This window comes from Lactuca virosa, chromosome 1 (genome assembly GCF_052849685.1).
Source record: "Lactuca virosa cultivar CGN04683 chromosome 1, Lactuca_virosa_CGN04683_v6, whole genome shotgun sequence".
NCBI classification, from domain to species: domain Eukaryota; kingdom Viridiplantae; phylum Streptophyta; class Magnoliopsida; order Asterales; family Asteraceae; genus Lactuca; species Lactuca virosa.
The window spans coordinates 151359149-151431237 of record NC_136426.1 but is presented as its reverse complement, the minus strand read 5'-3'; positions in this window follow the sequence as shown (position 1 = coordinate 151431237).

Below are 72089 nucleotides of genomic sequence, written 5' to 3'. Positions count from 1 at the left end.
GAAACCCGGGTAGAGCTCATTGGATAGCGGTTAAGAACATACTCAAGTATTTGCGAAGGACAAAGGACTGGGTCCTTGTGCTTGGTGGCAATGATACTTTGAGAGTAGATGGTTACAGTGATGCCAGCTTTCAAACGGATAGGGATAAGTTCCGTTCTCAATCAGGATGGGTATTTTTACTGAATGGAGGAGCAGTTACTTGGAAAAGTTCCAAGCAAGATACGGTGGCTGATTCTACTTGTGAATCAGAGTACATAGCAGCGAGTGAAGCGTCGAAAGAAGCAGCTTGGTTGAGGAACTTCATCAAAGATCTCAAAGTTATTCCAACCATCCAGGAGCCTATGAAACTGTTCTGCGATAATGAAGGAGCGGTTGCCTTAACTAAGGAACCCAGAGATCATGGTAAAACCAGGCATATCGACAGAAAGTACCATTTCATCAGGCATAGAGTAGAAGAAGGCCATCTTGTAGTAAAGAGGGTGTCATCTGAAGATAACCCAGCAGACCCCCTCACAAAGGGTCTGAGTAGGGCTAAGCATATTCAACATGCTCGGAGCATAGGACTGAAAGATGATATTAGTTTTAGTAGTTAGATTAGTCTAGTTCAGAAACTTGTTACAAAGTAAATGTAATTGACTTTTGGTGATTAAATAATAAAGTATTATTTATGAGTTTGTTTACTGCCTTTTGGCAATTGTTTATTATTGTGTTTCATATTTTGCATGTTTTTACTTCCCGAATAATATTATTATTCAAACTCCACAGTCGCTCGTACTTTTGGAAGTAAGTAGTGCATTAAGACTGTCGTGAATTGGATTGCAGATTATCTAAGGATAGACATGGCAATAGAATTGCTGCAATGTTCATGAGTACTCAGAAATTGAGATTTGAGTATTGGATAAACCCTCGCTCAGAGTATCACTTCATGGAATTCAACACGAGTAATACTGAGACGATAATATCTTATAATCTTGAAACGAAGATATATGAGTTGTAATTTAAAAAGTCGGTTATACATTGGTAATACGAAAACGCATCAGTAACTTGGTGTTATAAAATGTATTGTCATGTATAATTTGATGAGTAAAAGATACAAGCATATGAGTCAACGTTTATTCGTTCCTTTTGCCCTAACCGGAAAAGCGATATCTGTGGGCCCCTCAATGATTTGGTGTTGGCTTATGTGCTGGGCCCAGCCAGGACTAAATTGATGTGTTCAATTAGAACTCGAACATCATCACAAATCAGATGTCGGGAAGCATAGATTCTGGACAAAGAGATTGATTACATTCCATGTCTTATGTCTGGGGATATCTTGCAAAACGAAGGATTATATGATCACTTATCTAAGGACACGTAACTGACTGGGTCAGAGTTCAGTAGCAACTTTTGGAAGCTACAATTTGCTAGTCAAATTTAGAAGGCATACTAGCAATTATAGTTATAGACTTATCCAAGTGGGAGACTGTTGGATTAGGTGTATAAGCCCATAACTATAATTTGTATGTACTTGAATTGATAGCAACACAGTCCTTTTGGGTTGCCCTCAAACCTAGCAACTGGACAAGGAAATTATGAAAGGAGAGATATTGATTTATTATAAGATTAATAAATTAATCTAAATGATTTATTAATATGTTAAAAGATTAATATATTAATTAGAAATCATAAGGTTTAATTAATAGTTAGCCAAAAATTAATTAGAATTAATTTTGGGGTTAATTGTATTAATTATAAAGTGCAGGGACTAGTTTGCAATTATCAAATAGTTGAGTGGAAGGCTCCAGAACCTCCTTGGAAGGAGGTGGACGAAATCCATGGGGGAAACCTTAATGGATTCGTCCAAGGGGCTTGGATAAGGCCTTTGGATTAGCTTAGGCCCCAAGCAAAGGAGTATTAGGGTTTTCCCTAAACCCTAGATCCCTCATCTATATAAGGAGCCTCCCAGCTCCTAAATTCGGCCACTCCTTCCCTTGTGAAACCCTAGGGCCGATTTTTGCATACGCTACTCTCTCTCCTTCAAGTTTCCTTCTTGCTAGCTTTTGGGTGTGACTCCATTAGAGGCATTACATTTGTGGTGCTAGGCTTCCAAGAAGATCAACAATTGTTTGCTATAACAATTGAAAGGTATGTAATTCTAAAACCCTAGTTTGTTAATTTTGAAATTAGCCTCTTTCCTCTAGGGTTCTTGTTTTGCAATTCAAAGTTATATGTTCAATAGTTAAAACATAGATCCAAAGTAGGTTGCATGTGAACTTAGGAATTGTTTTCTAGTTTATTTGTTTCACCTAAAACCCATCACTTAGTGCATAATAGATAACATTGGCAACTATGGACTTAGTGCCTGTTAGATAAACCTGGAAGCGATGGACTTCGTGCTTATTCCTTAGGACAATCCTTAGGAATAGATAGTGAGGAATAGATGATTCTTAGGGAAGATACATAAGAATAAAGAAGATAATGGGAATTCGTAATTAGGTTAATTGTTTGATGATTAAACATAATAATTATATTATTGTGGGTTGAAAACCCTATGTACTCACCAGGTTTCCCAAACTGACCCACTCAGTTTATTTGTATCACAGGTGTCGATACAAAGATACATTACACTGAGTGATTAAAGGAGATGTAAATCATTAATATAAATGAATGTAAGGTCTGTTTATGATTATGCTTCTGTATTGACAATGACATCCCAATGTTTTAATATAAACAAAATACATTTCTTCGGAAATGATTTGATAATATCTTTATCATGTTTTCTGGGACCAAATTCCGCAATATTATTCTTTAAAACGGATGCTCCGATTTTTAAATAAGCATAAATAATTTTTTTTAAATGACCGTGAATTTGGGGATGTCACAGTTGGTATCAGAGCATTAGTTTAAGAGAACTAGGAATTTTAGGAAATTTCTAGATTTAAACTTAGAATGCTAAGCGATGATCGTGAGATGAGTGTCTGCTATATTTAGGATGTATGCCTGAATAGACACGAGCACTAGCTTATTTAGGGAAAATGCCTAAATTGCTTTTATGTTCTAAATGATTTATGCTATAAGATGCCTTATATGCTTTATGATACTATCGTTTGATCAGTACTATGGTCTATTGCCGACCGGATCTGGAAATTTTATGTGTTCAGATTTCTAAATGTTTTATTACGGTATTAGAACTGGCATATAACTTTTCAGAGTGATAAGGAGGTTTATACGTCTGTCGTAAATAAAGATTTCCCTATCTTAATTCTTTTCACTATACACTAAACATCTGCTAGAGTGTATAGATCGAAATGGTGAGAACTCGCAGCGGATTAGGAAATGCTAATGGAAACCATCAGCCTGAGCCACGAGTGATTGAGCGTGCACCAGAGGTAGCAGCTGTACTCGAGCCAATCACGATGGCAGGAGTCCAAGTAATGATTCGGGATATGATGGCCGAACAAAGGGAGGAGATGAGGAAAATGTTACTTAATAGGGATGAACATACTGTACCCATTGTACAACCTAAACTGAACATTGAACATTAAGATGATGGAAACTATAGTCAGACTGTCAGTCAAGCTGAGCCACGAGTGGTTAGAAGAAACCAACCCAATGGAGGAAATTATGGGCGTGGATGTAAGTACAAGGATTTCATGGCATCCAAACCACCAAGTCTTTCTGGAAGCCCAACACCGATGGAAGTCATGGATTGGATCTCCGAAATGGAGATGATGTTTGAACGTTGCGACTGCAGCAACAAACAGAAGACCGCTCTCACTGTAACGCTGTTGAAGACTGGGGGTATTAAGCTGGTGGAAACTACTAGCTGATACCATGCCCAAGGGAGAAGCTAGTAAGATGTCTTGGGAAGACTTTTTGGTACAACTAAAAATGCAGTACTGCTCTGAGCAGGATCTTCTGGAAATTAACAATGAGTTTCAAAATCTGAAGAAGGGAAGGATGAGTGTCATCGAGTATGATGCAAGTTTTATGGAGAAAATGAAGTTGTTCCTTATTTGGTTCCAACTGAACTCTCCAAGGTCAACAAGTTTGCCAATAGATTACCAACAGACTTTGGTCCAATGGTCAAACAAGCAACCACCTTGAAAGCCGCCATCTAGGCAGCTAAGAATATAGAGACCCAGATAAGAGAAAAGGGTCTAGAAAAAGACAAGGCAGGATAAAAGAGGAAGCTTGAAGGATCCTCAAGATCCGATAAGAAAGGAAGATTCTCGAAGTCCAACCTGGATGACCAAAAGTATGGAGCCAAGTGGTGTGAAAAGTGAAAGAAGAAGGATTATGGGAAATGCGACAGAGAAGTGACTTGTTATAAGTGTGAGAGGATCGGTCACTATTCCAAGGATTGTACATTTAATGATAAGGTATTCTACGGATGTGGAGACAAGGGGCATATGTAAAAAGATTGCCCGAAGAAAAATGAAGTAGCAAGGTCGAATGTGCCGCCGAAACCGAAGGCAAGAGCATTCCAGATGATCCTTAATGAAGCAGGCAACGATGCAAGGGATCAGGAGTAAGGATATATAAATCCGAAGATCGAGATATAAAGTAGCCATATAGATAGTATCATGTGGTGTAGCCTAATATAAGAGGTATAGTTTAGGGTGAACTTGAATATCTATGTAATCGTTTCAAGAAATAATATAAACCTTAGTTATGTTATCCAATGTGTTAAATGACTATGTGAAATTCTTTTATGGTGATTTGAAGAACTGCAAGACAATACTTGGGACGAGTATGAGTAGGTGTGAAAGGTAGTAGAGGCCTATACTACCGGAAGCACAAGACTCACACTTGGATCATGGAAAGTCACAAGGTTACCAAGGCGCTAGTAATTGATTTCGTTTTGTTCATCTCTGTCATTACCGTCGTTTCGGTAATGACTAAGAAGATGATTATTATTCCGACCCTAGTGTTCATATCATATCGAGTCTGACTAAGATATGTATTCTACGTGGTTCAGAGAACCAAGTTCGATGTAGTATCCGACTTAAACCAAAATATTGAAGTATCGTGGTCGCCGTTAAGTAAGAAGCTTATATCTAGAAGTGCTACAAGCTAGAATGTGATTATATCACATTAGAACATGAAAGAAGGTATCTTCCATTATAGAACTTGACTAAAAAAAAGACCTGAGTCTAAGCGTTGCATCACACGATAAGAGGTCATTAGAACATGACCCATCGGGCTGTTACAATAATCGAAGTACAAACCTTATTTTAAGTTAAGTATGTTTATGAAGAAGCATGAGTCTCCAATAAGGACCGAGTTTGTAACTCGAAGGTTACGATTGAAAGTCCAACATATGATAAAGAGCGGGTGGAAGATTGCGCACCGCCAACAGTCAAGGAGTCCTAGAGTTAGATACTCATTTGAAAGGACATAAGAGTTACGATTACCACATAGGATGGAAAGGTAACGTACACAGTCATTATACAAGCCCTGTTTTGTTGATGATTCCAAGATGTAATCATCCTACGGGGAAGATAATTGTAGCACCCGCAGATTCGGTCAATAATTGATATTTTTTAAGATTATCTAGTATAAATAATCTTAACCAAAGTAATAGTTATGGTCAATAATCGTAACCTGTTTGATTTAATAAAGAAGAATTATGTGAATATGTGTTTCATGATTATTATAATATAATAAAATAGGAAAAATCAGTCGAATCGTCTGTAAATTGTAAAAATAAGTTCGCCAAAACATATATATATATATATATATATATATATATATATATATATATAGTTATATATTTAGAAAATACACGTCTTCCCGATCCCGAAAATATAAATTTGGTAGAAATCCGACTCTGTATGAATTAGATATGATTTTTATAAAATATAAAAGTCAGCCGCACACAACGAATGTATGACGTAAAAAGCTACGAAGAGAATTGTTGACTTTTAGCTAAAGCCACCAAAAAGAAAATCGTAGTACTCTTTAAAATAAGAATTTTGAGAAAGAGAATGCCAAAAACGGAGTCCGTACGAGAGAGTTATGATTTTAGCAAAATCATTTAATTTTATAAAAATATGGACACAAAAATAAAGTCAAAATTAGCCGACGGAGTCTAAACGAAAGTTGTAGATCTCGTCGATAGCTACGCGTGGATATAAAGAACGTAAAAAACGGAGTTTTTATGAATGAGTTATAATTTATAATAACATATTTACGTATTAAAATAAAGTATAAATCATATATACGTATACATATATATACATATGTATATATCATTAGAAAGGTATCGACAATGCGGTCGTTATAAGACTAGTGTTGAGTACTTTCGACATTAGTTTAATACAAATATCGTTAAATCTATTTAAAATAGTATAGTATTATAAATGGGTGTTTAGTCGTTTAAATAACAATAAGGTCATTAAGTAACTATAGAGGGTAGTTTTTTAAAATTCAATTACTATAAATAAGAGCGTCTAGGCTCTCATATTTCTTGCACTATTCTCTTGATTGAAGAGTCTTTCTCTTCTTATCCCCCGAGCATTTCGATCCCTCGTGATTCGGCTTCTATTTCTGTAGTTTTAGTATGGTAAGGTGAGCGCTGAAGCGCTACAAGAATCTTTTTAGAAAGATTCAGCAACGAAGTTCAGCCCCACAGAGCCCGACTCCTAGCTAAAACCCCCTTGTAAGTGAGTTATGCTTACCCTAGTTTAAGTATAACTTATGTTGAAGTTCATTATCGTTATTATGAACCTATAAACAATACATGTGCTAAGTATTATACATTATACAAAATGTTATTATAATACCTTTTAACTGCTCACGGTATGAGGAATCTGGTTTGAAGGGCCGCATAGAGTTGTTGGATTTCAGAACAGCTTAAATGCCAAAATGGTCCTGCCCTCCGGTGTTTCATGTCTAGCCCCTGTCTGTACATAGTAGTTGAAAAGTATTGTTTAACACTTATATAATACAAGAAAAACAATATTGCTCGTAGACCTTGAGTTAATGATAAATCTAGACTAATAATTAGTCGCAATAAATATTAGACTAAAATCTAGTGATAATGATACTAGGTTTCGTCGAAGGAAAATAAAATTGTTAGAAGCGAACCACTGCCCGAGTTTGGAGTCATCACTTTAACAAGTGAGTGCATAGTTACTTTCATCTTACACATAGATATGAAGTATCTAATAATAATACGTGATATATGTGCTTATTATCTGTGTTCTTGATATCTATGCTAGATGAACGATTTATACATGTTTTACTTGATTTAAACTGTATATGTACTTTTATACCTATTAGTATATTGGGTAAAGATGGGTAGATGAAAGATGAGACGAATGATGAGAGATGAAAGATGATATAGATGATGAGAGGTGAAAGATGATGAGAAGCCTTGACCCAAGCGATGATTCAGTCATCTAGCAGAGTATAGATGACGACCACAGGCTATTCTAGACAGTCCAGTGGAACGCTAGCAGGCTCGCAACCTGTAGGTGTAGTGAGCGATATGTTCACCAGATGTACTCTAAAAACCCCGACAACTATGGACTTAGTGCCTTACAAATGAACGTTGGCAGCTATGGATTTAGTGCCCTATAGATGAATATTGGCAGCTATGGACTTAGTGCCTAATAGATAACATTCGCAACTATGGACTTAGTGCCTGTTAGATGAACCCTGGCAACGATGGACTTCATGCCTATTCCTTAGGACAATCCTTAGGAATAGATAGTGAGGAATAGATGATTCTTAGGGAAGATACATAAGAATAAAGAAGATAATGGGGATTCGTAATTAGGTTAATTGTTTGATGATTAAACATAATAATTATATTATTGTGGGTTGAAAACCCTATGTACTCACCAGGTTTCCCAAACTGACAACTCAGTTTATTTCTATCACGTGTGTCGATACAAAGATACATTACACTGAGTGATTAAAGGAGATGTAAATCATTAATATAAATGAATGTAAGGTCTGTTTATGGTTATGTTTCTGTATTGACAATGACATCCCAATGTTTTAATATAAACAAAATACATTTCTTCGGAAATGATTTGATAATATCTTTATCATGTTTTCTGGGAACAAATTCCGGAATATTATTCTTTAAAATGGATACTCTGATTTTTAAATAAGCATAAATAATTTTAATTCCAACCCAAAATCATAAATTGTTTACATCATAGTTTTCATAACATGTTTAATATCATAGTTTCCCAAAATCATAAGTCAAAACACGAGTATGTGTACGGTCACACCTTTGCCTTCTCGCGATCATCTGAAGTACCTGAAACATAACCCAAAACTGTAAGCTCAAAGCTAAGTGAGATCCCCCAAAATACCAACATATAAACAAATTACCAATACAATAAACAGCATACTATGGGTCCAATCACCCATCGGGCTGGAATACCCTTAGGCCCCTCAACCATCGGGTTGGAATGTCAACATCCTATGGGTTCAATCAACCATCGGGTTGGAATACCCCAGGCCCCTTAACCATCAGGTTGTAATGCCAATACACTATGGGTCCAATCATCCGCAGGATGGAATACCCTCATGCCCATTCAACCATCGGACTGGTATGCCCTGGCCTGTGGGCTTACACATAAAGAAGTGAAGCCTCAACCACTTTCACACCCCCGAACCGTCGGAACGGACGGCGGAAACGTCCGGGGGCGGGTAAAGTCATGCGTAGTATCACAACAGTTGTATCATAGCAAGCGAAGTAAACACAACCATTACATTAATATGATTATTTACATCTGTTTGAAAACATAATCTGTACACAACAGTATATAACAAAAGTAAAAGACGTGACTCCAAAATGCTCCGTCTTCTCCAAAAGTTGGCAAGAGTACCTGTCTATTGTTGCCCTGAGAATACAAGCAATTTTAAAATATTAGCATAAAGCTGGTGAGTTCATAGGCGTTTAGTTCTGGTGAAAGAAATGTTTCTTTGATCCTTTGAAAAGTGTTTCCCAAGAAAATCCTACATTTTCTTATGAAAGATGTTTGATTATCCATTCGTTGTTTGTTTAACAGCCTGTTTATGTAAGGTTGAGTTATCCCAGGAAAATCCTATATTTTCCTTAAAAGTTGACAGTTGGTTATCTGTTCTTGTCTGAGGTGTACAAGTATCTACCATACTTGTATTGTTAGATGTAGTTTCCTTGAAAAACCCTGTTTGTCCCCTGTGAGGTGTATTAGCCTTATTACATAAATAAAACTAATAAATAAGTGGTGAACTAAATCCTAAGGGTATTATCAATACCCTCTAGTAATCGAATCGGTTGTTACTTTGAGGTTAGTTCACTTGTTTCATTATTACAAAAGTAAATTATGTTATCTAGGTTGCGAGTGTCATAACCGTACTTAGACTTGATATGGCACGTAACGGGGCCAGTATCTTTTTATGACTTTATCACCCGTAGACCTAACGGTCCTACTGTAGCTAGCAGCGAGGTGCGGGATAGTCAGTCCCGTATAGATCTATACACAACAGTCACACTCTCCCTACAAGAGATTCTGGTTACAAGTGTTAGTCCTACACTCTCGAATTCAGTGGGAGTGTTACCAAGGACGTGTCTCCAACTTTAGACTAACAATTTGCATGTAATAATACCGAAAATCCTGTTTATATTTTGTATGAATCCTTTTTAAAATATCACAATTTATGATAAGATTCACAAGTTCATTGCTTTAGTTTTGAGAACTGTTTCTACGAGTTGATATCTTAATCGTTTGGTAAAACTGTTTTTTGTGTTAAAAGCATACTGAACATATAATTATTTTATACAAAATAATATACTTTGAGTACAAGTTTCCTTGTACTTTTGCTTGTATTCCCCCCTGAAAACATGAAAAACTCGAAAAAAGCGTAGGGGTATGAACTCACTGTTTGACGTGGGATTCGAGTGTAAGTTGCTAGGAATTGCTGAGTGTCAAATAAAGCCTCGGGCACAAACGGATCCTATTTAGCATATAAAAGTACATATATGCATTAGGTGAGGGCATAACACTATTTGTTATGGAAGGAAATCATCCTAGGGACCATGAAACACTTGAAACTAAGTGTTAGAATCGAATGTGATTTGAAAATGGGGAGTTTGCGGTCGTAAAAGGAGTGTACGGTCAAGGGTTTGCGGCCCAACAGGGTTTACGGCCCATATGTTTACGGCCCAAGTGTTTGCGGTCCATGGGTTTACGGCCCATGGGTTTACGACCGTAAACACTTGGTGAAAGGTGCGATTTTCGGTGTTTCAAGGCCCTTTCTAGCCTTCTGGAAGTGTCCTAAGCCTCGTGCCCAGCTTAAGGAAGAGTTTAAAGGCTAATAATCGACCAAAAATGGAGTTTATGGCCATTGAAGGGTGTACGGCCGTAAACACTCAGTTAATGCATTTCAGGTCGATTTTTAGGCGAAAATCAATGGTTTCTAGTAGATATCAAGTACATATGGTAGTTACTTACTGTTAAGAAGCTTGAAATGAGGTTTTTAGCCACCAAGAACTAGTGTGTGTTCTTGGTGAGAGAGAAAATCTAGAAAAGGATGAAATTTAGGAGATGAGACATGGATTCATCACTAGAATAAGGATAGAAACACAATCAAAGTGAAGAATCACTTACATTCTTGAGGATCCTTGAGCAAATTCGAAGTTTGTAGAGAGAGAGAGAGAGTGAGAGAGAGAGAGAGAGAGTAGAGAGAGAAAGCTCCTGAGATGTGTAAAGTGAGAAATGAAGGCCACTCATCCCTTATATAGGGGTGAGTTTACGGCCAAGGGGTGGGGTGGAGGGTTTACGTCCATGAACAGGGTTTACGGTCGTAAACAGAGTTTACGGTCGTAAACTGAGTTTGCGGCCGTAAACTCCTCTCGAAGGGTTGTTTGGCCCGGATGCTACGCTTTGACTTAGAAAACCTCGTTTTTGAATCCAAAACTCGATTGAACTGAGCTTAGAATATTCCGTTAGACCAAAATAATACTAACGTGAACGGAAATAAATCCGAATCGATTTATTTAAAGCGTAAGGTCCTTCCCAAACTAAGAAATTTGACGGAATTAAATAAAAACCCAAATTTTATTAACGGAAACTGGGTAAGGATAACGGAAAAAGTTTCGGGTTGTCACATCATCCCCCCGTTAGAGGGAATTTCGTCCCGAAATTCGAACATAGAATACAAATCATGGATTAGAAAAGAGATGCAGATACTTCTGGTTCATTTGATCTTCGCGCTCCCAAGTGAATTCAGGTCCCCGCTTGGCATTCCAGCGAATCTTCACTATCGGGATGCGACTTTGTTTCGTTCGTTTGATCTCTCTATCCATGATTTCGACTGGTTCTTCCACGAAGTTCAGGTTCTCATTGATTTCAATCTCGTCGAGAGGAATCGTAAGGGTTTCGTCAGATACGCATTTCTTAAGATTCGAAACGTGGAAGATAGGATGGATGTTGCTAAGTTCTTGCGGTAAACGAAGTTTGTAGGCTACGGGACCGATCCTAGCGAGGATCTCGAAGGGTCCTATGTATCTTGGATTTAGCTTTCCACGCTTACCAAAGCGTATCATACCTTTCCAGGGTGAGACTTTTAGCAGGATACGGTCTCCAACCTGGAACTCCAAGGGTTTTCGTCGTTTATCGGCGTAGCTCTTTTGTCTATCTCGTGAGGCTTTGAGTCGTTCCCGGATTTTTACGATCTTTTCGGTGGTTTCGCGGATGATTTCTGGGCCAGTGAGAGTGCTGTCAGGGACTTGCCCCTTGGCTAGCTGCGTGTCGCCCACCTCAGCCCAGCACAGAGGGGATCTGCACTTGCGACCATAGAGGGCTTCGAAAGGCGCAACCTTGATGCTGGTGTGGTAACTGTTGTTGTAGGAAAACTCGACCAAGGGCAAATGGGTGTCCCACGACTCACCGAAGTCAATGACGCATGCTCTCAACATGTCTTCCAAGGTCTGGATGGTTCTCCCACTTTGCCCATCTGTCTGAGGATGGTAAGCTGTGCTCATATCCAGCTTAGTTCCAAGAGCCTTCTGCAGTGATTGCCAGAACCTCGAAGTGAACCTGCTATCTCGATCGGAGATAATGGACACAGGCACACCATGCAGTCGAACTTTCTCTCGGATGTAGATTCGTGTGAGTCTCTCCATTTTGAAGTTTTCCTTGATTGGCAGGAAGTGGGCAGATTTAGTCAGTCGGTCGACAATTACCCAAATGGCGTCGTGCCCACTCGGAGACTTGGGTAATTTGGTGATAAAATCCATAGTAATTCTCTCCCACTTCCACTCAGGTGTCTCCGGCTGGTGGAGTAGACCCGAGGGCTTCTGATATTCGACCTTCACCTTGGCGCAAGTCAGGCACTTGCCCACGAAGGTAGCGATCTCTGCTTTCATGTTCGGCCACCAATACAGTTTCTTGAGGTCGAGGTACATCTTGTCCGAACCTGGATGAACGAAGTATCTAGTCTTGTGAGCTTTGTTCATTACAACCTCTCTGTAATCACCGAACTTTGGGGTCCAGATCCGGTCCATGAGATAGTAGACTCCGTCTCCCTTGATCTCTAAGTTCTTTTCCATTCCTCTCAAGGCTTCACCCGTCATGTTCTCTGGTTTTAAGGCTTCCAGCCGAGCCTCCTTGATTTGCGCGGATAAATGGGAATGGATAATCATGGTCAGTGCCTTCACTCTACGACCTGAGTACTCCTTCCGGCTGAGGGCATCTGCCACCACATTGGCCTTGCCGGGATGGTAGCGGATTTTGCACTCGTAATCGCTGAGTAGCTCAACCCATCGCCGTTGTCTCATGTTCAACTCTTTCTGGTCGAAAATATGCTGCAGGCTTTTATGGTCAGTGAAGATAGTGCACTTGGTTCCGTAGAGATAATGTCTCCATATCTTCAATGCGAATACCACTGCTCCCAATTCTAGGTCGTGCGTTGTGTAGTTGACTTCGTGTGTTTTCAACTGTCTTGAGGCATAAGCAATGACTTTTCCCCGTTGCATGAGCACACAGCCTAGGCCCTGGTTGGATGCATCACAATAGACAACGAAGTCTTCCGTCCCTTCGGGCAGAGACAAGATAGGTGCGCTGCACAGGGCATGCTTCAACGTTTGGAACGCAGTGTCTTGCTTTTCACTCCAACAAAAGGGTTCACTTTTCTGAGTCAGAGTGGTTAAGGGTTTGGCAATTCTGGAAAAATTCTGAATAAATCTACGTGACCCAGGAAGGTTACTTTTCGAATCCAGAATTCGCACTTGGAGAATTTCGTGTACAGCTTCTCCGTCCTTAGGGTTTCCAACACCGATCTCAAGTGCTGTCGATGATCTTCCTCACTTCTGGAATAGACAAGTATATCGTCGATGAACACGATTACGAAGTTGTCCAGGAAAGAACGGCACACCCGATTCATCAGGTCCATGAATACCGCCGGTGCGTTGGTTAGACCGAAGGGCATCACTACAAATTCGTAGTGACCATACCGAGTCCGAAATGCTGTCTTAGGAACATCACTCTCATGGACTCGCAGCTGATGGTACCCTGATCTTAGGTCTATTTTGGAGAAGTAACTGGCTCCTTGAAGTTGATCGAAAAGGTCGTCGATTCGAGGAAGAGGGTAACGGTTTTTAACTGTGAGCTTGTTCAGTTCTCGATAATCAATGCACATCCGAAAAGATCCATCCTTCTTTTTCACAAATAAGATCGGGGCTCCCCAGGGTGAGGAACTCGGTCTGATGAATCCTTTGCTGAGCAGTTCATTGAGCTGACTGGATAACTCCTACATTTCTGCCGGCGCTAATCGGTATGGGGATTTACCTACTGGGGTAGCTCCGGGGACTAAGTCGATGCGAAACTCGACTTGGCGCTCGGGAGGGATTCCCGGGAGATATTCGGGAAAAACATCGGGAAAGTTGCAGACTTCGGGGATGCTCTCGAGGTCTTTAACTTCCTGCTTCTCGTTAATGACATGGGCTAGGAATGCATGACACTCATTTCGCATAAGTTTCTGGGCTTTGATGCACGAAACGATACGGAGGTTTGAACTGAGTTTATCGCCGTAAATCATGAGAGTTTCACCAGAGGAAAGATTGAGATGAATAGCTTTTTCGTAACAAAGAATATCAACATGATTGGGGCTCAACCAATCCATGCCGATGATGACATCGAAGCTCTTTATGGAAACTGGCATAAGGTCGATGGGAAAAGAATGATCGTTTAAGGTGAGGGTACAGCCTACGTATATATCATTAGTGCTCTTTTTCTCACCGTTAGCCATCTCGACGGTAAATGTTTCGGTTAGTGGCTGAGGTTTATGTTTGAGGAGATGTTTGAATGCATGACTAATAAAACTTCTCTCCGCACCAGAATCGAAAAGAATGCATGCATAAGAGTTGTCGAGGAGGAACGTACCCGAAACAACTGTGGGATCAACGACTGCCTCCTCTTGCCCCTTCGCTAGTACTCTCCCTGTGCTACCTGTTGTTGTTGCCTTGGGGCAGTTTCTCTTGTAGTGCCCGACTTCTCCACAACCATAACAGGCTTGACCGACGCCTGCTCCAAATGCCTGATTGGTTGGTTGTACTGGTGTTTTGCAAACTCGAGCTGTGTGCCCCTTTTTGCCACAACTTGTGCATGAAATTTCACGACATGGGCCGGGATTATGATGATAGTTACACTTGTCGTACCGAGGAAGGGTACCAACATATTTACTGGTAGGTGCTTGAGTGGCAGGGGCAGCAACAGGAGTAGTAGCAGCGTGGACTGCCACCGTTTGCTGTTTCTTTGAGGGTTCCTGCGAAGGCTGGTCCTTTCCCTGCTTCCAGAATTTTCTTTTCTCACCGCTCACCTTTGCTGGTTCGGAAGCGGTTGTCACTTTATCAAGATCAACTCCGTGATCTATGAGGGTTTGTGCCAGGCACTTGGTGCTGTCAAAAGTGTTTGGCCTGGCAGCCAAGACATTCCCTTGCGTTGGGGGTGTCAATCCCCAAATGTATCTCTCTATCTTCTTGCTTTCCGGGGTGACCATTCCCAGGCAAAGAAGCGCTAGGTCTTCAAACCTAGAAGTGTAGGCAGCAATGTCGGAACCCTTCATCTTCAGGGTCCAGAGCTCGTGCTCCAGTTTTTGCATCTCGCCCCGTGGGCAGTACTCAGCCAGCATGAGTTCCTTTAACCTTTCCCAACCCATAGCATTCGCCACTGGCAGGGTTAGGGATTTGACCCGACCATTCCACCAGGTCAGTGCTCTGTTGGCGAAAGTGCAAGCGGCGAATTTTACTTTGTTCGCTTCAGAACAGGAACATATTTCGAAAATGGACTCGATCTTCTTGAACCAGTGGGTCAGGGCAATAACCCCTCCTTTGCCGTCGAAAGATGTGGGTTTTGAGTTCATGAAGTCCTTATAAGAGCACTCCTTCTGGTGTCCCTGACCACCTTCATGATTTTGGGGATGAGTACTGTTGCACCCCCAAACCAGAACGGCAGAAACGTTCGGGGGCGGAGGACTTAAGGTAAGTATCACAACACATGTAACATAGTAATCAAAGTACAAACAACCATTGCATTAATAAGTATAAGTTTTACATAAGTGTTTAAACATTACATATTCAAACACTAAAGTAGGTATAGTAGAAGACAAGAGCCGCAGTACGGTACTAGGTAGTCTTCTCAGACACTTCTGGAGTGTACCTGTCTACTGGATTCCTGAGAATACAAGTTATTTGGAAAGAGTAGATCAGCATTTAAGCTGGTGAGTTCATAAGTATTTTAGTTCTGTTAAGTATACCTTAAGTTCTTTGAATAAGTTCGCTGGTTTCTCCAGGAAATCCTATATTTCCTGAGGTGATTAACTGATAACCTCAATAGTTTCCCTCTGTAATTACTTAGTTTATACTGATTATACATAACACCATATCGAATGGACAGTCAATTAGGTGTATCTGCCCTAAGCCCACAACTAAACAAGGAACAGGAAGTAAGGCGGAAGTCACACACTTCACTGTCAATCGAACATTACTTATGTATAACTATGATGTAATAACTAAGGAATTATAGAATTAACCACTAAAGGTCTTTTATGTTATACTAGTTTATCGAGATTGAGTGACTAAGTTCCATTGGATAAGTGGTTTAATCCCATAAACCGTTCTCTTTGTATTACTGTTTTATATTTTGTATTCCTTTATGAAAACTTGAAACTGAGAGTGTGCCTGGCTCCACCAGGTGTTAATGAAAATTGTATTAAACCATTGTATTTTGTATTCTATAAACTGGTACTTTGAAGGTGTACTTTCGTGTATTTGTTTATATACTTAACGTATTGTTAATATCTTTTTAATGAGTAGTTATTATAACCATACTATGACTGATGGCTTGAAACAAACGCTTTGTGGGCGTTTAAACTGGTGATAACAATTGTCACTCATCTAACTGTAGCTAGCAGCCTGAGTGCGGGGTTGTCAATCCCGATATAGATCTACACACACTTGTTTCGATCCCCGGCTGGAGATTCTGGTTATAATGTCAGGACTTTCCTATGTTGTCTAAAATGAATTAAACAACCTGAATATAGAGTCTCATAAAAAGCATATTAAACGTTACATGTATATTAGTTTTGAAAACCCAATCATTCTGAAATAACGATTGACAGTATATTCTTAGTTTTCCAAACATGTATTTGATAAGTGTAACCCCTTGATTTGTTTTGAATCAAAACCCCGGTTTCTTGTAAAACAATGTATTCTAGTATACTTGAATTATGAATTATTACCTCGCGTTTGCTAACTTGGGTACTCTGTATAGGACCTTTGCTAATGCAAACCCGGTAGAATGTATTATTACCTCGTGTTTGCTAACTCGGGTACTCTGTATAGTACCTTTGCTAATGCAAACTCGGCAGGATGTATTATTACCTCGTGTTTGCTAACTCGGGCACTCTGTATAGTACCTTTGCTAATGCAAACTAGGTATGATGTATCTTTACTTCTTTCATATGTTGTTCGTATATTAAAGGTATTATACATATCTTGGTATAGTTGAATGTATTTTGGTAATTTCCTTGGAAAGTATACAGTTGTGAATCATACTTGTATATTTAGTTTTGAATCATAAATTATACCTATTATAATTTATATGTTCTATCTGATTAGCATGAATTCTCATGGAATATCACCTTTGCTCAGCCTGATACAAAGGTAATGATACTAAAAGGAGTAACCTTTTAGACTCATATATGTATAATATATATATAATTAAGAAGGAAACGACCTTCGGACAAATAACACAACCTTAATTCCACATCCAAACAAGGAAAAGGATATAAGATAATTCATTAGTCCTAAGCCATTCAAGTCTTATTTATATATTTATACATATATAAACATGATTTTGGCATTTATAATTTGAAATAGTTTATAAAACATTTTTCAAAGAATTTAACATGGCTTTACGTTATTTTGGAAGTATTTGGTAATTCTTAAAAGCATTACGGAAACTTTCTGTGTGATTATTATCACACACAGTTATTAACACAGTTTATTATTGTGTTAAACTTGTATTCCCCCTAAAAAGCATTTAAAACCATTTAAAAAGGTATATTATAGGGGTATGAACTCACTTCGATAAGCGGTGATTCGGGCAGCATTTCGTTTCCCGTAAAGAGTTTATTTAACGAGAAACCGGCTCAAACCGGGCAGAGTTTCGACAGGAGAGAGGATGACTTCTCGAGAATTCCGGGGTTCCGGGGCTTGCTTCGGGCTTCAGACACGATACCGGGGCCTTGGGGGGTTGTTTGTGAGGTTATGGAAGTGAAAGGAGTGAAAAAGGACAAAAAATGGGGTGAAAAAGTGTAAAAATCCGGAGGGTCTCGCGGGCTATTTATAGTCCGAAGCCTCAGATCCGAAGCAAGGGGAACGAGACACGTGTCTCGGACAGGTGGCAAGCTGGAGCTTCGGTTCGGACAGGTGGCCTCGGTTCGGATGGTCGGCTCATAGCTGGCAGCTTCGGATAGGACCAGGCTTCGGTCCAATCAGAGGAGGGCACGAGGGTCCGAGATCACCCGAGGAGCATGCGAGGGTGAGGTCCGGTGTGTCTCATGCGAGGCTGTCGGAGTAGGATTGGACCGCAGAGTTGGTCGAATCAGAAGGTGCCACGCATGGGTTCGGTCCACTCAGCAGCTGCCACGTGCGAGGGTGACGTGGCATGCGAAATTGCCCGGTTTTTTCCTATTTTTCTTTATTTTTGTGCCAAAACTTGCGAAAATCATAACTTTCGCATACGACCTCCGTTTTTGGCGTTCTTTATATGCACACGTAGGTAAAATCATAATATACGACTTTCATTTAGACTTCGTCAGCTGATTTTGACTTTATTTTTAATATTATTATTTTAAACAGACCGGGACGGAAATCCGTTAAAATTCATAACTTCTTCATCCGACGTCCGTTTTCGTCTGTCTTTTTACCGTTGTGCTACTTTTGATGAGACCTTCGATTCTCGTTTAAGTTACGTCGGCTAAATATCGATCGATTTATATTTCGAATTTTTAGCTGTCTACTGCTAAACCGAAACTTCGAAAAATCATAACTTCCTCATACGAAGTCAGATTTTGACGTTCTTTTCATGAACGTTCTCGGTTTAACATATTCTACAAGTTTCATTTAGATTGTTAAGGCTAAAAATCCTTTTATCGAAAATTCAATTTTTACGCTGAACAGTGTTTTGCCGGTTTTACCGCGGATTTTCGATTGGTCATAACTTCTTTGTTATAACTCGGATTTTAGTGTTCTTTATGTTTTTGGAAACCTTGTTACAAAATCTACCACTTGGTTCATCCCAATTACGATTATTGATGAATTTATTTTTAACCAAAATTTGACTGGTGTCACAAGTACCACCTCCCTGCCCGCCAGATCCGCCAGGATTAATCTGTGACATCGCGGCAGCCGCAACAGCAGTAACAGCTGCCTGGAACATAGCGGGATCGAACTGAGGGGGTGGTGGTGGTGGTGGAGTGTCGTCATTTCTTCTGATGAGTCTTCTTCGGGGATACATCTTGTTCTAGAAACAACCAGGAAGAAGAGGATGGTATGTCCTCAAGATATATGAAACAAAATATATCCCATCCTGATAATAAAGTGTTCTACCAAGCGATAAGCAAAGAAAGGTTACTAATGCAAGTAAGTTATCGCTAAGAAAAGAATAGGTAGCAACACTAGGAATGAATTTCTACAATGTATTCGGCTCTGGCTAAAATACTCCTACAATATTTTAAGTTGTATGTTTTGTTCTTTTGATACCTTGTTGTATGGATACTAGGTAAGTTTTAGGCCCGTTGCAACACCACAGTCACTCCCAAGCACATGTTGGTCATGTCTCGAATAAATATAGTTGATCAGGCTATATTGATCCTAGACATGATTACATAACTGCCCAGGTTTAACCGCAGTGTTCAACATCCAAATACTTTTGTTTTGTTCTACTCATGATATTGTTTCTGGTATGTAGGTATACTTGTATAGTTTTTGCAAAAATACTTGTATTTTAAAAGTATACTTTTAGTTCAGAGCACTTCAGCCCCTTAGTGTTTATAGTTGTATACCATGTAAGGTTCGGTATAATTAGTTCACTATAAACAATAACTCTAATACCAATCTATCACACCCCCGAACCGTCGGAACGGACGGCGGAAACGTTCGTGGGCGGGTGACGTCATGCGTAGTATCACAACAGTTGTATCATAGCAAGCGAAGTAAACACAACCATTACATTAATATAATTATTTACATTTGTTTGAAAACATAATTTGTACATAAAAGTATATAACAAAAGTAAAAGACGTGACTCCAAAATGCTCTATCTTCTCCAAAAGTTGGCAATAGTACCTGTCTATTGTTGCCCTGAGAATACAAGCAATTTTAAAATATCAGCATAAAGCTGGTGAGTTCATAAGCGTTTAGTTCTGGTGAAAGAAATGTTTCTTTGATCCTTTGAAAAGTGTTTCCCAAGAAAATCCTATATTTTCTTATGAAAGATGTTTGATTATCCATTCGTTGTTTGTTTAACAGCCTGTTTATGTAAGGTTGAGTTATCCCAGGAAAATCCTATATTTTCCTTAAAAGTTGACAGTTGGTTATATGTTCTTGTCTGAGGTGTACAAGTATCTACCATACTTGTATTGTTAGATGTAGTTTCCTTGAAAAACCCTGTTTGTCCCCTGTGAGGTGTATTAGCCTTATTACATAAATAAAACTAATAAATAAGTGGTGAACTAAATCCTAAGGGTATTATCAATACCCTCTAGTAATCGAATCGGTTGTTACTTTGAGGTTAGTTCACTTGTTTCATTATTACAAAAGTAAATTATGTTATCTAGGTTGCGAGTGTCATAACCGTACTTAGACTTGATATGGCACGTAACGGGGCCAGTATCTTTTTATGACTTTATCACCCGTAGACCTGACGGTCCCACTGTAGCTAGCAGCGAGGTGCGGGATAGTCAGTCCCGTATAGATCTATACACAACAGTCACACTCTCCCTACAAGAGATTCTGGTTACAAGTGTTAGTCCTAGACTCTCGAATTCGGTGGGAGTGTTACCAAGGACGTGTCTCCAACTTTAGACTAACAATTTGCATGTAATAATACCGAAAATCCTGTTTATGTTTTGTATGAATCCTTTATAAAATATCACATTTTATGATAAGATTCACAAGTTCATTGCTTTAGTTTTGAGAACTGTTTCTACGAGTTAATTTCTTAATCGTTTGGTAAAACTGTTTTTTGTGTTAAAAGCATACTGAACATATAATTATTTTATACAAAATAATATACTTTGAGTACAAGTTTCCTTGTACTTTTGCTTGTATTCCCCCCCTGAAAACATGAAAAACTCAGAAAAAGCGTAGGGGTATGAACTCACTGTTTGACGTGGGATTCGAGTGTAAGTTGCTAGGAATTGCTGAGTGTCAAATAAAGCCTCGGGCACAAACGGATCCTATTTAGCATGTAAAAGTACATATATGCATTAGGTGAGGGCATAACACTATTTGTTATGGAAGGAAATCATCCTAGGGACCAGGAAACACTTGAAACTAAGTGTTAGAATCGCATATGATTTGAAAATGGGGAGTTTGCGGTCGTAAAAGGAGTGTACGGTCAAGGGTTTGCGTCCCAACAGGGTTTACGGCCCATATGTTTATGGCCCAAGTGTTTGCGGTCCATGGGTTTACGGCCCATGGGTCTACGACCATAAACACTTGAAAGGTGCGATTTTCGGTGTTTCAAGGTCCTTTCTAGCCTTCTGGAAGTGTCCTAAGCCTCGTGCCCAGCTCAAGGAAGAGTTTAAAGGCTAATAATCGACCAAAAATGAAGTTTACGGCCATTGAAGGGTGTACGGCCGTAAACACTCAGTTCATGCGTTTCAGGTCGATTTTTAGGCGAAAATCAATGGTTTCTAGTAGATATTAAGTATAGATGGTAGTTACTTACTGTTAAGAAGCTTGAAATGAGGTTTTTAGCCACCAAGAACTAGTGTATGTTCTTGGTGTTCTTGGTGAAAGAGAAAATCTAGAAAAGGATGAAATTTAGGAGATGAGACATGGATTCATCACTAGAATAAGGATAGAAACATAATCAAAGTGAAGAATCACTTACATTCTTGAGGATCCTTGAACAAATTCGAAGTTTGTAGAGAGAGAGAGAGAGAGAGAGTAGAGAGAGAAAGCTCCTGAGATGTGTAAAGTGAGAAATGAAGGCCACTCATCCCTTATATAGGGGTGAGTTTACAGACAAGGGGTGGGGTGGAGGGTTTACGGTCGTGAACAGGGTTTACGGTCGTAAACTGAGTTTGCGGCCGTAAACTCCTCTCGAAGGGTTGTTTGGTCCGGATGCTATGCTTTGACTTAGAAAACCTCATTTTTGAATCCAAAACTCGATTGAACTGAGCTTAGAATATTCCGTTAGACCAAAATAATACTAACGTGAACGGAAATAAATCCGAATCGATTTATTTAAAACGTAAGGTCCTTCCCAAACTAAGAAATTTGACGGAATTAAATAAAAACCCAAATTTTATTAACGAAAACTGGGTAAGGATAACGGAAAAAGTTTCGGGTTGTCACATCCACCGACCAAAAATGTGCACATATAACAGATAATCATATATCAATCTACGACCAGTAAAACAGATCTGCAGATCACTAAGCATAGCATCACCCTATATACCAAGATACCGATCTAACAGATCACTACAGTACAATAGCATGCATAACAGGATATCAATCCAATGGGTCAGCCTTGGTGCCTTCGAACCATATGTACAGTGAGGAAAACTCACCTCGCAAACTGAACAGAAGCTGATAAGGTCCCGCCTCCGAATCTCAGCTCTCTAACCGACACCTAATCCCACAAATTAACCAATTCCATAAAAATCCCAAAGTACCCAAAATACTATCAAGATCAAACTTGGTCAAAGTCAACTGGTCAAACCCACTAAGTCAATTGAGTCAACTCAACGGAGTCAACCCAACCGAGCTGACCCAGTGCGAGTACGCGGTGTGTACTCTGGAGGTATGCATGGCATACACGATGCCTTATAGCTTGGCCACCAGCGGGGTGGTTGACCGAGTACGCAGGGCGTGCCCTCAAAAATTTTAAACTCCATTAAGTGCTTAAGGGCTTAAGCACTTAAGTCCATATTCCAGATCCAAGGCTCAAATACACTCTAGAGACATAAAGTTTCCAACTTTATGACTTTACAAGTCTAATAAGTGCTTAACTCAAGGTCTTAATCCATGAAGACCTTCCACAAGATGCATGGGGCAATTCCAAAAAATGGGACTCCATTTTTATGGCTAAGGACTCCTCCTAGAGTCTGAAAGGACAACTCAAAACGTCCATAACATGCCATGCTTAAGATGAGACTTTTGGGACCAAAAAGTAACACAAAAGCACCCATAAACAAGATCTAGAAAAATAGCCATCAAGGTATGAACTTTATACTTTGAAATCATGGAGAATGGTGCAAAACTTCCAGATCCAAGATGCTTCTTCCTTCCAAGATGAGCTTGGTTCCTTCCTTCTTCTTCTAAGCGCACACACACACACACTTTAATGCTTGAAATGGCTTCACAAGGTGGTTCTAGGGTTACAATCACGAAAGAGAGAGTGGAGGTTGTTAAGGTGAAGGGAAATGAGGCCATAAGGATGCTTAAATACCAGCCAAACCCTAAAATTTAGGGTTTCCTCATTTAGAAAGTACGCCCCACGTACTAGGGTGAGCCCTAGTACGCTCAGCGTACACACTAGTACGCATGGTGTGACATCCCCATTTTCACGGTCAGAAAAGACTGATTTCGTTTATTCTTTTTAAAATAAAATCAGAGTAATCTTTCAAAAGGTGATGCATAATTTGTCCCCAAAACAAAATGTGATAAAAATTTATCAAAGCATTTCTTAAAGAAATGTATTTTCATTATTTTATAAAAACATCGGGATGTCATGTTCCGATATAGATCAAAAGCATAAACAGTACGATATAGGCCTTACAATAGTTATTTACATCTACTGGCCTATAATCCAAAATCCATCGTCATCATCCAATTATGCTCTTGTTCCACTACCTGTAATATAAAAGCTGAGTGGGTCAGGCTTGGGAGCCTAGTGAGCATATAGAGTTTTCAACCCACAATAAATAAATTTATTAATTTTCATCAACCAACAATAAATTTATTAATTTCATCAACCAATAATAAATTTATTAATTTCACCAACCAATAATAAATTTATTAATTTCATCAACCAATAATAAATTTATTTAATTTCATCAATCAACAATAACCTTGATTACCCGTTCCCGTTATCTTCTTTATTCTTAAAGATCTTAAGAATCATATGTCCTCCATTCATTCATTCCTAAGGATTATCTTAAGGAATAGGCACGAAGTCCATCGCTGCCAGGGTTCTTAAATTACAACTGATGAACACATAGTTTAAAACATCTGGTAAACACTCAGTTAAAAAAATACTTAATGAACACCTAGTTCAAAAACACCTATTGAACACTCAGTTCAAAAACACCTAATGAGCACATAGTTCAAAAATATCTGATGATCACATAGTTCAAAGACACCGGATGAACACATAGTTCAAAAATACCTACAGATTACGAGCATGTTAACGTTCCACTGGACTGTCTAGAAAAGTCTGTGGTTGTTATCTATATTCCGCTAGATGACTGGAACATCCTCAATATCGAGACCTCTCATCATTTTATTTCATCACACATCAACTATTTCATCTACCCATGTTATACCCAACATATTTGTAGATAAAAATACATATACAATTTAAATCATTCTATACATGTATAAAACATTCATTCAACATTCATCTCACACAAACAAACAATATATATATATATATATATATATATATATATATATATACACACACACACACACAAACACACATAGCATGTATTTTATATAAAATACTTTATATCTATGTGTAAGATGAAAATGACTATACACTCACCTTATAAGACGGTGATTGGACAACACTTCGTCCCTTAAAACAATATTTTTAGATAAAACGGAATGTTTTCTCAAAAACCGGACTTCACGCGGACAGAGTTTCGACTCGAAAAACTTTTTTCTCGGGATCTTCGGGCTCTCCGGGGCTTGCTTACGATGCTAGGATGATACTCTAGGCTTGGGGGTATTTAGTGCAACTTAAAAGAAAGTATAAGGTGAAAGAAGGAAAATTTGTAAACAAAAATCGGCTGGCTTCGGATCCTATTTATAGGAGGCCGAAGCTCCTTATTACGCTGGGCGTATTTCTTCGATACGCGGTAAGGGTGAGCAAAAACCACATCGCAACTAAAATTAACCGCAAAAACCGCAACCGATAAACATCAACCGCAATAAAAACCGATGATGATGATTTCTTTTTTCAAAAACCGCAAATTTGCGGTGCGGTGCGGTTATTAGTTTTCAATAACCGCAAAAAAACCGCACCGCATCGCATATATTATATACAATTTTTTTATTAATTATTAACATATTAAAAATCAAAAATAAGATAAGTTTCATGGATGAAAGAAAGATAAAATTCTAGAACACAAAAGTTTTGGTTTTTCTTATTTTTAACTTTGGAAAATGGTAAAATTTGACAATTTAAAAATATTTATTGTTAACTACTAGTGATTTGATGTTTTTGAGATATTAGTTGTTTGTAATTTAAGTTAATTGTCTTATACTATATGGTTTTTTTTTATTACAAGTAATATGTTTTAATTATTAAAACAGTTTGACTCTAAACCGCGATTAATAACCACAAAAAATAACCGCACCAAAATCCATGCGGTTAATAACCGAAACACAAAAAAAAAACAAAACCGCACCGCAAAAATAACCACCTAACCGCACCGCAAAAATAACCGCACCAAGCGGTTTTGAAAATGGATTAACCGCATTTGCGGTTAGTGGTGATGTTTTGGCCAATAACCGCACCGCGCTCACCCCTAGTACGCGGGGCGTACTGCCTCGGAAGGCTCTTCGCTGTGCGTAACTTCGTACGTTGGGCGTACGAAGTGGATCAGCTCGGACGCATCAAGGCTATGACACGTGTCCCTCATGTGAAGGAGTAGGGAGGGTGACAGACTCGGGATCACTTACACGAGTACGAAGGGCGTACTTCGGTACGCTGGGCGTACTCCTTCGGTCCAATCTCGAAGTTTGTGCCCAGAACTTCAAAAATTTGTAACTTTCGAATACGAACTCCGTTTTTGACGTTCTTTATATCCACGCGTATGTGAAATTATGCTCTACAACTTTCGTTTAGACTCCGTCGGCTAATTTTTACTTTATTTTTAAAGTTATATTTTTAACAGGCCGGGACAAGAAAAGTCCGTTAAAAATTCATAACTTCTTCATCCGACGTCCGTTTTCGTCTGTCTTTTTACCGTTGAACTACTATCAACAAGATCTTCGATTCTTGGTTAGGTTGTGTCGGCTAAAAATCAGTCAATCTATATTTCGAATTCCGGGCTGCATACTTCTATGCCAAATCTTTAAAAAATTCATAACTTCTTCACACGAAGTCAGATTTGGGCATTCTTTTTATGCACGCTCTCGGTTTAACGTATACTACGACTTTTATTTAGATGGATAAGGATAAAAAGCACTCTATCGTAAATTCACTTTTTACGTCACACAGCGTCGTGCCGGTTCTGTCGCGAAACTTCGACAAGTCATAACTTCTTCGTTATAACTCGGATTTCGGTATTCTTTATATCTCCGAAATCCTTGTTTCAACCACTACAACTTTCTTCATAGATATCGGGTTTATCTAACATTTATTTTCGACGCTTATTTTTATCCTTAACTTATTAAATCATAATAATTAAGTATAAAACAAATAATACTCAAATAATACATCTTATTATTTCAAAACAAATTACAAAGGTTGGCCTAGACTATTACATCAACATTAATGCCTAGCCTAGAAAGACGGGCGTTACACATGGCATACTCCTCCCTGCCAGAATTACGAAAATGCCACTAGGGCTCCAATGCACAATTCTTTGGACTTAGGGACCAAAACGGAATATAATAAAATCAAAGGGGTGAAATTAGAAGTACCTTAACATCGAAATGTTACAACTCTACCCTAATTGAAATAGACGTTGTCCTCGAAGTCTGCTGCGACGAATAACTCTGGGTAATGCCTCAGCCTCCGGCTCCCAGGGCCACTCGGAGCTCCTCCGGTGCTGCCACTGCACCTTTACCAAAGGTATTTCCTTGTTGCGCAAGACCTTCATATTTCTTTCCAAAATAACGACTGTCCTCTCAACATAGTTCAGGCGCTCATCGACCTGAATATCGTCCAAGGAAACCACCGTTACCTCATCCAATATTGACTTTCACAGCTGCGAAACATGGAAAGTGTTGTGAATCTGACTGAGCTCCTCAGGTAGATCCAAACTGTAAGCAACCTTGCCCACCCTGGCAATGACTCGAAAAGGCCCAATATATCGGGGACCCAATTACCCCCTCTTCCTAAAGCGTATCACACCTTTCCAAGGTGAGACAATAATACCATATCGCCGACCTGAAATTCCAACTCGGATCGGTGTCCGTCGACATAACTCTTCTGCCGACTCTGAGCAGTCTAAAGTCTCTGTCCGGTCTGATGAATAAGCTCCATGGTCTGAAGGACTACTTCGTTCCTTCCCATAACCCTATGACCAACCTCTCCTCAACAAACTAGGGTACGACATCTCCGCCCATACAAGAGCTCAAAAGGCGGAGCACTAACGCTGGTGTGATAACTGTTGTTGTAGGAGAACTCCGAAAGAGGTAGGTAGGAATCCCAACTCCCACCAAAATCAATAACACAGGCCTGCAACATATCCTCAAGGGTCTGTATCGTCCGCTCACTCTGGCCGTCGGTCTGTGGATTATAAGTAGTGCTGAAATGCAGCCTCGTGCCTAGTTCCTCGTGGAACTTCTGCCAAAATCGGGAGATGAACCGAACATCACGGTATGAGACAATAGAAACCGAAACCCCCTGACGAGCAACAATCTCACGAACATACACATCGGCCAAATTTTCGGCCAAAGAACTCTCCCAGATCGCCAGAAAGTGGGCACTCTTGGTCAATCGATCCACGATGACCCATATAACATCAAAACCCTTTGCCGTCTTCGACAACTTGGTGATAAAATCCATAGAAATCTGCTCCTATTTCCACATGCGAACCTCCAGAGGCTGCAGCTTGCCATGCGGCCTCTGATGCTCAGCATTAACCATCGTGCATGTCAAGCATCTCTCCACATACAAGACTATCTACCTCTTTATACACTGCCACCAATAGCTCAACCTCAAATCCCGATATATCTTGGTAGCTCCTAGATGAATAGAAAAACGAGACTTATGAGCCTCTTCCAACACAACCTGCCTAATCCCACGAGAAAATGGAACCCAGACCCGACCACACCGAGTCCTACCCCTACAATGGTTAGACTCAAACGAGAGCTGCGAAATAGAGCTAAACCTAACCTTCTGAAATTATTTAGTCCTCGTAATATGTAACTTGACGTATTTGTTTACTAGTTAGTTAAAGATAACTAGAATTCTATAAGTACAAAGCAAGCCGCATTGAGTAAGCCAAATCAAGCATATTCTAGCAGGCCATCATATCACTGACTAATCAGTACTAGCATGCAGTTCAATAAGCTTATACAGTAGGCATACAAGGCATCCTTCCTAGATCCTTATCCCTAATCTAGCATGCAGTTCTCATACACATATAGCAGGCATACAAGGCATCCTTCCTAGATCCTTAGCCCTAATCTAGCATGCAATTCTCATAATCATATCATATCATAACAAACAAGTATGGGTAATTTGGGAGAACTTACTAGCTCGGTTGATTACATGCACCACACGCTTTTTATCTTTTAAATTTCTTTTTATAAATGATTTTCTTTTCTTTTTTGAAAAGATTTATACCAAGTCCTCAGTTTGAGTTCAGACATACCAGAGAGTATGCCCGAATCCCTCAAACCAAGTCTCTGATACCAACTTGAAACATCCTAAAAATCATGACCAAAAATTTCATTTTTAATTATTAAATAAACCATAGTTATCAAAATCATCTCACCAAAATGTAAGTCATAGTATCTCAAAACATCATATCAAAAATACATGTCAATATATCAGAGTAAAACATCTCAGGCTAAACATCATGGTGTGTGTAATGTAGTCATCCCGAGCTCTTCCCTTTGCTATCGGTAGTACCTAAAACAAAACTGAAAACTGTAAGCACGAAGCACATAATCACATATAAACATATCGTGGTCCCCGCCCCTTCATCGGTCCCTGCCCGACATCGGACAATGTACGACATCGGGCCCCACCCGACATCGAACATAGTCCGTCATCGGGCCCCGCTCGGCATCGAGCAAAGCTCCGTATACATATAAAAATATCAACAAATATACATAAATAATTACATAACATAAACATATAAACATTCCTCGGGCCCCGCCCGACATCGGACCGAAATCTGGAAGCATACTAACATTCCTCGGGAATTGCCCGACATCGGACCAAAATCTGGAAACATACAAATATAGACACATGCAAGAACCACAAAGACATCAAGCATACAAGCATTCCTCAGGCATCGCCCGACATCAGACCGAAATCCGGAAAGCATATAAATATTCATCGTGTAACAACGTAAATTTCCAAAACAATTTTTCATTTTTAAAACATACTTTCATTCATAAGGTAATATCAAAAGATAATGTATCCAATGTTATCATAAAAAAAACATATCCCAGAATCTCAAGACATAAACTCCATGAGTGTTTACGGATCATGCCGGTGCCTTCCCGTGATCCTCGCTAGTACCTGAAACACATAACACAACAACTGTAAGCATAAATGCTTAGTGAGTTCCCCAAAATACCACATACGTACATACGCCACTCAAGGCTGTACGACCTTCCGGTCACTGTGTCTCAGAGGACTTCCGTCCCACAACCCTGGTAGACCTTCCGGCCCTATCCGTAATGACTTTCCGGTCCACATCATGATGACCTTCCGGTCCTTATCATTCATAGCATACATAACACATACATATCATATAACAGCATACAACACATACATCTCATCACATATAAGACCTTCCTGTCACACATAGGTACCACTCTAGGTACAGTATAGTGAGAAGACTCACCTTGTACGAAGTCGGATAAACTCTCGTGTTTGACGTCCCGACCTAGCCTCCTCCTATCATACGAATAACATTCCTGATCAATACTCTCTCATAGCCTCATCTCTAAAGATTGGGTAGAAGGCCATCCTACCCTTCCCTGAACTCTCCTGAATCAGCTTGACCAAAACCCTAAGGTCAACTGAAGTCAATCGTCAAACTTTGACCCGACTCGTCGAGTGCACATGGGCGACTCGGCGAGTCCATGCGGGTCCTCAGAATCCTTCTAGCCTCACTTGGCACGTCGAGTCATCCCTTCACTCGACGGGTTACACATGTCACGAATCGCGCGGCAACCCCGACTCGACTCGTCGAGTCCACTTATGAACTCGGCGAGTAGCATCCATGGCAACACTCAAATGACCTTCTGAGGTCAGATCCGCTTCTCTAACCTATAGATCTGCCTTCCCCATTCACAATAATCACGTAAAGGTCCGAGCTTTACACTCATGCAACACACATAGGGCTCTCTTTGGTGAAATCATCTCTAAAAAGGCAACCTAAGATCATTTCTTCCATGAAACAACATAAAGCAGGTTGGATAAGGCTCTTTGGACCTCTAAAGGTCCAGATCCAGAGTCTAACACTCAAAGGGACAATATACTCATCATTTCAAGCCAATAAAAGGGTATAGAAAACCCTAAATTCAAGGATCTCATACTAAACAGAAGAAGGGATCGATTTACTACCTCAAAGTTGCAGATCTAAGCTGGAAATCCACAGAATAGCAATCCCCTTGACCTCCTCTTGCTGGAAACACCTTGTTCTTTCCAAAATCACACTAATAAGGATCAAAAAGGCTCTCTCTCTTATACCACTCGCTCAAGCTCTCTAGGGTTTCTCTCTCTGGACTGGTAGCCACAATTGAGGGGCATAAGGACCCTTAAATAGGGCACATGCCCAAATATTTAGGGTTTCTGTCCACAACACGAACTTGTCGAGTCCACTCATCGACTCGTCGAGTCCCTTCATTAATCCAGTCAGCAAATCGCGATCCTACTCGACGAGTCTAGGCGTCAACTCGTCGAGTCCCTCCTCAAAACTCAAAATAAATGAATAACATAGAATACCTGGGAATCCAGATGTTACACATCGGACACTGCCCGACATCGGACCTTAGTCCGGAACATACTAACATACATAAACGGGCCGACATTGGTGCCTTCGACACGTTCCTACAGGAGGAAAACTCACCTCCAATACAATCCCTTAGATATCATTTCATGCTCATAACCTCTTTAGGGTCAACTATGGTCAAGTTAAACCTAGGTCAACGTCAAAGTCAACGCTCCGAGTTGACGCAACTTGTTGAGTTTACCCTTCAACTAGCCGAGTTCCCATAATCCACAGAATCGTGAAATCGCGATCCATCTCGTCGAGTTCTTCCATGAAGTCGTCGAGTTCTTCCTTCTCAACAGAATCAGGACTTTCCCAGTACAACTCGTCAAGTTCCATTGTGGACTCGTTGAGTTTCTCAATATGTCAATCCTTCTTAATGCATTAAGCCCTTATCCTTCAAATCCACGTCCCATATTCCAGATCTAAACTGGAAATGCCTCTAGAAGGGTAAAGTTTCCAACTTTACCCATTAATACTTTTCTTAAATGGATTAAGCTCAAACCGTAACCCAAAAAGGCCAAAGTCTTAATCCCAACTTCACCAAAACTACAAGATAGACCATGAGGTCATAGATCTGGACTCTAGGGACAAGAAGATCACGTAAAGCTTCAAGCTTTATCCCCATGCATGGCCATTTGGAGGTAGAAAGGCCATAAGAGAAGCTTAGAGGTTGCATGGGACTCCTATGGCCATAAAGTTGGCACCTTTATGCCATGAAAACCCCTCAAGACCTTAGATCTGAAGTGTAAATCCATTTGGGTCGTCCAACTCCCAAGGACTATGATATTTGGACCAAACTAAGCAAAATCACCCCAAAAGAAGATCTAGATAACTACAAGGCAAGGTTCATGCTTTTTACCAGCAAAATGTCGTGGATGAAACAAGGGTTCTGGATCTATAAACTCCTTCTTGTGTCCTCAAGATTCTCCTTCTTCCAATTGCTTCAAAACACACACTAAATCACTTGAAATAACTCACAAACACTGACAATAGCATTAGGGTTTCGAGATTTAGGGTTTGGGACTTGGAGGCTGGAAATGAGGCTAACATGGAAGGTTTATGGTGCTTAAATAGGGTGCAAACCCCAAAAATCAGGCATTACAATTCTCCCCTACTTGTCTTAGACTTCTTCCTCGAAGTCTGTTGCCTCAAATAACTTTGGGTAATGTTCCCTCATCTCCTCCTCTGGCTCCCACGTCCATTCTGAGCCCTTATTGTAATTCCCCAATCTTCTTGTGTATCAATCAGATCCGTTTAATGGTGCGGAATCCCAATCAATCGGACGATGCCAGATCAAAATAGAAGAGAAGGAGAAGAAGAATAACTTGAATCTTGAATGTATTGAAGATATGAATAATGCTCCTTACACAAGATTCTCTCATACACACTATTCTTCTCTCTAGTTTCTCTCTCTAGAACATGCTCCTCTTCTCTAGCCTTACACTCCTCTACACACTCCTCACCCTATATATATATGAGATATGGGCCGTACACGGGTGTACGACCATACACCCGTGTACGACCGTACACACAAACCGCAAACACATACAACATTACATAAAAATATATTTTCCTAGATAAGCAAAGTATAAACCAAATTTAGACCCAACAATCTCCCCATTGGTTTATAGCTTTCTTTTCTAACTGACCCAACAAACTCCCCCTAAAAAGTAGCTGGCTTTTCTTGTTAATCTTCATTGGGAGCTTTGGTTTTAGCTTTAATCTTCAAATTTCTTCACAACTTCAAGATGAACTTGATGAATCTTCAATGAATGACTTCATCTTGAGCGGTTGGGCTTTTCTTCAGGATTTGGCATTGAACGCACGTTGGGTGAGGAGGCTTTTTGAAAAGATTCTTGAAAGACAGCGCTTTCAGCTTGAGAATCTTCAGAGAGAACAATAGAGAAATCTAATCTTCTGGATCACTTCAGCAGGTTCATAGATAGCAACAGACTGATTGAGGAGGCTTCAATGCAATCGGTCACATAATCTTCAAGAACAACTTGACCTTTCTTCTGGGGTTGAAGGATTGAATGTTGAAAGAATAATCTTCATTTCTTTCTCCTTCGAATGAGAATTCTTCGATGCTCACGGATGAAGCCTTGGCTCAGAAATTTTCGATTCAGTCTCCATGAGCTTCATCTACATTTGAATTCACTTTTCAAGACAAAACAAAACTAAAAGAAAATTTAGCACACAATATTTTTGGATTTTTCATATTTTCTGAAAAAAATAAAACAGAAACAAAATTATTTTTGGATTTTTGATTTTCTTGAACAAGAAATAAAACAGAAATAACACTATTTTTGGATTTTTAATTTTCTGATTTTTCTTTGATTTTTGAATTTTTTTTAATTCTCCCCCTAAATTTGTGCATAGAGGAAAACTATAAACAAATTTAACAAAAAGAAAAATATTTTGGGATCAAAGTTGTCAAGCAATCCAATATCGTTTATCAGCACACGCCTGCATGTCTAGATCTGGTCAATCACTGGTATTGTGGTCCACTTAAACACAAAAGATGTTGACAATTTGGACAGATTATAAGTGACAAGTCATTGTGATATATATATATATATATATATATATATATATATATATATATATATATATTCCTAAATCGACATTTAGCTGACGACGACCAAGGATATTGTTGTCCACTTAAATTAAGCAGCAAGATCTACAGACAACCTCTTAAATGGTTCAATTTTAGATGAACTAGAACGTGTTTCCCACTTCCCGATATACCCCGGTAATCAAGAATGTAACAAAATAAATTTCCAAAACATTTTTTCATTTTTAAAACATACTTTCATTCATAAGGTAATATCAAAACATAATGTATCCAATGTTATCATAACAAAACATATCCTAGAATCTCAAGACATAAACTCCATGAGTGTGTACGGATCATGCCGGCGCCTTCCCGCTATCCTCGCTAGTACCTGAAACACATAACACAACAACTGTAAGCATAAATGCTTAGTGAGTTCCCCAAAATACCACATACGCACATACGCCACTCAAGGCTGTACGACCTTCCGGTCACTGTGTCTCAGAGGATTTCCGTCCCATAACCCTGGTAGACCTTCCGGCCCTACCCGTAATGACCTTCCGATCCACATCATGATGACCTTCCGGTCCTTATCATTCATAACATAAATAACACATACATATCATATAACATCATACATCACATACATCTCATCGCATATAAGACCTTCCGCTCACAAATAGGTACCACTCTAGGTACAGTATAGTGAGAAGACTCACCTCGTACGAAGTCGGATAAACTCTCGTGCTTGACGTCCTGACCTAGCCTCCTCCTATCATACGAATAACATTCCTGATCAATACTCTCTCATAGCCTTATCTCTAAAGATTGGGTAGAAGGCCATCCTACCCTTCGCTGAACTCTCCTGAATCAACTTGACCAAAACCCTAAGGTCAACTGAAGTCAACGGTCAAACTTTGACCCGACTCGTCGAGTGCACATGGGCGACTCGACGACTCCATGCGGGTCCTCAGAATCCTTCTAGCCTCACTTGGCATGTCGAGTCATCCCTTCACTCGACGGGTTACACCTGTCACGAATCGCGGGGCAACCCCGACTCGACTCGTCGAGTCCACTTATGAACTCGGCGAGTAGCATCCATGGCAACACTCAAATGAACTTCTGAGGTCAGATCCGCTTCTCTAACCTATAGATCTGCCTTCCCCATTCACAATAACCACGTAAAGGTCCGATCTTTACACTCATGCAACACACATAGGGCTCTCTTTGGTGAAATCATCTCTAAAAAGGCAACCTAAGATCATTTCTTTCATGGAACAACATAAAGTAGGTTGGATAAGGCTCGTTGCACCTCTAAAGGTCCAGATCCAGAGTCTAACACTCAAAGGGACAATATACTCATCATTTCAAGCCAATAAAAGGGTATATAAAACCCTAAATTCAAGGATCTCATACTAAACAGAAGAAGGGATCGATTTACTACCTCAAAGTTGTAGATCCAAGCTGGAAATCCACAAAATAGCAATCCCCTTGACCTCCTCTTACTGGAAACACCTTCTTCTTTGCAAAATCACACTAATAAGGATCAAAAAGGCTCTCTCTCTTATACCACTCGCTCAAGCTCTCTAGGGTTTCTCTCTGTGGACTGGTAGCCGCAATTGAGGGCCATAAGAACCCTTAAATAGGGCACAGGCCCAAAGATTTAGGGTTTCTGTCCACAGCGCGGACTCGTCGAGTCCACCCATCGACTCGTCGAGTCCCTTCATTAATCCAGTCAGCAAATCGCGATCCTACTCGACGAGTCTAGGCGTCAACTCGTCGAGTCCCTCCTCAAAACTCAAAATAAATGAATAACATAGAATACCTGGGAATCCGGATGTTAAAATTCTCCCCCACTAGAATCAGACTTCGCCCTCGAAGTCTCGCTCGACAAACAACTCTGGATGCTGCTCCCGCATCTCTAACTCTGGCTCCCACGTCAGCTCGGACCCTCTCCGATGTTGCCACTGGACCTGAACCAGGGGCACTTCCTTGTTCCTCAGAACCTTGTTCTTCCGATCCAGGATCGCGATCGGTCTCTCAACATAATTCAGGCTCGCATCCACCTGAATATCCTCCAGAGGCACCACCGCCGACTCGTCGGCTATACACTTCCTCAACTGAGACACGTGGAAGATATCATGAATCTGGCTCAACTCCGCAGGTAGCTCCAAACGATACGCTACCCTGCCCACCCTCGCGGTCACCCTGAACGGACCAATGTACCGGGGCCCCAACTTCCCCCTCTTCCTGAATAGGATCACTCCTTTCCAAGGAGATACCTTCAGGAGTACGAAGTCTCCCACCTGAAACTCAAGCTCAGATCGTCGCCTATCCACATAACTCTTCTGGCGACTCTGAGCTGTCAACAACCTCTGCCTGACCTGCTGTATCTGCTCAGTCGTCTGAAGCACTATCTCAGTGCTACCCATCACGCGCTGCCCTACCTCTCCCCAGCAAATAGGAGTCCGACATCTCCTCCCGTACAACAACTCGAAGGGAGGCATACCAATACTCGAATGGTGGTTGTTGTTATAGGAAAACTGAGCCAACGCCAAGTACGTGTCCCAACTTCCTCCGAAGTCCAACACACATGCTCGAAGCATGTCCTCGAGCATCTGAATCGTCCGTTCACTCTGTCCGTCCGTCTGTGGGTGGTAGGCGGTACTGAAATGCAACCTCGTACCCAACTCCTCATGGAACTTCTTCCAGAACCTGGAAGTGAAACATACATCTCGATCTGACACAATCGAGATCAGTACTCCATGACGCGATACCACCTCTCTCACATACAACTCGGCCAGCCTCTCTGCGGAAGAGCTCTCACTGATAGCAAGGAAGTGAGCGCTCTTTGTCATCCGGTCAACAATCACCCAAATTGCATCGACACCCCTCGCGGTCCTTGGCAATTTGGTGATAAAATCCATGGAAAGCTGTTCCCACTTCCACTGAGGAACCTCAAGTGGCTGCAACTTGCCATGCGGACGCTGGTGCTCGGCCTTAACCCGACGACAGGTCAAGCACCTCTCAACGAACCACGCAACATCCCTCTTCATACAGGACCACCAATAGTCTTTCTTCAAATCCAAATACATCTTAGTGGCTCCGGGATAGATCGAGAACCTCGATCTATGTGCCTCCTCCATCAGAATGGTACTTGCCCCGCCTGTATACGACACCCAAATCCGACCTTGAAAGGTCATCAGCCCTCGGCTATCGGTAACGAACCCAGACACCTGCCCGATCACCCGCTCCCTCTTGCGGTTCTCTGGTATTACGGCCTCTGCCTGGGTCTCCCGAATGGTGTCCAACACCGGAGTCATCACCGTCAATCGCATACAAGTGTCTCGAATTGGGGCACTCTCTGCCCTACGGCTCAGAGCATCAGCTACGACATTAGCTTTGCCCGAGTGGTACACGATCTCACAATCGTAATCCTTTACCACATCCAACCATCTCCTCTGGCGCATATTCAGGTTGGGCTGATCCATCAAATACTTCAAACTCTTGTGGTCCGTGTATATGGTACACCGAACCCCATACAGATAGTGACGCCTCATCTTGAGGGCGAACACCACTGCCCCCAACTCCAGATCGTGGATGGGATACCTCGTCTCATGAGGCTTCAGCTGCCTCGATGCATACGCTATCACATGCCCTCTCTGCATAAGCACCGCCCCCAACCCCGATATCGATGCGTCGCAGTACACCACAAAATCCTCCATTCCCTCTGGAAGGGATAACATCAGGGCTTCGCACAACCTCTGGCGAAGAGTCTCAAACGAGGTCTGCTGCTCCGGACCCCATGAAAACGCAACGCCCTTCTGGGTCAACTTGGTGAGAGGCACGACAATCTTGGAGAAATCCTTGATAAATCTCCGATAGTAGCCGGTCAACCCCAGAAAACTCCTGATCTCGGTAGGTGACCTCGACACCTCCCAACTCGTCACAGCCTCAATCTTGGCCGGATCGACCAATATCCCATTCTGGTTAACGAGATGACCCAAGAACTGGACCTCCCGTAACCAGAACTCGCACTTGGAGAATTTGGCATAGAGCCTCTCCGATCTCAAAACTCCGAGAATCTCTCTCAGATGCTCCTCATGCTGCTCTCTAGATCTCGAATACACCAGTATATCATCGATGAATACAATTACCGATCTGTCCAACATCGGTCTGCATACCCTGTTCATGAGATCCATGAATGCTGCTGGTGCATTGGTGAGCCCAAAAGGCATCACCACAAACTCGTAGTGCCCATAACGAGTCCTAAACGCCGTCTTCTCGATATCCTCATCTCGCACCCTCATCTAGTGATATCTAGACCTCAAGTCTATCTTGGAGAACCAAGATGCTCCCTGCAACAGATCGAATAGATCATCAATCCTCGGTAGTGGATAACGGTTCTTGACCGTCAACTTGTTCAACACCCGGTAATCAATGCACATCCGGTGTGAACCATCCTTTTTCTTGACAAAAAGGATCGGCGCTCCCCAAGGTGAGCTACTCGGTCTGATAAATCCTTTCTCCAACAGCTCCTGAAGCTGTGAGGATAACTCCTGCATCTCTGGTGGCGCAAGGCGATAGGCGCAGCTCCCGGACCCAAGTCGATGCGAAACTCCACTTGCCTCTCGGGAGGCACACCCGACAACTCCTCGGGGAAAACATCCGGGAACTCACGCACTATCGGAAAATCACTAACCGAACTCGACCCCTCTGTGGCCACCCGTGAATCCATCACAAAAGGCAAAAACCCACTACAGCCCTGCTGTAGGCTCCGCCTCGCTCTAGAAGCCGAACAAAATGCTGACCCAGAACGGGTACCCTCGCCGTACACCGTAAGTACTCCCCCACTAGGGTCTCGTATCGTCACCAACTGTCGCTCGCAGTCTATAACAGCCCCAAATCGGCTCAACCATACCATGCCCACTATGACACACACGTCCCCCATCGCAATCGAGACTAGATCTATCGGGAACTCAACACCGAAGACCTCGAGTACACATCCTCGAATCACATCCGTAGCATACACTGCTCGCTCGTCAGCTATGGAAACTCGTACGGGTCGATTCAACGCCTCCCGCTGAATACTGATGTGCTGACTAAACGCTAACGACACAAATGACCGACTCGCACCCGAGTCAAATAACACCAAAGCAGGTACATAACTCACAAGAAAAGTACCTATCATAATATAAGCACAATATCTCAAACTCAGCATAAATAAATGAAAGAATACATACCAGCCACGACATCGGGCGCTGCACGGACCTCTTCCGCCGTCAACTGGAAGGCTCTCCCGCAGGCCTTCGGTGCGTCGGCCTTTACTGGCCGACCCTCAATAGCTCGTGCAGTAGCAGGGGGATATCCCTGCGCTGATCCCTGTAACAGATGCGGGCACTCGGCCTTCCGATGGCCCGTCTGGTTGCAATGAAAGCAAACCATAAATCCCTTGGGGCAGTCCTTGGCTATATGCCCCTCCTGGCCACACTTGTAGCAAGCACCTGATCGACAAACCCCATCATGTCCCTTGCCGCACTTCCCACAAGTGCGGCCCTTCTGGCCTCCAGATCTCGAATCGGCGGGTTTTGCCCGCTTGACTTCCGGCTGAGACTGTGCCGGCCGCCGATCCCTCCCCTGAGACTCGGCCTCCTCCCGGGCCTAAGTCTCCAGCTCAATCTCCCTCTTCCCGGCATTTGCATGGAGCTCAGCAAATGTCCAGTATGATGAGTTCGCCACGAACTCCCGAATATCCCTCCTCAGAATGCTCAAGTACCGACTCATGCGTGCCTGCTCAGACGATACGTGCTCAGGGCAAAACAACGCCCTCTCATTGAACATCCGTGTGATCACGGTCACTGACTCCGTCCCCTGCTTGAGGGACAAAAACTCATGTGCCAACCGTTCCCTCTCCACCGGGGGAACATACTCGTCTCTGAACATTATGGTGAACCGCTCCCAGGTCACCTCCGAAATCTCTACAAGAGTGAAGTTCGCCGTCACAAACTTCCACCAATCCTTCGCTCCCAAGCGAAGCTGGTTCAATGCAAACCGAACCCTCAAATGCTCCGGACACGAGCAGGTGTAGAAGCATCCCTCGATATCAGAAATCCATCTCATCGCAGCAATCGGATCCTGCGTTCCGTCAAACTCTGGTGGCTTCGTGTTGCTGAACTCCCGGAACAACATCGAGTCACCCCCATGAGGTCTAGCAGCAGCAACAGCTGCAGTAGCTGCAGCAGCCGCAACCTCAGTAACCGCTACGTACCGCTCATCAAAGGTCTCAATCAAAGTGGTCTTGATAGACCCAAACATCTCCGGAATCTCGGCTCGGATCGCCGCAGCCACCTCATTGCGGATCATCTGACGAAGCTCCTTGTCACTCACGCCGCTCGTCTCCGGTCTGTGGCGTGTCCCAACCATGATGTCTCTGAAATACAACATAAAAATATCAGAGACTCGCTCGAGCATACTCGCACTCGATCACTCAACCCTACTTGTTCCCTAGTACCCTAAGGATTCTTACTTGGACTGCGCACTGATCCGGTGTCTTCAGTAGTACGGGCCCTATACTACCGTCCACACCGCATCAGTATTCACCCAAGTCCTCCTCCTAGGATCCCAGATCACAAGTACTCTACATCTCGCTGGCATAGGCTACCCTTCGGTAAACCTCTCATAAGCTCCTCACTGCTACCTACTCACTCTCAAGCATCACATAGCAACATAAATCTTCCTACGCTAAGGCATCACAAATCAGGCCACTCTAGTCCTAATATGAACACGTAGCCTACACTAGCATGCATAACATATCATAACATATCTCATAACACATAATGTAAGGGTATTTTGGGAAATCACCGTTCGGGCGCTGGCTGATCGTACACACTGCTTCCTTCTGCTTTTCTCAAATCCTTTTACTTTTTAGAAAAAATGTTTAGTTTACGAAAAACTTTCTCAAATCCTCAGTTTGAGTTCAAATACACCCGAAGGTGCATCCGAATCCCTCAAACCAAGGCTCTGATACCAACTTGTAACAACGTAAATTTCCCAAACAATTTTTCATTTTTAAAACATACTTTCATTCATAAGGTAATATCAAAACATAATGTATCCAATGTTATCATAACAAAACATATCCCAGAATCTCAAGACATAAACTCCATGAGTGTGTACGGATCATGCCGGCGCCTTCCCGCGATCCTCGCTAGTACCTGAAACACATAACACAACAACTGTAAGCATAAATGCTTAGTAAGTTCCCCAAAATACCACATACGCCACTCAAGGCTGTACGACCTTCCGGTCACTGTGTCTCAGAGGACTTCCGTCCCACAACCCTGGTAGACCTTCCGACCCTACCCGTAATGACCTTCCGGTCCACATCATGATGACCTTCCGGTCCTTATCATTCATAACATACATAACACATACATATCATATAGCAGCATACAACACATACATCTCATCGTATATAAGACCTTCCGGTCACACATAGGTACCACTCTAGGTACAATATAGTGAGAAGACTCACCTCGTACGAAGTCGGATAAACTCTCGTGCTTGACATCCCGACCTAGCCTCCTCCTATCATACGAATAACATTCCTGATCAATACTCTCTCATAGCCTCATCTCTAAAGATTGGGTAGAAGGCCATCCTACCCTTCCCTGAACTCTCCTAAATCTGCTTGACCAAAACCCTAAGGTCAACTGAAGTCAACGGTCAAACTTTGACCCGACTCGTCGAGTACACATGGGCGAATCGGCGAGCCCCTGCTGGTCCTCAGAATCCTTCTAGCCTCACTTAGCACGTCGAGTCATCCCTTCACTCAACGGGTTACACCTGTCACGAATCGCGCGGCAACCCCAACTCGACTCGTCGAGTCCACTTATGAACTCGGCGAGTAGCATCCATGGCAACACTCAAATGACCTTCTGAGGCCAGATCCGCTTCTCTAACCTATAGATCTGCCTTCCCCATTCACAATAATCATGTAAAGGTCCGACCTTTACACTCATGCAACACACATAGGGCTCTCTTTGGTGAAATCATCTCTAAAAAGGCAACCTAAGATCATTTCTTCCATGGAAGAACATAAAGCAGGTTGGATAAGGCTCTTTGGACCTCTAAAGGTCCAGATCCAGAGTCTAACACTCAAAGGGACAATATACTCATCATTTCAAGCCAATAAAAGGGTATAGAAAACCCTAAATTCAAGGATCTCATACTAAACAGAAGAAGGGATCGATTTACTACCTCAAAGTTGCAGATCCAAGCTGGAAATCCACATAATAGCAATCCCCTTGACCTCCTCTTGCTGGAAACACCTTCTTCTTTGCAAAATCACACTAATAAGGATCAAAAAGGCTCTCTCTCTCTTATACTACTCGCTCAAGCTCTCTAGGGTTTCTCTCTCTGGACTGGTAGCCGCAATTGAGGGCCATAAGAAGCCTTAAATAGGGCACATGCCCAAAGATTTAGGGTTTCTGTCCACAGCGGGGACTCGTCGAGTCCACCCATCGACTCGTCGAGTCCCTTCATTAATCCAGTTAGCAAATCGCGATCCTACTCGACGAGTCTAGGCGTCAACTCGTCGAGTCCCTCCTCAAAACTCAAAATAAATGAATAACATAGAATACCTGGGAATCCAGATGTTACAAAGAACTTCCAAAGAACTCCTTACTTTAGGTGAGTATTCAATCATTGAGAAAGAATTCAGATATAGAAGTGCATATGTTGTATCCCAGGTCGGATGTCTTCCAATCACACAGAGGGAACAACATATGCCTAACAGAGATAGAGGGATTGAGAGGTAGAATGTTGCATATGCTGTGTCCCAGGTCGGATCTTCCGATCACGCAGAGGGGACAACATATGGCTAACAGATAGAAAGAATTTCATATGACTGAAATTCGAGTTGCCCTATCAATAGAAAGCAAGAAAATAATTTCCTACAAACCTACTTTATCAGAACCCCCCAGTTGCCCTATCAATACCAGAATTAAGGACATGAGTCCATACATCAAGGAAATGTTGAGCCACAGTTCTAGATAATTTACTTTTAGTGTATCTCGTAGGTTCCCATGTTTATCTCACTGCTCAATCTACCCGAGCGTCGTATGGTCAGTCCAAATGAAACTATCTAAGTCTATATTGTCTAGTCCTTTCATGGTCAATCAGTGTCTAGTCCTTTTGAATCCTTTGTGCCTACCAACACATTGAATACAGAGTCTAGACAATTCGGCTTTCGTGCATTACATGAATTTCAGATTGCCCTTTAGCACTAGACTTTATATCACTTCCCAAACAAACTACAAAAGAAAGACATATAAGGAAATTAAAGGAAAATGTCTTTGAAATGAAACAGTGTAAGATAAACTCAGGAGTATAGAGAAGAAAACTCAAACCATAAGTCATCGATTGAATTTCCATCCAGAAAGTCTGAGAACAGCACGCATAATCTCAGAACAGATCCGAAAATTCTTCATGTCATTAAGCACAAACCCCATGAGTGATCCCTTCCTTTCTTCCTTTCCCGCAAAGGACACATACTCTCAAACAATGTTCTGAGTGTTGTACAGTTGAGAGATGCCTCCTATCATGTGCCAGGAGCAGCCACTACCAACAAACCGAAGTCTGATGATATGCCTCCATAGCTGCTCCGAAACAGAGCGGGATCAGTTGGTATTTGGAACCCAGTCCATTTTGAAACTGGGTTGACCTTTGTCATCCTTGCATGGTACTCTCTCCCATGACATGTCCTGTTTATCACAAACAGAAGATGAAGAAATATTAGAGTCATTCGGTGATTTGGAAGATTGAACCTTTGGTACCCATCTTTTGTTGTGTTTAACCCATTTCTTTTTCGATCCGATGGGTGCCCCGACACTTGTTTCAGAACTTGAAGCCGATCTTCGAGATGACTTTGACCTAACTGGTCTTGATTTTATTGGAGCATCTCTTGGATTGGACTTCATGGCCGACATTCCCTTCTTGCCCTTGGGATTTTGATCTTTGGCCTTTTGCGCGTTCCAGTCGTCATTGTCTGAACGTGACCTTGAGGGGTTTCTTTTGGAAAATCTCCCTCTTGTCGCGTTCTGCAACCCTTGTGCATAGTAGGGAACATATGTTCGATTTGGACAATTTCTGGCAATGTGTCCAGGTGTTCCATAGTGAAAACATGTCTTTTTCTTTACTGGGAAATTGTTTCTTCCTGCCCCTGGTTGCGTATCCATGCCTTGTTTCTTATTATTCCCACGAGCACACTTGCAACAGGCACTCTGTTTCGCTTGATTTGGTGGCCTGTATTTCTCAACAGCAGGTTGATCAGAAGTAACTGAGTTCGAAGCAACAGATTCAGAGTTTAAGGAGACATTGGTTTGTTCAATAGTTTTCTCCTTGTTCTCATCTTCCGTTACTTTACCTGCACAAGAAGTAGAAGCATTAGAATCGTTTAGCTCAACACTTTCTGGCACATCCATGTCAGAATTATCAAAGATATCATCAAATATATCGAAAAAATTTAAGTCATCAGACTTTGGCACAGTTTCATTATCAGACACACTCTCTTCAGCTGCTTGCTTGCAATGACTTAGTGGTTGATTTGCAGAAGAAGTAGAAACATTAGTACTTTCAACATTAATACTACCTCCTGACACAAATCCATATTTGAGATGTGGCTCTCTGTCCATTTCCTCTTTTGTCAAAGGGTTATACTGATATGTGTGATTAAAAGGAGGAGGCACTTTATCATACCCTAAACCCTTTGACTGATTATTTTTAAATCTCAAACAATTTTCCATCATTGTCACAACTACTTCACTCGACACATCAAATTTCTTAAAATTAAATTCAACATCATTAAATTTAGCCTTCAATGCATCAAGTTCGGTAGTTACAGCAGCAAGTTGTTCTGTCACATATCTATAGTTAGCACATTTATTGCTGTACTCTTCCTGAAGTTTTCGGAAATCCTTGATTTTGGCTTCTAGTTGTGCTTTTAATGGTTTTTGTTCTTTCCTAATAGTGTACCTCTCATATATTAGGTCCTCATTCTCTCTACATAATAATTCATAGTGTTCACGTAAATTTTCCAAGGAAATTTCATTGATATTGATTTTTGAAGAACTCATTGTTTACCAAAAATGCCCTTTAACTTGAAAACTCAAAAGCAAACCTTAAAAAAAATCAAATTTAAAAAGTCAAACTTGAGAAGTCAAACTTAAAAGTCAAACCGAAAAGCTAAATTTGAAAATTTGAAGGTTAAACGAGAAAGTCAAAGTTTAAAGTCAAAGGTCAAACTTGAAAGTAAAAAAAAATTAAAAACTAAAATTTTGGAAGAAAATAGAATTTAAAAATAAAACGAAATTGAATTTTGGGTTAAAAGTGCCAAATTTGCGAAAATAGGTGCGAAATAAGAAGCCTTTTGAATTAAATTGGGAAGGAAGAAACCATCCAGCAAGCTAGTTCAGATGGTAAGGCGTTGGTTTGATGAAGGGGGTGGCGCGAGTTCGATTCTTGGCAACTCCAAATTCCCTTCCCCTTTTCTTTAATAAGATGCTGCGAAGTCTTGAGCTGACCAGGACCTCCGACTGAAGCCTCGCACACCGTCCGAAGCCGCTTAGTCGTACACCGAGGACAGTAAACCGCCGAGCCGTACACTCCGAGGCCGCACACCTTCAACTGGCCGCACACCTTCAACAGCTCGCGAAAAACGACGTTTTTCACCCTTTTTGCTCCAAAACTTGACCAAAAACTCGTTTTTAGGAAAAAAACGAAGAACAAACCCCACTTATTTTGCCAAGATCTATCCAAAAATGCAAAAATCCTTCCAAAATAAGGTCAAATAAGCTCCAGATCTGAAAAAATTGATTGATACAATCCAAGCTCTGATACCACTTGTAAGTCCCCAATCTTCTTGTGTATCAATCAGATCCGTTTGATGGTGCAGAATCCCAATCAAACGGATGATGCAGATCAAAATAGAAGAGAAGGAGAAGAAGAATAACTTGAATCTTTAATGTATTGAAGATATGAATGATGCACCTTACACAAGATTCTCTCACACACACTATTCTTCTCTCTAGTTTCTCTCTCTAGAACATGCTCCTACTCTCTAGCCTTACACTCCTCTACACACTCCTCACCCTATATATATGAGATATGGGCCATACACGGGTGTACGACCGTACACCCTTTACGGCCGTACACACAAACCGCAAACACATACAACATTACATAAAAATATATTTTCCTAGAAAAGCAAAGTATAAACCAAATTTAGACCCAACACTTACGGTGCTGCCACTGCACCTTCACTAACTACAACCTTGTTCCTCAATGTTTTCGTCTTCCTGTCGAGGATGGCTACTAGTATCTCAATGTAATTCAGGCGGTCGTCCACCTGAATATCCTCCAAAGGCACAACTGCGGAATCGTCCACTAAGCACTTCTGCAGCTGGGAGACATGAAAAGTACTGTGGATCTGACTAAGCTCAGCTGGCAGATCCAGTCGATATGCAACCCGACCCACCTGAGCCATAACCCTGAACGAACCGATGTACCTGGGACCCAGCTTGCCCCGCTTCCTGAACCGGATGACACTTTCCAAGGTGACACCTTCAGGAGAACCATATCTCCCACCTGGAACTCTAAATCCGATCGACGGTTGTCGGCATAGCTCTTTTGCTGACTCTGAGTAGTCTGGAGCCTGCTGGATCATCTCAGTGGTCTTGAGTACCACCTCAGTACTCCCCATGACTCTCTGACCGACCTCACCCCAACAGATTGGGGTCCTACACTTCCTTCCATAGAGCATCTCGAAGGGAGGTCGATCTATGCTGGCGTGATAACTATTGTTATACGAAAATTCCGCTAATGGAGGATACAAATCCCAATTGCCACCGAAATCCAATATACATGTGCGCAGCATGTCCTCGAGAGTCTGGATCGTCGTCTCACTCTGCTTATCCTTCTGAGGGTGAAAAGCTGTGCTGAAGTGAATACGAGTACCCATCTCGTCGTGAAAACGCTTCCAGAATCTGGAAGTGAAGCGAACATCTCGGTCTGACACAACCGAAATCGTCACTCCATGACGTGCCACCACCTAGCGTATGTAGATCTCGGCTAGCTTCTCAGCTGATATACTCTCCTGGATCGAGATGAAATATGCACTCTTGGTCAACCGATCCCCGATGACCCAAATCGAATCCACTCCACGTGCGGTCCTGGGAAGTTTCGTGATGAAATCCGTAGTGATGTCTTCCTATTTCCACACATGAATCTCCAACGGCTGCATCTTGCCATGAGGTCGATGGTGCTCGGCCTTGACTTTCCTGCAAGTTAAGCACCGCTCCACATACCATGCTATGTCATGCTTCATGCAGGGCCACCAATAATCAGGGCAAAGATCCTGATACATCTTCTTCGCCCCGAGATGAATGGATAACCTCGACTTGTGGACCTCCTCCATTAGAACCTGGCACACCCCACCCCAGTAAGGAACCCAGACCCTTTGATGCAGGGTCAACAACCTACGAATGTCATAATCGAATGAGGCCACATGGCCTATGATCCGCTCACACTTCCGACACTCCTCCTTCATACCCTCGACATGCGCCTCCCGAATCCGTTCCAGCAACAGAGTAATCACTTTCATCCTCAGACATATGTCTCGAATCGGAGCCGCGACTGGCTTGCGGCTTAGAGCATCGGCCACTATATTGGCCTTCCCAGGGTGGTAAAGGATATCACAATCATATTCCTTCACCACATCTAACCAACGACGCTGTCTCATGTTCAAATTTGGCTGGTCCATCAAATACCTCAGGATCTTGTGGTCCGTGTAAATGGTACAACGAACCCCATAAAGGTAGTGCCGCCAAATCTTGAGGTCGAAAACCACAACCCCTAACTCCAAATCATGCGTCGGGTAGTTCGCCTCATGAGGCTTCAGCTGCCTCGACGCGTACGCAATCACGTGACCTCGCTGCATCAGCACTGCAACCATACCCATGATCGATGCGTCACAGTAGACCACAAAGTCGTCGACGCCCTCCGGCAAAGTCAGAATCGGTGCCTCGCATAACCGCTGTCTGAGAGTCTCGAAGGTTGCCTGCTGCTAAGGCTCCCAGCAGAATGTCATAGACTTCTTGGTCAGTCGGGTCAATGGAAATACAATCTTGGAGAAATCCTGGATGAATCTCCGACAGTAACCCGCCAGACCAAGAAAACTCCGAATCTCGGATGGAGACCTCGGAACCTCCAACTGCATCACGACCTCTACCTTGGCCGAATCGACCAGAATACCCTTTTGGTTGACAAGGTGTCCTAGAAACTGCACCTCGTGCAACGAGAACTCACACTTGGAGAACTTTGCGAAAAGTCTCTCCCTCATCAGTGTCTCCAACACCTCCCTCAGGTGCTCGTCATGCTGCTCCTGAGTCTTGGAATAAACAAATATATCATCGATGAAAACTAACACAGACCGGTCCAGCATCGGTCTGCACACGCGGTTCATGAGATACATGAACGCAGCAAGAGCATTGGTGAGCCCAAACGGCATCACCATGAACTCGTAATGACCATAACGAGTCCGAAAGGCTGTCTTCTGCACATCCTCATCCCCGACTATCATCTGATGGTATCCTGATCGCAGATCAATCTTGGAAAACCAAGATGCTCCCTGAAGCTGGTCAAATAAGTCATCGATCCTCGGTAGGGATAACGGTTCTTCACCGTTACATTATTGAACTCCCGGTAATCTATACACATACGGTGTAACCCATCATTCTTCTTCACAAACAATATCTGGGCTCTCCATGGCGAACTGCTCGGCCTGATAATTCCTTGTCTAACAACTCCTACAGCTATGTAGACAACTCCTGCATCTTGGGAGGAGCCAACCGATATGGTGCCTTGGCTATCGGAGCCACACTAGGAACTAGGTCAATCCTGAACTCTACCTGCCTCTCCGGAGGTACCCCAGGAAAATCCTCTGGGAACACGTCTGGGTACTTCCGTATGATCGGTACATCATCCACGGTCGCCTTACCCTTATCCCGAGTATCCATAACATAGGCGACATAACTTGCGCAACCCTGTTGTAGGTAGCATCTCGCCCTCGTTGCTGAACACAAAGTCGGTCCACACTACGACCTCTCACCCTGAATCACCAAGCCTCCCCCACTTAGGGTCCGAACTTTAACTAGCTGCTGCTCGCAACCGATCACTTCCCCATTGGGGCTCAACCAGTCCATACCCACGATAACCTTATTCCCTCGCAGGGGAATGGAGACTAAATCCACGGAAAACTGCTCATCAAACAACTGCAGTGTACATCCCCGATGAACCCTCGCAACCTGAACAATCCTATCATACGCTATCTCTACATCAAGTGGACAATCCAGCTCTCGTGGAGCTCCCACAAATCGCTTGCTGAGCGCGAGCGATACAAAAGACCGGGTAGCCCCCGAATCAAATAATACCAGAGCAGATATATCATTCACAAGGAACGATCCTATAATGAAACACATAAACATAAGCAATAAATCAATATAAATAAAGAGATAAGGAGAAGATACAAACCCGTCACAACATCGGGAGCTGCACGTGCCTCCTCTACTGTCAGCTAGAAGGCTCTGATCTTCACCACAGGCGCCTCTTTCCGGCCCTGGCGGCCATCGGTAATCCTCAACGTAGCAGGTACGGGTGCCGCCACTTGTCCTGCTGCTGCTAAACTCGGACACTGGGACCTCTTGTGGCCCCTCTGATTGCACTGAAAGCAAATCATATCAGATACTATCGTGGTGGTGGTGGTAGCAGTACAGTCCCTGCTGACATGACTAGTTCGGCCGCACTTAAAGCAGCCCAAACTACCCGTCCTGCACGCCCCCTCATGCATCTTGCCGCACTTGCCACATCGGCTGCAGCCCTACTGGCTCCTTGATCTGTGATCCGATACCTTGGGCCTTTTTCCCAAACTCCATGTCTGAACTGATGGGTTTTAAGCACTATAACAATCCTATGGTGCATATACAAACCTAATGCTTTGGATCTAAGTTTTCTCAAGTTATACATGCAATTTTCATTTATCCAAAGCATGAACCCTAACTAGCATACAATTCTGAGATTTACAACATAAAACAAGTTACATGAATACCTCTTTGTTATAGCTTGTAGAACTTGGCCTTTCAAGAGCTTAGTACCTCAAATGTGATACCTCTAATAAGTCACAAACACCAAAAGCATATGGATGATAATGACAGAGAGGCTAGGAAGCACCAAAAAACGGCTAGGTTTTCATCATAGAAGTCATGGCCGATTTTAGGGTGCTTAGGGGTTACTTTTATAGTGTGGAATTCGTAGGGTTTAATCTTGTAAACCCTAATTCACCATGGACTCTTCACATTTGATAGGCCCTTTGGACTAACTCTTCATGGACGCTCACATAAATTTAGTCCATCCCTAATCAACATGGATCATTAGCCCAAACTATAAGTATTACTGATTTACCTAATCATTCTCCGATAATTTAATTAGTCTCTTTTGATCACTAAATTAATTCCAAATTAATTCTTGATCAATACTAATAAAATAATATGATTTCTCAATTAATATATTATTCTTATAATATATTAATAAATCACAAATAACCTCTTTCTCAAATATCCATCCTATCAAATTGCTCCGGTGAAGGAAACCCAAAAGGACCATGCTACTATCGGGTCAGGTACATACCAATTATAGTTATGGGCTTAGACACCTAATCCAACATGAACCCCCTCTGGTTTCCTCTTCTTCTCCATCTCTAAATCCAGCTCCCTCTCCCGAGCCCTCTCTATCATATCCTCCAGCGTCTTGCAGCTGGATCGGCTCACAAACTGGCGGATATCACTCCGCAGCATCTCATGGTACCGAACCTTTTTCATCTCCTCGTCTGCCACATACTACGAAACAAGCAGGGCCCTCTCCCTGAACATGGCGGTGATCTCAGTCACCGTCTCAGTAGTCTGCTGGAGATCCTGGAACTCCCTCGCAAGCGGTTGCACCTCGATCACATGTGCAAACTCGACCCTGTACCTGGCTAAAAACCACTCCAGATCATCGCATCAAGAACGGCATCATCTTGTTGGGTTTTGAGCATTCTAACACTCCTATGGTGTACATGTAACCCTATGTGCTTTGGATCTATGTTTTCTCTATTATACATGCATAAATTCAAAATTCCAAAGCATCATCCTAACTAGCATACAATGGAGTATCTATACTACAAAAGTCTAGTTAGACGACATACCTTTTGATGGAGCTTGAAGTCTTGAACCTTTAAGAGCTTAGTGCCCCAAGTGTTGCACTTCAAATGGAATCACACAACACCACCAACAATTGGAATAACTTGAGGGGAGGTTACTTAGTTCACTCTATGAAATCGACTTTGCCCTCTTTGTGTCTCCACTAGTTCCATTTCATGAACCATGGGGTCCTTTATGTAGTGTGGCTCATTTAGGGTTACGCCATGTAAACCCTAATGTGCATGACTTTCCATTTCCTTCATGATCCATGGGTTTTAACCTCCATGGAGTATCCATGGGTTACCACATGGGTTAAGCCCAACATGAAGGACTATGGATCACAAGCCCACATATATAAGAATGAATGATTTACATAATCAATCCCCATATATTTAAGTTGTCTCTTTTGATCACAAAATTAATTCCAAATGAATTCTTGATCAATACTAATTAAATAATATGATTTCATATTAATATATTAGAACTTATAATATATTAATATAAATCATAAATAACCTTTTCTCATTTGTCTATCCAATTGTTCCGATGCCATGCAACCCAAATAGACCATGCTACTCTCGGGTCGAGTACATTCCAATAATAATTATGGGCTTAGACATCTAATCCAACAGTCTCCCACTTGGATAAGTCTAAAACTATTATTCAAGTATGACTCCAAGATCCGACTAGCAATCGTAGCTCTTAAAGCCGCTGTCGAACTCTGACCTAGTCAAATGACGTGTCCATTAGATAAGGGATCATATATTCCTCCATTCTAGATATCATATGGACCGAGACATGGATTATAATCATTCTCTCTGTCTATCTGTTGTTTCCCGATTTCCGATTTATGACGACTGACTAATTGAACAAATCAAATCAGTCCAGGCTTGGCCAAGCACTTAGGGGTGTCATTACTAAATCATCGAGGGCCCCACATATATCGCTTTTATCCACATGGGGTAAAAGGAAAGGATAAACTTCGACCCAAATGCTCGCTTGTACTTACTCATAAAATTACACACAACGATATGTTTTATAACAACCAAGTTACTGGTGCGTTTACATATGTCAATGTGCAACCGACTCACAGCTACAACTCACACGTCTCCGTTTGAAGAATATAAGATATTATCGTCTCACAATCACTCGTGATAAAATCCATGAAGTGATTCAGATGAGCGTGGGTTGAATCCAATACTCGAATCTTATTCCAGGAGTACTCATGAACACTGCATCCACTTTGTCCCAGACAAACTACAGACCCATTCATGACAATCTTGCCTCAATACCTACTTCCAAAGTATGATCGACTGTGGATGGTTTGAATAACCTAATTATTCGGGAAGTGAAAACATGCAAAGTGAAACACAAAGAATAATACTAATCCTATATGTCCCCAAACCTTTTGAGCCATATTGATTACTCATTATTCATTGTTTAATGTTTCAAATAATCAACTTAATACTTGAACTGAAACAATAGTCATGCCATGCTCCAAGCATGCACACTATGTTTGTCTATGATCCTTACTTTGTGAAATAGATCAATTGAACATGATCCCAATGATGCTCATTTCACAATCCCAAATCCTTATTGCAAGTGTAAGAATTCCAAATTCTTGTCACTGCTAGAAAGTGTTAGATTCTAAACTATCATGCAATGTTTCTTTTGTAATGTATAGGTACCAAAAGTCACAAAGACTTGACCAATGATATTACAAAATGTTCCTTTGGAGATTGTTATAAGACAATTCCATGGAAATGAAGTCTCAAATTCAAAGTACATTCCTTTGAACATCCTTCTTGCATAAAAGTTTCTAACTTTTCCATTTATTCTTCAAATCCCCAATATGGAAACATTCCATATTTTCCATACGACAATTCTGTAGCACCTGGTTCTTGGTACGTATTCTTTTATTTAATTCTTTAAAGGTTTTACAATTTTGGCCTTGGACTCGGCGAGTCGAAGGACTGACTCGCCGAGTAGAAGCGGGGAGGGACGCAGGGTTTAAGTGATGGACTCGCCGAGTCGGGTCCCGGACTCGGCGAGTAGCTGCTGTCTGGACAAAAACCCTAATCTAGGGGTTTGCACCCTATTTAAGCGACCTTATGCAGCCTCCATCACCCCCTTTATGCTCCCAAACACTTCTCATCGAAACCCTAGCCGTTTGTGCTTTGTTGAGGCCATTTTTGGTGTTCTTGTGTGGTTGTAAAGCTTGGAAGGAAGAAAGGAGCTTGGAACCTGAGTTGGGGACAGTAGATCCAGGGATTCTACTTGATTTTCAGCAACTTCAAGGTATAATGCCCCTGTCTTGATTCATCTTTGTGTTTATTCATCTTTAACTTGGGATTTCTTTGGATTGCTAAGTTATGTTTCGATATTGGGAGTGTGGGTTGGGTTTTGACTTCAGATCTGGGCCTTAAGAGGGGTTTCATGGCATAAAGGTGCCAACTTTAGGGCCATGAAAGCCCCATGCACATTATAGGACACTTTATGTGGATTTTTGAGCTAAAAACCCCATGCATGTGCATCAAGTTTGGAACTTTACGTATGAAGTGGACATTAGGAGGCCAGATCTATGGTTTTGGTGTGTTCGATCTCATTTGAATCAACTGTATGGAATTGGTCAAGACTAGACTCGGCGAGTGCATTCTTGGACTCGGCGAGTCCAAGGCAATCTCCTTAGAACTCGGCGAGTTGTTCATCAACTCGGCGAGTTGAGGACAGATCTTGTTCATCAGATGAGGGTGAACTCGACGAGTTGTTCATCAACTCGGCGAGTCGGATGAGTTTTTATGTGGCGTTCGTATGAGAGAAGAACTCGTCGAGTTGACGGCCCAACTCGACGAGTAGGGTCACAGATGAGGACGAGTAGAGAGTGAGGGACTCGGCGAGTTGACGGCCCAACTCGGCGAGTCGGGTCAACTGGAAGTTGACTTTGACTTTGACTTGACTTGGTTGGGGGTAAAATGGTCATTTTACCCTAAGTATAGAGATCAGTTTCTAACTGAGTATTGGTGGGGTTTGTAGCCGGAGGATTCCCGGAGCAGCAGCGGACGGAGGTTTCCCGCACAGATTATCAGCAGCTACTTGTACGAGGTGAGTTACCTTCCAGTAGGGGTGGGTCTAAGGCCACAATGTCGGCCCACCAAAGAGGAGTATTAGAAGATGATGGTCTTTGTGATAATCATCTTGGTCTGGTTATGTGTCTTGGTTATGAATTATATCTATATGATATGTTACGTGTATGATAGGGATAGTTTCCCCTGACAGTGGTTCTTAGGACCGAGGGGTAGGTCAGTACCCGGATATGCCTGACTGTATGCTTATATCTTGTTGTTGTATGCTAGTGGTAGGGGGTGGAATAGTCCCCAGTTACCGGTTGAAAGATACCGATGACGATTACCGGTTGAAAGATACCGATGGTATTGTATGGTATGTGGTATGATGGGGGAACTCACTAAGCTTTGTGCTTACGGTTTCAGTTTTTGGTTTTAGGTACCTCTTCGTCTAAGGGGAAGGAGCCAGCGGCGTAGCATGGCATCACACACACATATGATTTTCCGCACAGAGTTTTCTGGGATTGTACTCTGATATGATATTTGTTTATGTTGTGGGTTTCAAACATGATACTTGGTTTTATGAGATGACGTGTTTATACAATATTTTCTAATGAATGTTTTATGAGTTAATTAATGAAAAAATGAAATTTTTGGGCTTGATTTTTGGGATGTTACAAATTCATTATTAATAGACTCGTGTCTATTTATAATAATGTCAATATGGTCCTTCCATTACTATACTTCCAACTGTCCTTAAGCGACCAATCTTTGGCGAACCTTAGATTATCCTTAACAGTTGCTCAACCACTTTAGTCATAACCGGTTCTAGTCCTTTTTCCCTCTTAATTCCCTAGGCATTTGGAAAAATTCAGAACACGAGAATATTATATTATTTGCCATGTTCTCAAAATTCAAATTATGAAAAGGGATGCCGTAATCATAATCAAATTTTGAGAACGCAATTAACACATCCATATATATAATTTCCTTATGTTAAACCATTCCAACATAACATTCATATATATATATATATATATATATATATATATATATATATATATATATATATATATATATATATATATATATTGACTAAATGTGATTAAAATCTCAATTTATGCTTTTAGAATTGAAATGAAGTATGAATTCCTCTCCCTTAATTATAGCAAAACAACTTTTCAAACCCTACAACTTGTGATTTGAAACTTTGTTTTCTATAATTAACATTGCTAACTTGCAACACTTTCCATAATAATTATGCTCCCACCAGCATTATAATTATTATCTTACCAGCATAACACTTATGCTCCCACTAGCTTTGACATGTATTCAGAAATCAGCTGGACTTCTAGAAATCGACACTTTCTCGACTTTCTTACCAAAGTTCAGATTTCTGATACTAGATGCTTCGATAAGACTTTATCTAAGCTTCTTAAACTCATACACCTTCACTTAGATAGCTCACATGTGTGTCTAAACAATTTTAGAACTGTGAAGAGGTATGTCGTAATCGTAGTCTCAATTGTTTAGACCTTTGCCATTTCTCATAATTCGAACTATGAAGAGGGATGCCGTAATCATAATCGAATTTGAGAAATGCAAGTAACACAATTGCTAACTATTTAAAATCTACTTAGTGAAAGCGTTTGCTCACCATCATTTTTATGAATCGGAGAGAAACCTTATGACACTTAGATTTTATGGTGTATGTATTCCTATCCATGTGAATTTGTCAAAACCAAAATCACAAGACAAGGTTAGTGACAAAACCAAACTCATATGGACTAAACTTGTTCATTCTTAATTTCTTGCCACCTGGCAGCACAAGGGCCTACCATTGTTTCCAGGTTGTTATGCAACCAATTAAGAACTCTCATAACTGATATGCATAGTCAACTTTAACTCGAATGGGCACATAAATAAGAATATGTCAACACGATAGGTTACAAACCTCAAGTCGTGTGCTAGTGATAAACTACAGGTTTTATTCTTGATTAGTTCTTGAAACTCTTTCAGGATCTTGTAAGACTCCCACTAAACTCTTGACATATAAGTTTCTCTTTGTCAAATACCATTACTAGACAACAAATATTCAAGAGTTAGTGCAGATTCTTATCAAGACAAACACTTCACACAATTGGCCTTAGTTGGTCTTTGTTTTATACAAAACATCACAACTTACCAATTTCAAATGTACAAGAGTAGAAAAAACTTTTACTCTACATTTGATAAGCGTATTAAACCTCACTTAAGATTATATCACTCAAATTACAATCTTGGAGTATGACTCTAAGACTTGTTTTTGGAACGAAGTATGATTCACCTTAATTGACTTAACCATTTCAACAATTCACGATTCCTCTTCTTAGTCATGCAAATGCACTAAGATGTCCTTAGAGAATCAATTGTGATATGGTTTTCCATAAACATTAAGATGATCATAAAACACGATACTAAAGTACTCTCCCATCTTTTCAGATTGAAGAAACTTTTATCTTTCTGCCTAATTTGATTCTTCTCATTCGTTCTGCCATACATTGAACCTTTTTCCAATGTTTCAGAATTATACTTAAACTTGTAAGCATAACCATGTTTACTAAACTTTAGTAAATCATGACGAATAGTCTTATCGATCTTTGTGGTGGACCTTGACCAGCGCACACCCAGTGTACCCGATCCCCTAGTCCTTCACCTGACTCACATATATATGTGAATAAGGAATTAGTCTTAATTTACCAAAGATGAAAATTCTCATTCATCATACAATACAACTTGCATGATTCCAAGTTTCTTTCCAATTGAAACTTGGGTGATGAGAATCTTTCCTTATTTGGCAAATAATCGACATTACCACAAACGAAAGAATCAAATTCATATTGCTAACATAGAAACATACAAACATCAGTTTTCACAAATGCCATTGCAAGGAGATATAATAAAATAAAACAAAATTTTATTTATTTATAAAATGCGGAAAAAACTTTTCCTTACAATGCAATTACAAACGAAAACTATGCTATTACATATTTCGTAGCAATCTATCATAACTCCTAAGCAGCAGCTCAAAAATCCGATCTTCGAACCATGCGATTGAAATCCATCTTCGTGATCAGATTCAACATACTCTTCCTTTAAGCTTCCTTCCCTTTGCATGATCCTACAAAACATCAAAATGCAACCTTGTCACATCATGTATTAAGAATCAACAATTAGGAACTTAGTAGAGTTAGATAATGAACTCACCTGAAGTAGAACCATACAATCTGATTAAACTTCTCAGGTAGTCTGGGCAGCTTCGATTCCAATGCCCCTGTCTTTGGCAATAGAAACACACAGGCTCACATAGAGCAGTCTCATATTTGGCCTTTCTCTTATGATCAAAACTTTTGACCATGCCCAATTCCTTTCCTTTAGGAGAAGGAATCTTTTCTGGGATGTTCATGTCAGCTTGGGATGTAGACCTTCCAATCAGATTTGCTTGACTATTGCGCGAAATCATTGCTGATTCAGCAGCAATTAGCAAATAGGTAAGATCAATTAGGGTCATGTCGTGATCTGTCACGTAGTAGTCTTTAACGAACTCACTATATGACTCGGGAAGTGACTAAAGGACCCAGTTAATAGCCAAATTCCTTGGGAAGACGACACCCAACATCCTTAGCCTGTCAATATGCAGCTTTATGTCCAAGACATGAGCACATATAGGCTTTCCATCTTTGTGTTTTGTAACGCCCGCGTTTCTAGGCTAGGCATTAATATTGATGTAATAGTCTAGGTTAACCTTTATAACTCGTTTTGAAATAATAAGAAGGTATTATTTGCGTATTATGTGTTTTATGCTTAATTGTGTGGCTTAATTGCATTAAGAATAAAAATAAGCGTAAAAATGAAATATTAGATAGAACCGATATCAATACATGAAGACGAAGTGGTCGTGACAAGGTTTCCGAATATATAAAGAATGCCGAAATTCGAGTTATAACGAAGAAGTTATGACCTGTCGAAGTTTCGCGACAGAACCGACACGACGCTGAATGACGTAAAATATGAATTTAAGATAGAGCGATATTTAGCCTTAGTGATCTAAAAGAAAGATGTAGAATACGTTAAACCGAGAGCGTGCATAAAAAGAACGTCTAAATCTGACTTCGTATGAGGAAGTTATGATTTTTCTAAGTTTCAGCTTAGCAGTATGCAGCCCGAAGTTCGAATATGAGATCGAGTGATTTCTAGGTGAAACAATCTAAACGAGAATCAAAGATCTCGTCAACAGTAGTGCAACGGTAAAAAGACAGACGAAAATGGACGTCGGATGAAGAAGTTATGGATTTATAACAGAGTTTTCCTGTCCCGGCCTACTAAAAATAATGTAATAAAAATAAATTCAAAATTAGCCGACGGAGTCTAAACAAAAGTTATAGAGCATAATCTCACCTACGCGTGGATATAAAGAACGTCAAAAACGGAGATCGTATACGAAAGTTATGAATTTCTGAAGTTAGAGGCACGCATCCCAAAGTGGGAACGCCCTGCGTTCAATTGGGGAACACACCGCGTTCAGTGCTTGGCTCCGGATTGGCCACGTCGATGCTGACTCAACGGATAAGGGATAGGATCGGAACCCTGCTCCTATGCACCGCGTTCGAAGGGAACGCCCTGCGTTCGCGACTGACTCCAACCCTATAAATAGAATGCAAGGCCTCCAGGATTTGTTGCTCATTTCTTCTCTCTCACTCCTTATTGCCTCGATTTACGTGCAAATTATACCCCCGAAGCCCCGGTATCATCCCGAGACCCGTAGCGAGTCCCGAAGCCCCGAAAATCCCGAGAAGTAAAGTTTCCGAGCCGAAGCTCTGCCCGCGAGATGCCCGGTGTGTGAAGATCTCCCGGTTTCACCGAAGAATACTACTTTTAGAGCCGTAGTGCTGTCCGATCATCTTCTGATCAAGTGAGTGTATATTCGTTTTCTTCTAACACATAGATATGAAGTATTCTTTATAAAATACGTGCTAGGTGTTTATATATTATTTGTATATTTGAACTAGTTGTTGAACGAATGTTTTGTACAGGTTTTAAGCTATATGTAAATGTATATACTTTATCTACTAATATGTTGGGTAGAACACGGGTAGACAGTTGTTGTGTGATGAAATAAAATGATGAGAGGCCTCGTTGTTGTTGCTGATTCAGTCATCTAGCGGAGTTTAGATGACGACCACAAACTTTTCTAGACAGTCCAGTGGAACGCTAGCAGGCTCATTACCTATAGGTGTTAATGAACTTGGGTGTTCATTTGTTGTACTCCATCCCCCTCATGGTTTCCTTTAGCACATCTATTGTTAAGGAAACCCCTTTGCAGTAATGTCCATCCCGATGAAAATCCGAGATTAGGTCCCTTGTAATACTTGTTGTTTTAGGGACATAAAGTGAGGATAACGGGAATGGGTAATCGGGTCATTGTTGGTTGATGAACTAAATATATTTATTTATTGTGGGTTGAAAACTCTATATGCTCACCAGGCTCCCAAGCCTGACCCACTCAGTTTCTTTGTATTACAGGTAGTGGCGCGAGAGCATAAGTTGGATGACATTGTCAAGATATTTTTGGATTATAGACCAGTAGTTATATGTAACCGTTGTAAGGTCTATATTGTATTGTTTATGCTTTTAGTCTGTATCAGAACATGACATCCCGAGTTTTGATATATAATGAAAATACATTTCTTTAAGAAATGCTTTGATAAGCTTTATTTTATCATGTTTTGTTTTGGGGACAAATTTCCGCAACTCTTTTAAATCAATGGATTTACTCTGAAATTATTTTAAAAGCATAAATGAAACCGGTCTTTTCTGGCCGTGATTTTGGGGATGTCACAGTTGGTATCAGAGCATTAGTTTAAGCGAACTAAGAATTTGTAGGATTTCTAGACTTAAACTTAGAATGCTAAGTGAAGATTTTGAGATAGTGTCTGTTATACTTTAGACACGAGCACTAGTTTATTTTAGGAAAGTTGCCTAAAATGCTTTTATGTGCTAAATGTTATATGTTTGCCATATATGATATAATTTGTTCGGATCTATGGTTTGTTGCTAACTGGATCTGGAAACCTTATGTGTTTAGGATTCTAAGCGTATGATTACGGTATTAGAAATAGCATGTAAACGTTTCGGAGTGATAAGGATGATTTGATTTCTATTGTAATTGAGGATCTAAATTCACCTTATTCGGTGTATAGATCAAGAATGGCAAGAACAAGAAGCGGAGTTGGAAACACGAATGAAAACAGGAATCAACCACCTGTAATCGAGCAAATACATGTTGTAGCTGCTGCACCTGAGCCGGTGACAATGGCTGGTGTACAATTGATGATTCAGATGATGTTGGATCGTCAGATGGAAGAAACTAGACGTCTGCTTCAACAAAATCGTGAAGAACTTTCAATTCAAGTTGAAGAGCCCGAAGTGAATGGAGGGCCGTCGGAAGGAGGTAACTTCAGTGGGACTGTTGGTCAAGCCAACCCACCAATTGCTAGGCAGAATAACCACGATGGAGGGAATGATGGCCTTGGATGCAAGTACAAAGATTTTCTGACTTGCAAACCATCGACCTTCACTGGAAAGGAGGATCCGATCGGAGTCATGGATTGGATCTCAGAAATGGAGCTAGCCTTCATGACGTGTGGTTGCAGAGGCAAGTTGCAGACCACTTTCGCAGCACGTCAGTTCAGGGGTGGAGCTGTTCGATGGTGGAACACTCTGGGGAAGACCCTAAGCCCTAATGAGCCACTGCAACTGACTTGGGCAGAGTTCTTGGTGCAGTTCAAGCGCAAGTTCTGCTCGGCCCAAAATCTACTGGAGTTGGAGAATAAGTTTCTGACATTGACAAAAGGCAGCATGTCAGTTGATGAATACACTAACGCCTTTACACACAAAATGGAGTTTTCTTTACGCATCGTTCCAGATGAGCTGACAAAAGTTGACCGGTACGCAAAGGGACTTCTGTGGGAGTACGCAGTGCCAGTACGTCAGGCACCTACTCTAGAGGCAGCTATCTGAGCTGCCAAGTCTGTTGAGGACATGATCAAGGGAAGAACCGCCAGCAAAGTTGAAGTTGGTGATAAGAGAAAGTTTGAGGGAACTTCAGGTTTCAGCAAGAAGAACAAATCTTCGAAGCCTAATTCGAAGAAGTTTGGAGGAGAATCGAAATGGTGTGAAAAGTGCAATAAAAAGCACTCTGGGAAATGTAGCGAGGATGTGACCTGCTACAAGTGTGGAAAGACGAGGAATTATGCCAATGAGTGTCCGTCCAACAAAAGAGTGTGCTTTGGATGTAACGAAGAGGGTCACATTTTGAAAGACTGTCCTAAAAAGAGGGAGGCAACAAAGCCCAACATTCCACCAAAGCCGAAGGCGAGAGCCTCCCAGATGACACTCGAAGCTGCTAAAGAAGAAGCTGATGTCGCTTCAGGTACCTTTCTCGTAAACGAATTGCCTTCCCAAATTTTATTTGATGCAGGAGCCAACTACTCCTTTATATCGCATGAATTTGGTAGAAAACTAGCTTTGCCTGTTGATAAACTAGATAATGCTTTATTAGTCGAAGTTGCTAGTGGCAAGTTTATACCTGTCAGCCATCGTATGAAAAACATCTTAATCGACCTGAATGGGAATAAGTTCGACGAGGAATTATTGCCTATCGAACTTAACGGTTTCGACATCGTGTTAGGAACGGATTGGCTTAGCGCCAATGATGCCGAAATACTGTGCAAGAAGAAGATTGTAAAAGTAAACCCGCCAGGGAAAGAGTCATTTATGGTGTATGGGGACAAACGCAGAGTAAATTCTGGAATCATTTCTCTAATGAAAGCCAGAAAGTGTTTGGCCAAAGGATGTACATCATATTTCGCATTCGTGATCGATGCTAAGAAGGAGAAAAAGGAAATGCAGCGCATTCCTGTCGTGTGTGATTATCCGGAAGTATTTCCCGAAGATCTTCCTGGATTACCGCCTGATCGACAAGTAGAATTCCGTATTGACTTATTACCAGGAACCACGCCAATAGCAAAAGCACCTTACCGACTAGCACCGACGGAGATGAAGGAGCTAATGATGCAACTTCAGGAGTTATTAGACAAAGGTTTCATTAGACCTAGTTCATCACCCTGGGGAGCTCCGGTGTTATTCGTGAAAAAGAAAGACGGGAGTATGAGAATCTGCATTGACTACAGAGATCTGAATAAGGCAACGATAAAGAATAGATATCCATTGCCGAGGATTGATGACCTGTTCGATCAACTACAAGGTTCAAGTTATTTTTCAAAGATCAACCTAAGGTCAGGATATCATCAGCTGAAATTAAGAGAGCAGGATATCGATAAGACTGCATTAAGAACACGATATGGACACTACGAGTTTTTGGTTATGTCGTTTGGACTAACCAATGCTCCCGCAACATTCATGGATTTAATGAACAGGGTTTGTAATCCGTTCCTTGATAAATCTGTGATAGTGTTCATAGAGGACATTCTGATTTACTCAAAAAGTCAAGAGGAGCATGGCAGACACTTGCGAGAAGTGTTAGAAGTCTTAAAGAAGGAGAAGCTGTATGCTAAGTTCTCCAAATGTGATTTTTGGATTCGAGAAGTCCAATTTTGGGTCACGTGGTCAACCAAGAAGGAATAATGGTTGATCTAGCAAAGATTGAAGCTGTGATGAAGTGGGAACAACCAAAAAGTCCCACGGAGATCCGAAGCTTTTTAGGATTAGTCGGATATTACCGAAGGTTTATCCAAGGCTTTTCTTCGATCGCTACTCCATTAACAGCTTTGAATCACAAAGGAGCTACTTATGCTTGGAGTTATAAGCAAAAAGAAGCATTCGAGTTGCTAAAGAAGATGCTATGTGAAGCACCGATTCTTTCTCTACCCGATGGAGTTGAAGACTTCGCTGTCTATAGCGATGCGTCTGGTGTTGGGTTGGGTTGTGTTTTGACCCAAAGAGAAAAGGTGATAGCATATGCATCTCGGCAACTGAAAGAACATGAAAAGAACTACCCCACTCATGATTTGGAGCTGGCAGCGGTAGTTTTCGCTCTAAAGATATGGAGGCATTACCTCTATGGCTCGAAGTGCAAAATTTTCACTGATCATAAGAGTCTCCAATATCTCTTTAATCAGAAAGAATTGAATATGAGGCAACGACGCTGGCTAGAATTACTTATGGACTACGACTGTGAGATACTTTACCAGCCCGGTAAAGCAAATGTTGTCGCTGATGCTCTCAGTCGGAAAGTCAATATTGAGAGAAAAAGGCCATGAGCGTTGAGAATAGAAGCTATTTCGACCATTGTGGAAAGTATAAAGAAAGCTCAAGAGGAAGCTTCTGAAAAGAATGACCGGAAGGAGGAACGTTTGGGCAAAACGTTGGTGTTCGGTACAAACGGTCATGGACTGAAGGTATTCCAAGATCGTATTTGGGTACCTAAGTCAGGAGGAATAAGAGATCTTCTGATGGAAGAAGCTCACAAAACCATGTACTCGATTCATCCTGGTAGCACTAAAATGTATAGGGACCTAAAACCCTATTACTGGTGGCCGACGATGAAGCTCGATATTGCAAAGTATGTGGCTAAGTGTGTGACATGTGCAAGAGTGAAGGCACATTATCAGAAACCATACGGGAGTTTAGAACCTTTACCTATGCCGATGGGTAAATGGGAAGGCATTTCTATGGATTTTGTTACTAAACTGCCCAGAACAAAGAATGGTCACGACATGATTTGGGTGGTCGTTGATCGATTCACTAAGAGTGCGCATTTCATAGCAGCCAATGAGAAATGGTCTATGGATAAGCTTGCGAATTCTTACATGAAGGAAATTGTGAGGCTTCATGGTGTTCCGTTAACGATTGTGTTAGATCGTGACAGCCGTTTCACCTCGCGATTTTGGAGAAGTCTACAAGAGGAATTGGGTACCAAGTTGTGTTTAAGTACAACTTACCATCCACAGACTGATGGTCAGAGCGAAAGGAAGATACAAACGCTTGAAGATATGCTGAGAGCATGTACCCTGGAATTCCAAGGTAACTGGGATGAGCATTTACCTTTGGCAAAATTTTCCTACAATAATAGTTTCCATTCGAGCATCAAGATGGCACCTTATCAAGCTTTGTACGGATAGAAGTGTCGTACGCCGTCTTGTTGGCTTGAGGCTGGAGAAAAGCAGTTTATGGGACCGGAGATAGTCCATCAGACTGCTGAAAAGTTGAAAATAATCAGGGAGAGAATGTTAGCAGCTCAGGATCGTCAAAAGAGCTATGCTGACAAAAAGCAAAGACCGATGACTTTTGAAGTTGGAGATTCGGTTTTACTTAAAGTCTCGCCATGGAAGGGACTTATAAGGTTTGGCAAAAGGGAAAAGTTAAGTCCAAGGTTTATTGGACCGTTTAAAGTTCTTCAGAGGATTGGGAACCAAGCTTACAAGCTGGAATTACCCGAAGAACTGAATGGAATTCATAACACTTTCCATGTGTGTTATTTGAGGAAGTTTACGGGAGAAGTTCCTGATATAATTCCAATTTCTGAGTTAAGAATTGATAAGAACAAAAGGTTAATTGAAGAACCAGAGGCAATCGTTGACCGAAAGACTAAGAAGTTGCGACGCAAGATGGTCGAATTAGTGCTTGTCCGATGGAAACATACGAATGGGCCAAATCTCACATGGGAGACGGAGAGTGACATGATGAGTAGCTATCCGCATTTGTTTGTTGATGTGTGATTCCGGGGACGGAATCATCCTAAGGTGGAGAGAATTGTAACGCCCGAGTTTCTAGGATAGGAATTAATATTGATGTAATAGTCTAGGTTAACCTTTGTAACTCGTTTTGAAATAATAAGAAGGTATTATACGTTAAATCGAGAGCGTGCATAAAAAGAACGTCTAAATCTGACTTCGTATGAGGAAGTTATGATTTTTCTAAGTTTCAGCTTAGTAGTATGCAGCCCGAAGTTCGAATATGAGATCGAGTGATTTCTAGCCGAAACAATCTAAACGAGAATCGAAGATCTCGTCAATAGTAGTGCAACGGTAAAAAGACAGACGGAAACGGACGTCGGATGAAGAAGTTATGGATTTATAACGGAGTTTTCCTGTCCCAGCCTACTAAAAATAATATAATAAAAATAAATTCAAAATTAGCCGACAGAGCCTAAACGAAAGTTGTAGAGCATAATCTCACCTACGCGTGGATATAAAGAACGTCAAAAACGGAGATCGTATGCGAAAGTTATGAATTTATGAAGTTTGAGGCACGCATCCCAAAGTGGGAACGCCCTGCGTTCAATTGGGGAACGCACCGCGTTCAGTGCTTGGCTCCGGATTGGCCACGTCGATGCTGACTCAACGGATAAGGGATAAGATCGGAACCCCGCTCCTATGCACCGCGTTCGAAGGGAACGCCCTGCGTTCGCGGCTGACTCCAACCCTATAAATAGAATGCAAGGCCTCCAGGATTTGTTGCTCATTTCTTCTCTCTCACTCCTTATTGCCTCGATTTGCGTGCAAATTATACCCCCGAAGCCCCGGTATCATCCCGAGACCCGAAGCAAGTCCCGAAGCCCCGAAAATCCCGAGAAGTAAAGTTTCCGAGCCGAAGCTCTGCCCGCGAGATGCCCGGTGTGTGAAGATCTCCCGGTTTCACCGAAGAATACTACTTTTAGAGTCGTAGTGCTGTCCGATCATCTTCTGATCAAGTGAGTGTATATTCGTTTTCTTCTAACACATAGATATGAAGTATTCTTTATAAAATACGTGCTAGGTGTTTATATATTATTTGTATATTTGAACTAGTTGTTGAACGGATGTTTCGTACAGGTTTTAAGCTGTATGTAAATGTATATACTTTATCTACTAATATGTTGGGTAGAACATGGGTAGATAGTTGTTGTGTGATGAAATAAAATGATGAGAGGCCTCGTTGTTGTTGCTGATTCAGTCATCTAGCGGATTTAGATGACGACCACAAACTTTTCTAGACAGTCCAGTGGAACGCTAGCAGGCTCATTACCTGTAGGTGTTAATGAACTTGGGTGTTCATTTGCTGTACTCCATCCCCCTCATGGTTTCCTTTAGCACATCTATTGTTAAGGAAACCCCTTTGCAGTAATGTCCGTCCCCATGAAAATCCTAGATTAGGTCCCTTGTAATAGTTGTTGTTTTAGGGACATAAAGTGAGGATAACAGGAATGGGTAATCGGGTCATTGTTGGTTGATGAACTAAATATATTTATTTATTGTGGGTTGAAAACCCTATATGCTCACCAGGCTCCCAAGCCTGACCCACTCAGTTTCTTTGTATTACAGGTAGTGGCGCGAGAGCATAAGTTGGATGACATTGTCAAGATATTTTTGGATTATAGACCAGTAGTTATATGTAACTGTTGTAAGGTCTATATTGTATTGTTTATGCTTTTGGTCTGTATCGGAACATGACATCCCGAGTTTTGATATATAATGAAAATACATTTCTTTAAGAAATGCTTTGATAAACTTTATTTTATCATGTTTTGTTTTGGGGACAAATTTCCGCAACTTTTAAATTAATGGATTTACTCTGAAATAATTTTAAAAGCATAAATGAAACCGGTCTTTTCTGGCCGTGATTTTGGGGATGTCACATGTTTACTATCCAATAGGGATTGAGTGATCCTGAACTTTTCAAGTCTTCGAGCTTGTGGGTCAGGGATAATGATTGGAGGAAGTGAAGTATCATCTTCGAGAGAAAAACTTGTTCTAAAAGATTTGGGAAGACCACAGCTATCTGAACTAGACATCTACACGGGAGAAATTCAAGTTAGTTGATTTAAGTCCTTAATATAACACCCAAATGAAATATTAAGGCTAGGACCCAACACAATATTTTTACAATTTGGAAGAGGGATGCTGTAATCGACTTTGCCCTCTTTGTGTCTCCACTAGTTCCATTTCATGAACCATGGGGTCCTTTATATAGTGTGGCTCATTTAGGGTTACGCCATGTAAACCCTAATGTGCATGACTTTCCATTTCCTTCATGATCCATGGGTTTTAACCTCCATGGAGTATCCATGGGTTACCACATGGGTTAAGCCCAACATGAAGGACTATGGATCACAAGCCCACATATATAAGAATGAATGATTTACATAATCAATCCCCATATATTTAAGTTGTCTCTTTCGATCACAAAATTAATTCCAAATTAATTCTTGATCAATACTAATTAAATAATATGATTTCATATTAATATATTAGAACTTATAATATATTAATATATATCATAAATAACCTTTTCTCATTTGTCTATCCAGTTGTTCCGATGCCATGCAACCCAAATGGACCATGCTACTCTCGGGTCGAGTACATACCAGTAATAGTTATGGGCTTAGAAATCTAATCCAACACATATCCAATGGCATGTCTAACCTCCTCCCACCAATCACACGCCCTGTAATTCAGAAGGCAGGAAGCAAGTCGGACCTTGTCCCCTTCGGGACAACAGCTGGTGCGAAAGGCGTTGGCGACATCAGCCAACCACCTGCTGCTACCAATGGGGTCCCGAGCCCCATGATAGTCTGGAGCTCCACAAGCTCGGAGCTCCCTGAATGTCATCATGCGCGCCCCCATCATGAACGCCATCTCAGTACGGAATGCACCCAGCCTCTCATCAAGAATCTCCAAAATGCCCTCCTTGACCATACCGAAGATCACATGAGTCTCGTCCAATATACTGCGCGTGATCTCAGATGATATGAACTCCCTCATCTAATCATCGAGTTGCCCGTCTCCAGAGCCCGAGCCTGATCCCTCACTGGCGCCAGAGCTACCAACTGGTCTAGTGCGTAGTGTCACCACACTGAAAATACACCATAATAAACGTCAGGATACTCATCATAACTTGAGGAATCACACACACTACACGTTCCTTGGATTGATCTCAACTCTCCTTGACTCGAGTACAGATCCTCTGCTTTGAGTAGTAAGGGCCCATACTACCTTCCAGATCTATCTGTACTTTCCTCAAGAATTGCCTCAACTCCACCAAGTACCTTCTACTACTTCTGCTCTTCGTGCTAGTCATATCCTAGGCTTGCCCTTGGGTAATCTCTGATCAACTCTCTGCTATCAGCTGCATAAGAAGTCCCTGCTATCTCCCCCCCCTAACTAGCTCGCGAATACCATTACATATCACTAAGACCGGATAATTCTTCGAATGAGAGGTCCAAACCTACAATGGTTAGACTCAAACGAGAGCTGCGAAATAGAGCTAAACCTAACCTTCAGAAAGTATTTAGTCCTCGTAATATGTAACTTAACGTATTCGTTTACTAGTTAGTTAAAGATAACTAATACTCCTATAAGCACAAAGCAAGCATCATTCGATCATTGAGTAAGCCAAATAAAGCATATTCTAATCAGGCCATCATATCAATGACTAATCAGTACTAGCATGCAGTTCAATAAGCTTATACAGTAGGCATACAAGGCATCCTTCCTAGATCCTTATCCCTAATCTAGCATGCAGTTCTCATACACATATAACAGACATACAAGGCATCCTTCCTAGATCCTTAGCCCTAATCTAGCATGCAGTTCTCATAATCATATCCTATCATAACAAACATGTATGGGTAATTTGGGAGAACTTACTTGAGCTCGGCTGATTGCATGCACCACACCCTTTTTCTCTTTTAAATTTCTTTTTCTAAATGTTTTTCTTTTCTTTTTTGAAAAGTTTCATACCAAGTCCTCAGCTTGAGTTCAGACATACCAGAGAGTATGCCCGAATCCCTCAAACCAAGTCTCTGATACCAACTTGAAACATCCTAAAAATCATGACCAAAAATTTCATTTTTAGTTATTAAATAAACCATAGTTATCAAAATCATCTCATCAAAATGTAAGTCATAGTATCTCAAAACATCATATCAAAAACACATGTCAATATATCAGAGTAAAACATCCCAGGCTAAACATCATGGTGTGTGTAATGTAGTCATCCCGAGCTCTTCCCTTTGCTACCGGAAGTACCTGAAACCAAAACTGAAACTGTAAGCACGAAGCTTAGTGAGCCCCCAAACTACCACATACCATACACATAAGAACATAATCACATATAAACATATCATGGTCCCCACTCCTTCATCAGTCCTTGCCCGGCATCGGACAATGTCCGGCATCGGGCCCAGCCCGGCATCGGCCATGGTCCGGCATCGGGCCCCGCCCGACATCGAGCAAAGCTCCGTATACATATAAAAATATCAACAAATACACATAAATAATTACATAACATAAACATATAAACATTCCTCGGGCCCCGCCCGACATCAGACTGAAATCCGAAAGCATACTAACATTCCTCGGGAATTGCCGACATCGAACCAAAATCCGGAAACATTCAAATACAGACACATGCAAGAATCACGAAGACATCAAGCATACAAACATTCCTCGGGCATCGTCCGACATCAGACCGAAATCCGAAAAGCATATAAACATTCATCGGGTACTGCCCAACATTGGACCTTAGTCCGGAACATACCAACATACATAAACGGGCCGACATTGGTGCCTTCGACACGTTCCTACAGGAGGAAAACTCACCTCCAATGTTGAATGATAGCTGAAACGTCTCTGTCCCGAAATCAGCTTTACACAATCCCTAAACCAAAACAATCCCTTAGATATCATTTCATGCTCATAACCCCTTTAGGGTCAACTATGGTCAAAGTTAAACCTAGGTCAACGTCAAAGTCAACACTCCGAGTTGACCCAACTCGTCGAGTTTACCCTTCAACTCGCCGAGTTCCCATAATCTACATAATCGTGAAATCGCGATCCAACTCCTCGAGTTCTTTCAGAAGTCGCTGAGTTCTTCCTTCTCAACAGAATCGATACTTTCCCAGTACAACTCGTCGAGTTCCATTGTGGACTCGTCGAGTTTCTCAGTCTGTTAATCCTTCTAAATGCATTAAGCCCTTATCCTTCAAATCCAAGTCCCATATTCCAGATCTAAACTGAAAATGCCTCTAGAAGGGTAAAGTTTCCAACTTTACCCATTAATACTTTTCTTAAATGGATTAAGCTCAAACCATAACCCAAAAAGGCCAAAGTCTTAATCCCAACTTCACCAAAACTACAAGATAGACCCTGAGGTCATAGATCTGGACTCTAGGGAGAAGAAGATCACATAAAGCTTCAAGCTTTATCCCAATGCATGGCCATTTGGAGCTAGAAAGACCATAATAGAAGCTTAGATTTTGCATGGGACTCCCATGGCCATAAAGTTGGCACCTTTATGCCATGAAAACCCCTCAAGACCTTAGATCTGAAGTGTAAATTCATATGGGTCATCCAACTCCCAAGGACTATGATATTTGGAACAAACTAAGCAAAATCACCCCAAAAGAAGATCTAGATAACTACAAGGCAAGGTTCATGCTTTTTACCAGCAAAATGTCGTGGATGAAACAATGGTTCTGGATCTATAAACTCCTTCTTGTGTCCTCAAGCTTCTCCTTCTTCCAATTGCTTCAAAACACACACTAAATCACTTGAAATAAGTCACAAACACTCACAATAGCATTAGGGTTTCGAGATTTAGGGTTTGGGAATTGGAGGCTGGAAATGAGGACAACATCGAAGGTTTAAGGTGCTTAAATAGGGTGCAAACCCCGAAAATTAGGGTTTCTCCTCTGCCCGCCTACTCATCGAGTTGAGGCCTCTCAACTCGTCGAGTAGGTTACTTAAATCACGCGGCCCCTATGATTTTTACTCGACGGGTTTGGGGCTTCCAACTCGTCGAGTTACTCTTATTAATTGAATAAATAATAAATTAAATACGTACCAGAGACTAGGCGTTACACCAGCCGACTTGCGGCTCAAAGTATCTGCCACCACATTCACTTTACCCGGATGGTAAAGGATCTCGCAGTCAAAATCATTGACTACATCCAGCCACCTGCGCTGCCTCATATTCAGGTTCGACTGATCTATAATATGCCTCAAACTCTTTTGATCCGTGTAGATAATAAATTGGACCCCATAAAGATAGTGCCTCTAAATCTTGAGGGCAAAAACCACTTCCCCCAACTCCAAGTCATAAGTGGGATATCGCGTCTCGTTCAGCTTCAGCTGAAGCGAAGCATAAGCAATCACCCGCCCTCTCTGCGTGAGGACTGCCCCCAAACTGGTGATGGATGCATCACAGAATACCACGAAATTCTCAACTCTCTCTCGAAGGGTTAATACCGGGGCCTCACATAACCTCTGCCGAAGAGTCTCAAACGCCGACTGTTGCTCAGGACTCATCGGAAATCCACCCCTTCCTCGCCAGACGAGTGAGGGGTACCGCAATCTTGGAGAAATTCTGAATGAATCTCCGATATTACCCTGCCAAACCCAAGAAACTCCTGATATCCGAGGGAGATTTTGGAACCTCCCACTACATCACAGCCTCGATCTTGGCCGGATCGACCAAAATCACATCCAGGTTAACGAGGTGCCCTAGGATCTGGACCTCTCGTAACCAAAACTCACACTTCGAGAACTTCTCATAAAGCCGTTCTCGCCTCAAAACCCCCAAAATCTCCCGAAGGTGCTCCTCATGCTGCTCTCTGGTCTTGGAATACACAAAGATATCATCAATAACTACAATGATGGTTCGATTGAGCATCGGCCTGCACACCCGATTCATTAAATCCATGAATAAAATAGGAGAATTGGTGAGACCAAACGGCATCACCACGAACTCGTAATGCGCATAACGAGTCTAGAACGCGGTCTTCTCCACGTCCTCCTCTCTCACCTTAATCTGATGATACCCAGACCTCAGATCATTCTTGGAGAACCAAGATGCACCTGCAACTGATTAAAGAGGTCATCAATCCGCGGGAGGAGATAACGGTTCTTCACCGTTAACTTGTTCAACTCCCGATAATCAATATACATCCGGTGCGAATCATCCTTCTTCTTGACGAACAATATCAATGCTCCCCACGGAGAACTGCTCGGTCTGATGAACTGGTTGCCTAGCAGCTCCTGCAACTAAGATGACAAATCATGCTACTCAGGCGGTGCCAAGGGTACGATGCCTTGGCAATCGGGGCCGCACCTGGCACAAGGTCAATCCTGAACTCGACCTGGCTCTCGGGAGGCACACCGGGTAACTCCTCCGGAAACACATAAGCAAACTCCCTAACCACTTGAACCTCTAAAACTGAAATATGATCCCCAACTCGAGTGTCAACCACATAATCCACATAAGCTGTACACCCATTTTGAA